Raw genomic sequence first — 50,937 nt, 5'->3', positions numbered from 1 at the left:
TATACTGGGATTAAGTTTCATCGCATAGATAATTTGAGCGTAAATAATGGAGTGAATAGGTTAAACCGATGAGCGAATATGATTGTTTGATTTGATTTTGGAAATGCAAACGCAAAATTAGGTATCTTTATGCATATTATAGTTAGTCAATCAATTTGTTGCAAATTTAACGGGATTGATTAATGCAGATTATAAGGGCCGGCCAATTTGAAGCTATAAAAGGATAGTTTAGTAATTACACTCGAAGGAAAATGAGCGGGAAAATAAGCTTAGGAGGGGCTGAGCAAACGACACGATGGCATAAATGGTAGTCTTTTATTAGAGTAGGATTTATATATAACATGATTCATCTCAAGGTCATTGTAAACAAGTAGCAAGAACAACTAAAAGTCGATTTTCCTTCTGATTTGTGGCACCGACGCCCCCTCACATGAAATTTGTTGGAATCTAATGTTATCTTACTTGGTTCGACTTTGAGTTTTGTTTTTATTTATATGACCGGACATGATTGTTGAACCTTGATCAATACTGGAAAACTAAACCAAGATTACTGTAAATAGACAAGCAGCTTTGTATATATTTACTTTGGATATAGCTTACTACATGATTGGTTGATTTTGCATTACATTTATTAAGTCTTACTTTCATTATAAATCTATATTCATAAAACCTTTATAATAATTTTTTGTTCAAAAAAACTTCTAAATTATTATTGACATCTCAAATTTATGATTGTCAAAATCGTGATCCTCATACAATCCTATGTAAGGAAAACGAGCCAGGTTGTATTTGGGGTAAGATCACAAGTAAGATCGTATTAGGATCATAAGATCGTAGGATCGGGATCCGATCCGATCCTACCTTCCTTTGATTTTGATTTTTTTTTTTTTTGCAAATAAAATTTTATATCATTTTATGTATTTTACTCTTTACCCATTACAGTTTACCATTTTATGTTGTGACTTAATTTACTCTTTACCCATTACAGTTTACCATTTTATAATTTTTAGAATCGGAACCAAAACGAACCTACTTAGGTATCCCAAACCCTAAATCCCTTTTATTTGACATACGGGCGTCTCACACTCACCTTCTCCCTCTCTGGGGAGTGGCGAACCATAAGCGATTAAGCAATGTGTTAGAATGCTGGATCGACGAAGTGAAAGACTGAAGTAAGTCTCGTCTCCATCTGTTTCTGATTCTATCTCGGCATCACAGCGCATTCCGATTTTATCTAGACAATGGGCATTGCATCTCCAATCGGTACACACACTACAATAACAGTTTATGGGTTTCAAATTCAAATCGATTACTGATTTTTTTACCTCTGTTTAGTAATTACTAGTTACTTGGTATTTGCTTAATCTGAAAGTTCTTGCTATTTGCTTAATCTCAGTATAATTGAGAGTTTATGTTTAACTCATAAATGTTAAATAGAGCTTAATCTGAATATGAGTTTAATTTATCTTAATCTGAGTTTAATCTGAATTTGGTGAATCTGAGTTTAAGTTTGCTTAATTTGTGTTTGATTGATGTTAAATATGAGTTTGGTTAATTTGTGTTTAATAGATCTTAATTGTTGAACACCAGCATCATGAAACAATCACCTAGACAAAATTTAACAAATATCAACTTATTTAATTAATCTTTTAGTAAACACATTAGAATCAAATAGGATCAAATTTTGATAACATCCTAAATAGGTGAATAGGTGCTGTAACTTAATGTTTATGCATCGTACGTTAATCTTAGCCGTCATTAATTAATAGTAAGTGATAGCTACTTCCATAGACATGGCTACCCTTATAAAAACTAACGTGAAAAATCAACGATGCTCAAAATTAACATAGTAAGGACTGACTGAAACTAATGCGAAAAATCAATATATATATATATATATATATATATATATATATATATATATATATATATATATATATATATAGGTTCCGTTGAGATTAAAAATAAAATACAGATCTCGAGATTCAACTTCAGCCACGTATTTCACATCTGTCGCTAGGGGTGTAAGTGAGCCGAGCTACTCGCGATCGACTCGTTAAAAGCTCGACTCGAGATCGAATTAAACGAGCCCGAGCCGAGCTCAAGCCCAAATATGAGGCTCGTTTATTAAACGAGCTCGAGCTGAGTTTCAGCTAGTGGGCTCGCGAGCCTAAATGAGCCTAAACGAGCATATATATATATATATATATATATATATATATATATATATATATATATATATGTGTTGTGTGTGTGAGAGTATATATATATATATATATATATATGTGTGTGTGTGTGTGTGAGAGAGTATATATATATATATATATATATATATATATATATATATATATATATATATATATATATAGGCTTAGGTTATTTTGTTTTTACTAAGTATTGTGTGCCAGAATGCATAAATCTGAACCAATGGATGAAATTAATCAATGGACATGATTTGAGGGTGTATGATATTACAATGGGGTAACGTGTAGCATATAATCACACAATTTTAAGCAAAAGAGTATTTTGGACAATTAACTACATTTATAAAAGGAAATTTTCGGATTTTTAGGGATGATTAGTTCTCCTAATTTAAAAAAAATCTGAATTTTTTATTAATTCAATTTCAATTTTTTACCGATTTTATTCTGTCAGAATATTATTTGTTAGAATGATGCTCTTTCAGAATTTTATTCTAATAGAATATTATTTTGTTAGAATGATGCTCTTTCAGAATTTTATTCTAATCAAATATTATTGAAGAAAAACAAAATTTGTGAATCAGATGTTGAAAAATAACAAACATTCTAATATATTCTTATACATCCAAACTTAAATACAAATTCATACATATTCTTACATTCTAATATAATTATACATATTCTAAAAGAATATCAAGGTCTTCAACGCCTTCTTCCAGCCATTCCTATCACAAATACAACAAAAACTAATAATTGTTAAAAACATGTTACTTACAATTAACTATTACTTAATGTATTCTGGTAGAATACATAGAATATGATATAATACATATAATACATTATGGCAGAATACATCGATTTTATTCTGATAGAATATATAGAATACATTCAAAGGTATTGTATTTACAGCTAGTAATTCTGACAGAATGCATACCATAAGGTTAAATTCTTTAAATACTCTTTCAGGCATTTCAACAAACACTTGTTAGACATTATCATCAAACAAGCCAAAAACCATATTTGATTTACTTGCAATAGTTTACATATAAACATAATTTCCAGCAATATGATTTAGAATGCATACCACAAGGTTCAAAGAGTAAATTAATTTGTGTTGATGAAAAATAAAAAGGCACAAACAACCTAGAATTGTATTCCATAACCGAAAGAAAAACAAAATATATGGCAGACCCATTAAAGCATAGAAACGTGGTTTTCATATAAGATTTGAAAACAATATTTTGTAAGAAAGAAGAGCATCCACATAAAAGAAATTGAAACTCATCAACTTGAACACATGAATAAAGAATGTTACTTACATTATAAGGCCCTGATACAAGAGTTGGAACCATACGAACTAACATCTTTTTCTATGCTTCCTTCTAACTGAAAGTGACTCATTAAGCAAGAAAGAACAAATTTTGGAATAAGTAACTGAAGTTCACTGAGACATTTTAACAAACAGTTGGTGTGCAAATCGGAATATTTTCAATTCCACCAACAGTTCACTAAGACAGCAAGTTGGTCCTTCTTTCAGGAATTTAGTCGAGCACCTTATGTGCATAGCTCGTTCTTCTTGAACACGTTAGGTCTTCCGTTACTTAACCATCCAATTCAACGAACAATAGAAATAGATAATTTGAATCACAAGTTAACGATCCATAATTAATGAGAATTGAAGAGTTGTTACCGGATAAATAAGGGCATACGAAGTTTGCTCGATTTGGAAAAGCTCTAAAGAACCGATCATCGAAGGAACTGTAACAATGATGCAGAAACATACACCGGCTTCTTGTGACTTCAAAATTGCCTCAATGTTGAAGCTAGCTTTGATTGGAGATGGAGCCACCGATAATAACATCTTCTTAATCAATGGAATGGGGAAACAGATTTGCAGCAAGAGGTTTGACTACCTCTTTTGATCAGACGATGTTCATTCGTCCATAAGAAAATTGGAGGAGGCATATTACGTATGATATAGAAGGCTAGGGTTAAATAGTTGGTCAAACAGATTTTTATGGCAATTTCCATGAATTAAGGGATTTTATTTTAATTAGCATGCTAAAGTTACATAATTACCCTTATTACAATTTTTAATTATTTAATTATTCCTAAATTCCTATTGGTGCACACAGGCACACAATAATTGTCAAAAACATTTGAATATATATATATATATATATATATATATATATATATATATATATATATATATATACACTAGACGAATTCACGCGCGTTGCGCGACGAAGATTAAAAGTATATTGTTAAAATATTGAAAAATATATTGTAACGACCCAATTTTTTTCACGTCCAAAAATTTTGTTTTAAAAACATTACTTTAGAAAATATTAATAACTAAAAACATCGTTTGATCAACCACAACATAAAGTGAACCATGTCTAAAAACCAAATCATACAACTAATCAAAATATCAGAGTATCAATCCCAGTGAAGCTCGTAGCTGCGGAAACAAGGGAGTGTGTGTGTGTGACATGCTGCTACCGCGCCGGCTCCTTTCCCCTAGCTGAGGAGGTATCTGAAACCAAAACTAAAACTGTAAGCACAAAGCTTAGTGAGTTCCCCCATAATACCCCATACCATGCAACATATAACAACCAATGTTCAGCTAGGAGTTACGGGCCTTGCCCACACTCGGGAAGATACGGGCCCTGCCCACACTTCGCTAGCCAGGAGATACGGGCCTCGCCCACACTTGTGAAGATACGGGCCCTGCCCACACTTCGCTATCTGGGAGATACGGGCCTAGCCCACACTCCAACCTCGGAGAGATACGGGCCCTGCCCACACTCAACCGCTAACCCATAACATACAAGTATCACGCAGACAACAAGTATAAGCAACTCTATCATATTAACACATATATCATACTTGACTAAACCCAGAGATACGGGCTCGGCCCACACTCTAGTACTAGCATCTCGTCTACACGGGTCGGCCTTGGTGCCTTAGACCCGTTCCTACTGGAAAGGAAACTCACCTCGAATTAGCTGCTGGTCTGTGTGGGAATTGATCACCTACAACTGCTGCTGCTGCTGCTCCGGAAACCCTCCGGCTGCAATTCCCACAATATACTCAATCAAACACTGCTCGCTGACCTTTGGGTAAAATGACCATTTTACCCCTGACCTTGCCCTAAGCCAAAGCCAGATTCAACTTTCAGTTGACCCGACTCGCCGAGTTGGCTTTCCAACTCGCCGAGTCCCTACCCAAACGACTGCCCTGAAACCCGATCCTACCCATCGAGTTAGGCGACGAGTCGACGGGTTCACCTTCTTAACCAATATTCAAGTCCTTCATTCTACTCGCCGAGTTATATGAACAACTCGCCGAGTTCATCTTCATCCGAAGAATACTTATGCTAAGACTCGCCGAGTTGTATGAACAACTCGCCAAGTCTGTTCTTGATCTAAGGAGATTGCCTAGAACTCGCCGAGTCAGGGCATTGACTCGCCGAGTACCTCCATGGATGAGTTAAGCTTCCAACTCACTGAGTCACACCCCGTGACTCACTGCTCACTCGACACTACGAAAGGGGGACAAACTCGGAGACTCGCGAACAAACTCGCCGAGTCATATGAACGACTCGCCGAGTCGTTGCCATGCACCTACTGAATACACGGATTTGCTCGATTCCAGTCCATGCCATTCATAGATATGGACTTCTAGGACACTAATCACACGTAAAGTTTCCAACTTTACGTGTGGATATTCACCAATATGGATTTTAGGGCTCAAAATGTCTCAAAAGGGTAGATCTAGGGCTAACAAGCAACATGGGGCCATAAAGCTAACAGATCTGAGCTCCTGGAGCTCAATCTTGCCTAGATCCAGAGGCCAAACATCTTATTACGACATACAATGCACATACAAGCTTGGGGATTTGACCAAGAAGGACCCAAATGAAGTTTTAAGCATAGAATCAAGGGGAAAATGGGTTATACCTCAAAGGAACTGCTGGAAGAACACAAATAATGCCTGGATGGCTTCCCTTCTTCTGGATCTACTTCCTTCCTCCTTCCAAACCTTCAAAAACACACACACTAACCTCAAACTCTCAAAGAATAGGTTAGAACGAGAGATACAGGGCTTTAAGGGTCAATGGGGGCCGGCTTGGGGCTGATAAGTCCTTTAAATAGGGTGCAAACCCCTGAAACTTAGGGTTTCATCCAACAGCTATGACTCGCCGAGTCCAGGATATGGAATCGCCGAGTCGCCAACTTAAACGTGTCCTGGGTCCCGCATCCACTCGGCGAGTCGGACCTATGACTCGCCGAGTCCAAAGCTAAAAGAAAGGAAATACTCAGATAACATTTACGTACCAGGAACCGGGTGCTACATATATGTTTAAAATGGTTATGTTATTGTCATTAACTTTAAAATAATATTGAAATATATATATATATATATATATATATATATATATATATATATATATATATATATATTCATTGATAATATTCATAGATATCAACCCACATTCCTCATTAATAGAATTAAATATAATTATCTATTTAGTATTATATTTAACAATTATTATTATTGATTAATTATATTTTTACTTATGTGATCATTTTATAATTTCAATAATGATGTTCATTTAAAATACAATTTATTTATGGCTAAATGTAATTTATAATTTGATGTTATTATCATTTAAAATTGTTATTCATTAATTTTAAACCACTTATTATTAATAATAAGTTAAAGAAGAGTTTTAAGAAACACTTAATATTATTATTAAAATGTGAAACATACACTAAATAATAAAATGCTAAGATAAACAATTTGCATTTCAAAAGAGTCTTGCATGGATAATATGACATATCCATGTAATTTGATTTATTATTTATAATTATTGCTTATTAATTTTAAAACCACTTATTATTATTAATAAGTGAAAGAAACTTTTAAAAAACACTTATTATTATAATTAAAATGTTAAACATATACTAAAAAGGTGATAAGATAGCAATTTGCATTTTAAAAAATGCTTACATGGATAATATGACATATCCATGATTTTTAATTAATTATTGTTTTGAAGCAACATGAACATACAAACATGTATACAATAGTTAATTAAATATTATATATATCACCTTCCATAACATATGATCGATAACATGAATCTAATTTAATTTACATTAAAATTTCAACCATAACATACAATGTTATTCTTAAAAGAATACTTAAATCAAGAAAATTCAAAAAAGAATTAGTATATAACAAACTTACAAATTAAAAACTTCAACATAATAACATGGCTCGAAAAATTGTTCAAAGCCCTCAAACAAATACAAAAAACTTTAAACTTGTTTTCTTTGTGAATTTTGTATGTGATTTGTATTTGTGTGTCTACTCAAAAAGATTGACCTTTTTATAGTAGAGTATCCATTAATTATTTATTAAATATATTATATAAGTTATAAAACCTCTGAATTGTTAATTATTATTAAGAGACTTTTGAGTGGTATTTATTAAAATAGGAGGTTTCAAATGCATGAGGTGTTTGCAAATTTTTATGGGGGTTTCAAATGCATGAGGTTCGAGCTTCATGGGGGTTTCAAATGCATGAGCTCACTAAATTGTTTACGAGCCGAGCTCGAGCTTCATTTTAAGGCTTGAATCGAGCTCGAGCTCGAGCTCGAGCTTCTTCAAAATTAAACCAGCCGAGCTCGAGCTTGGTTAGGCTCGGGCTCAGCTCGTTTACACCCCTATCTGTCTCAATAACCTTTCGGCGTACCGACTCCGCCACCACCCCCAACACCATAACCGCCACCGCCACCACCTCTGTCACCACCACCTTTTCTGCCACCAACTGTCATAATCATATATGATTACTCAGTTTGTGAATAGACATATATATATATATATATATATATATATATATATATATATATATATATATATATATATATATATATAAATAATCATTTATGATTAGGCGTAGTCCGCTGCTGCCGGTACGCTGGAGCGTTAGAGCTCAAGTAAGGAATACATGGCTGAGGTTGAATTTCAAGATCTCTAATTTTTTTTTTTAATCTCAAGGGAACCGTCCCCTATATATATATATATATATATATATATATATATATATATATATATATATATATATATATATATATATATATACAGTTATACACTATCAAATATTAACATAGTAGGACTGACTGAAACTAATGCGAAAAATCAAAGGTATAAGATTATCAGTGTGTGTGTGTGTATATATATATATATATATATATATATATATATACACACACACACACACACACACTATCAAATATTAACATAGTAGGACTGACTGAAACAAATGCGAAAAATCAAAGGTATAAGATTATCATTGTGTATATATTTGATAGTGTGTGTGTGTGTGTGTATATATATATATATATATATATATATATATATATATAATTTTTAGAATGGCAGGCCACTATCATTGTATTGTATTATTCGTAGTTACCAGAAACGCTCAACTAGTGGCGTCCCACGTACCCAATCGCCCTGTATCCAATCGAAGCAAAATCGGTCTGGTACGTGATATATTGGCGAACCTCGAATTGGATACAGTCGATCCCAATCGATCCTAATAGCGTTCCCGGAGTCAAAATCGAACGTCCCTTGAGTTAAAATTGAGCGTCCCTGGGAGTCAAAATTAAGCGTCCCTGAAGTTGATTATTATTGTGAATTCGATTATTGTTGCTTCCGATCGGATTTTATGCATCTATTTGAGCGGGAGATAAGGCTGCATTCTATAGCGACTGTTCGATTTTTCCAATCGTCGACTCACCTAGATATGATTGATCGATGCTTATTATTCTTGATGTTAATTTCACACTGTAAATTATAAATATTTGAGATTAGTATATATAGACCTTGTATCGGACATCAAAAATCAAACTCAATTTCGATTTCAGCTTTCTGTCTTTAATTCTCCACTTAATTTTGCTATTTCTAATTTTTTACTTTCCACTACAAATTGTGTATCCGATTGTGAAGAGTGACGTTTGGAAGAAAAAAAAATCAGAGTCTCAGCCAACTCATTCCGACAGTGAAACAGAAGGCACTCACATTAGTGAGACCTGAGATCAAACAACAATCCATGTTGATGATGAGGTTCAACAAACAGCCCCAAAAAGCAATGTTGAGAAAGATCCAAAAAAACCACTCTATAAAAAAGTTACATATGAAGAAGTTCCAGGAAACAACAAAAATAGTGGAGGTTCTAAACGTTGGACCTGTAACCACTATAAAGGCAAATATACCAACTCTTATACTCGAATCCATGTTCATTTTTTTGGACCTCCTGTGGGGATAACAACTGAGATCAAAAGGTGTCTGGTTCTTGTTAAAAGTAACCCATGTTATGACATTCTATATAATATGGTGAAAGAAGCACAAAAGAATGGTGTTGCTGCCAAATCATAGAAGAATTTTTGCTCTAAAAAAACTCAACTTCAAGAAGAAGGATTGAAGATGCATTTAAGATGCTCGAGAGAGAGGAGGTTGACATGAAGATACTTCGAGGCTTGTGTGCTAATGGGATGTCGTTTAATGTGTTATGTAACCCACAATTCCTTGAAATGATTTAAGCTATTAAGAAAGCACCGGAAGGTTACAAGCCACCTTCATATGAAAAAGCTAGAACTTCGTTGTTTGATCAATGTGTGAGAGAAGTGGGAAAAGAACTTGATCCGGTCAAAGACACGTGGTTAACACAAGGAGTATCCGTTATCTCGGATGGTTGGTGGAATGTAAAAAGTGAACCGCTTATAAATGTTATTGCACAAAATTCACGTGGTGCAACTTTTATGTACGCGGAGGCCTTTTTGGGGATTGAGAAGACGGTGTTGGAGATTGCTAAGTTTCTTCGACAAGCTATTGAGGAGATTGGTCCAAGTAGTGTAATTCAAGTTGTAACCGATAACGCGGCGAATTGTAAGGCGGCTGGACGGGAAATACAGAAGGTATATAAACATATTTTCTGGTCCCCTTGTTGTGTATATTCTTTAAATTTGATTTTTAAAGACATGGCGAAGCAATTTGAATGGCTGGCCGATACATATAACAGAGGGAAGGGTATTGTTACATTTTTTTTAAACCACACACACGCCTTAGCTTTCTTTAGAGACAACTCGAAATTGCAATTGTTGAAGGTTGCACAAACACGATTTGCATCGCGTTACATATTATTGAAAAGACTAATCGAGTGTAGGGAAGCACTTGCTACTACTATCGTCGTGAACTCGTGGCGGGAATGGGTAAACAAGGCGGATGAGCACAGTCGGGTACTTGCTAATAAAGTGGCAGATACAATTAAAGATGAAGATTTTTGCGATGATATTGCTCACATTTTGGCTATCACAAAACCTATCTTTTACATTGTAAAGTTTTGTGATGGTGAAGGTCCGAAAATGGCAGAAATATATGAACGAATGGACAATATGATGGGTCAAATCAAAGAGGCTATGACTATGAGGGAATTTTTTTTAAAATTCTCAATGTATTACAATAAAGTTGAAGAAATTGTGCTCGAAAGGTGGGACAAGATGACTATCGCCCTCCATTGTTTAGGATTTGCTTTAAATCCTAAATATTATGACAAGCATTATCTTGCAAGGTTGGCACTAGGAGGCATGAAAAGAAATCCTCCCAACGAAGACAGAGAAGTTATTATTGGTGTTTTGAAAGCATTTGAAAAATTTTCAAAGAGTGAAGAAGAAGAGAAACAGTTGAGAGAGCAATTTGCAACCTTTCACATGAAGAAAGAAATCTATTCATTGGCCGGGACGCAAGCCGATGCAATGACTATGGACACGATTGATTGGTGGGCAACATATGGAGCAGAGACTTCGGATCTGGCGGACGTGGCAAAACGAGTCCTCTCGCAGTCGATTAGTAGCTCTTCGACTGAGAGGAATTGGAGTATATACTCTCATATACATAGCATCAAAAGGAACCGTTTAAATGACCCAAGAGCGGATAAACTTGTGTATATTCACTCTAATATTAGACTTTTGTCCTGGTTTTCAGAATCTTACAAAGCCGGACCCAACAAAAATGGGACATCAATCCGGAAAGTGATCACATTGAATGTTCAAGTGCTCGTCTAGAGGAAATGGTGTGGGAGAACCTTGATGATGAACGCGTGGAGAATGAAAGAGGAAAAAGGCAGCGAATAAACTAGTTTATGGTATTTTAATATTTTTGTTATTAAGTATTATGATGAAGTAATTGTGGTATTTCTTTTGTTCCTGTTTTGGTAATTGGTACTTTTGTTATTAATTTCATGTTTGAACTTTGAAGTGTTAAATTGTTAAGTAATGGAATACATATATTTTATGAAATGTCTTAGAACTAGGCACATTGTACTGGACTATACAATACACTGTACCGGTTCATACCGAAATAATCCTCCCCCCCCCCCCCCCCCCCCCGGGGGAGGGGGGGGGGGTACCCGATACGCTATATGTGGTGAACCCCGTACCGTACCATACCTCGTTCCCCGTACCGTACCGCGTTTCTGGTAATTATGGTATTATTTCTTGAAATGTCTTACATTCGAGCAACCATCCGAGATAACGGATACTCCTTGTGTTAACCACATGTCTTTGACCGGATCAAGTTTTTTGCCCACTTCTCTCACACATTGATCAAACAACGAAGTTCTAGCTTTTTCATATGAAGGTGGCTTGTAACCTTCCGGTGCTTTTTTAATAGCTTGAATCATTTCAAGGAATTGTGGGTTCCGTAACACATTAAATGGAATCTCATTAGCATACAAGCCTCGAAGTATCTTCATGTCAACCTCCTCTCTCTCGAGCATCTTAAATGCATCTTCAATCATTCTTTTTGAAGTTGAGTTTTTTGAGAGCAAAGAATTCTTCAATGATTTGGTAGCAACGCCATTCTTTTCCGCTTCTTTCACCCTATTATATAGAATGTCATAATAAGGGTTACTTTTAACAAGAACCAGACACCTTTTGATCTTAGCTGTTATCCCCACATCCCCACAGGAGGTCCAAAAAAGTGAACATGGATTCGAGTATAAGAGCTGGTATATTTGCCTTTACAGTGGTTACAGGTCTCAACATTGCTTTTTGGGGCTGTTTGTTGAACCTCATCATCAACATGGATTGTTGTATGATCTTGGGTCTCACTAATGTGAGTGCCTTCTGTTTCACTATCGGAATGAGTTGGCGAGACTCTGAATTTTTTTTCTTCAAAATGCCATTCTTCACAATCGGATACACAATTTGTAGTGGAAAGTAGAAAATTAGAAATAGCAAAATTAAGTGGAGAATTGAAGACAGAAAGCTGAAATCGAAATTGAGTTTGATTTTTGATATCCGATACAAGGTCTATATATACTAATCTCGGATATTTGCAATTTATAGTGTGAAATTAACATCAAGAATACTAATCATCGATCCATCGTATCTACGTGAGTCGAAGATTGGAGAAATTGAACAACCGCTATAGAACGCGGCCTTATCTCCCGCCCAAATCGATGCATAAAATCCGATCGGAAGCAACAATAATCGACTTCAGGGACGATCGGTTTTGACTCCAGGAACGCTATTAGGATCGATTGGGATCACTATTAGGATCGCGATTGGGATCGACCGTATCCAATTCGAGGTTCGCCAACATATCACGTACCGTACCGATTTTGCTTCGATTGGGTAGAGGGCGATTGGGTACGTGGGACGCCACTAGTTGAGCGTTTTTGGTAACTATGGCCTGACCCTCCTCATTTCAAAAAGCGGCGAAAATTAACTTGGAAAGAAGGATATTTGGTGAGTCTTATTTGTTTATTAATTTCATTATTTATAAAACTACTAATTGTTTAAATCATTGTTTTTCAGGCGATGAAGGAATCAACTAGACTTTACACAGCAAGTTGAGTGGAGACACTTAGGCCAGCTTTGCAACGGGTTTATATGACCAGAGCTTCTGCATACAGAGACGCCTTAAAGAGCTTCATACAAGGTTACCAAGAAGGCATTCAACAAATCATGGAGAAGGACACCCTTGAACCTCAACATGAAAATAATCACCCAAAAAAGACTATTCGATCTTGAAACTTCTTCTAGGTGTATATTGTTCTTGGAGATAATTCATACATTTTGCTTTTCCGATTCCAAAATCAAATTTTGTATCTCCCCATGAGAGCTAATAACAGTATTCAGATTTAGTGATGTTGCAAACAGATATGACATACAATGAAATAACTTTTTAGGTATAGCTACTGTTTTTGTAAACTATCCTCCATGTTTAGTAGCAGTTTAAACATGAGGACTGTACATGTATATGTTGACTAGGCACACACACATCACATAAATCACTTATTAAATTATTGGTTACAGAGTTTCTTCAGGTGATCAGATTTCATCCGAAGGTACCTAGAGTTTTGATATATGCTGCATCATGGGCCAAAATGCAAGAAATAGAAATGAATCTTAATAGGTTAAATTCTAAAGGTACAATGTTATAATCATTTAGAGTTTCATAGTTGAATGCCTAAATAGGAAAAAAAATGCAATGTATAAATATGTTTTATTTTCAAAGTGTAATGTCTTAATAAGAAAAAAATTGAAAGGTACAACGTTTTCAACCTGTAATATCTTAATATGTCGAACATATTATATCAAAAAATTTATTGCTTAATCTCCTGCCACAACATGTGGCTTAAAACCCTCATAAAAACATTTATTCATTTTATTATCCAAATTGTGAGTCATGTATGATTCAGTTATAACATTGATTTATCTCACGTTTAATAATATATATAACTAAAACCAAACACCCAACTAAAAATTATTCAAAAATCATAAAACGCCTATTATGCAATAAATTTTTTATACTAACTTAAAACCACCAGAGAGAAATACCACAAAAAATGTGCATAAGGTTGTATGAAGTGGTACATAGGTTGTTGATCCGTGAAAATAAAACTGATTCTATTTTTTTAAACAACCTATGTAAATAGTAAATAGTCGATAATTTTAACACCCTCAAGTCAAAGCACCCAAACTGCTTTATCTATTATCAAATATGAAGTATCAAAAATAAGGTGCAATAAACCAATACTTGTTCCACATTTACGATGCTCCAAACGTCTTTGATAGTCGATGGAAATACTGTTTTTGCTACAGCAAAAAACACACATATTAGAAGTAGATCTCTTTATGTTATAGGCTTCCATAAGCAAGGTACAACTTTCAATGCATGATTTGCAAGCCAAATCATATACCTTATCTGAGACAGAAGGGGAGATTTTTCCCAAAGCTTGCTCAAAATGTATAGCTTTAATAGTATGTGGCAACCCACGTAATGAGCTTTCTTGTTCATCAGTAGCTGTTGCAGCTTGCTTTATGTTTAATCTCTCTTCACGAACAATCATGATAGCTTCTTTCATCTGAAATTTGGACAAAAATTGACGTCAAGGCTAAACATTCGAGTATTGACTATATATTTTTTTTATTATATCTTACATCAAATTAAATGTTGAACTTTTTGTGTGATATCGTAAATGATTATTAGTTTTTAGTTTTGAATTAGAATAGTTTGATAGGTATATTGAAAAGCCATTGCTATTTTAAAATTTAAATCTTTATGATGCTTAAAATTTGTCATATGCAATGCATGTGTATGGAAGAGATGCGAACCAATGCAAAAAGATCGGCTCCACTAAAATTTGCACAAGCCTCACTCTGACCAATAGCAATCAAGTCCACGTCAGCATCTATTGGCTTATTCCTAGCAAGAGCTTTCAAGATCAACCCACGTTCATCTGGATTTGGCAGAGGCACATACACAAGTTTCTCCATTCTTTTGGGTCTTAAAAGTGCCTTGTCCACCATCTCAGGCCTAAAATCAAATCAACAGGATCAGTCATAAATAAAGTAATTTATAAAGAAAATCAAAGATGACGTGTCACACTTATTTGTAGCACCAATTACATAAACACCCTTTCGTTGGTCAACACCATCTAGCTCTACCAAAAGCTGCAAAAATAAAAAAGCTTTTATCTCTCTGGATCACTAAGGTGTTGTGTCGTTTTGACTAAATAAATGGACTTAGGGGTTGTTTCTTTTTTCCATTAAGTCTTTTATGAGTAGAATGGCTAAATGGATAATGATGGTAACCTGAGTCACAACTCCCTGAACCACGTGTCCCCCTTCTTTTCCACGGTTTGTTGTCAGAGCATCTATCTGCAATAAACAAAGCACCAACATTAATCCCAAAAACTTGGCTATCAACCTTAAATCACCCATTTCAATTTTGATAATAAAAAAAGGCGAGAAATCTGAAAAAGGAAATTAAACCTCATCGAAGAACACTATGCATGGGGAACACGTCCTAGCACGACTGAATATTGTTCGAATTGCCGATTCAGCCTCACCAACATATTTGCTCAAAAGCTCAGGACCCTTCACAGTGAAAAAATAATCAAAAAGTATTGATAAAAAATAGCCACATGAGTATATATATATATATATATATATATATATATATATATATATATATATATATATATATATCAAGTACTAGAGTTGGTGAAAAACCTTAACGTATATGAAATTTGCTCCTGATTCATTAGCAACAGCTTGGGCAATTAATGTTTTCCCACAACCAGGTGGTCCATATAGCAAAAACCCCATCTCCATATCAACTCCACATTTCTGAAAATATAAGTTGTATGAACAAAGACTATGTCTTTTTCTTTTCAGGCTAAATAAATCAAGAGTAGTGATCACATAAGTGTCACTATTTAATTACCTGATCAAACTCATCAGGAAATTTTATAGGCCCAACTATATTACGATTAAACTCCCTTCTCAAAGTATCAAGACCTCCAACATCTTCCCATTTAACATTTGGAATCATAGAAAACCCTTCTCTTTTGGAAGACGCGACAACATTTTTTATTGCTACCTCAAAATCCAACATTCTCACGCCTTCAAGTTTCTCTAATTCCTCAACAGACCACCCTTTCTCCCACCAACGTTCATTTTTCTCACTTCCTTTACAAAGTTCCAACTCTCTTTCATCTATGACTCTTGCCATTGCAAGACTCCCAGCTTCAGTCACCAGTCCTTCCAAATCAGCACCTACAAACCCTGAAGTCGCCCTAGAAACTTTCACTAGATCAAGATCACCTGACACTCTCAATTCACGTGTAAGAACTTTAAGAATCTGGAATCTTCCTTTTTCATCTGGAACACCTAAAGCAATCTCACGATCAAACCTTCCGGTCCTTCTTAATGCTGGGTCAAGAATATCAGGTCTGTTAGTAGCACCAATTACTAAGACGTATCCTTGTTTTTCACCTCTGTGGGATTGATCCATGCATGCCAATAATTGTGTCACAATCCGGCTTTCCATTTTCGTTTGATGATTTTCTCTTTTTGAAGCGATTGCATCGATTTCATCGATGAAAACTATAGATGGTGTTGTTCTGTATGCTTTTGAAAATAGCTCTCGTATGTTCTCTTCTGATGCACCTGAAATTTTTGCAACGAAAAATAAATTATGGATTGTTCTAGTTTCCTGACATAGCTGACAATTACAATGAAATGGATCTTTGGGTGAACATGTTTTATTCACGTTACATAAACATTACCTGATATACCAGAGACCATCTCACTGGCTGCAACCTCATAGAATGGAAATCCAGTCTCGTTAGCAATGGCTCGAGCTAGCGTTGACTTTCCACACCCTGGTGGACCATGTAACAAAATGCCAACCGTTGGCCTAACTCCATGCCTACGAGGTAACTCTGGATGATATAAAGGAATAATCACCTGTTTCTTCAACATATTTATCACATCATCCATTCCACCAAAGTCCTTAAACCTTGGCTCATCATTGTGTCTTCCATTCGCATCAACACCATCATCATTTGATAAGTTGCTCCGTTTTTGTGCCTTAAGACGTCTATATGTATATTCTTTCACTGAACCAACCGTTTTGGTTTCTTTTCTGTACGTGTTTCTAAGTCTCGACTTTGTTAAATCAAACTCCGGTTCTAATTTCAGGCTATATACATCATCCTCAGATGTCAAAACTGCACGTCTATCTTCTTCGTCTCCATCATCTGATTGCGATTCCGAGGATGAAGACTCTGATTCATGTAACTCAATTCGTCTTTTCTTTCCTGTTATGTTGCTGGAATCTAGAGTTTGTTTCACCTTTCTGGTGAAAGGTCGAAGCTTGTGACGACCGTATTTGGAAAAATTGGCTCGGAGGCGGTGGACAAGTTGGTCGACTGATAAAGCCGCATTACCGTAGGTTTCTTGTACCTGTAGGACGTCCTCCAACAAAGAGGTACCTTTTTCCCTCATCGGATCGAGAATGCAGGAAGGCAGCGGCCGGCGATATTGTGGCTTCTCCATGAAATTAGGTTTAATAAGTTTATTATATAGGTTATGGAAGGGTAGTCTTGTCATTTCAACTTAAAAAGAAATAATGAAATCTCGATCACACTACAACAATAAGACCCTGTGGAGACGACAATTTCAGACCCTACGGAGACGACAAGTCGTCGGCATAGGGTATGGCGACGACAAGTTGTCGGGAAAAAGTCGTCGGCATAGGTCTGTTAGGTCGTCGGCATAGACGTCGTCGGTATAGCTAGCTCTATTGCGACGACATGTCGTCGGCACAGATTTTGTCAACGACATTTTCGGGGGAAAAAAATAAAGTTTTATTAAAATCCTATGGCGACGACTAGTCGTCGGGATAGCTATAGAGACGACTAGTCGTCGGGACAAGTTGAAGCTATTACGACGTCATGTTGTCGCTATAGGGTTTTATCAGTTAACGGTTATGGACTTATAGCGACAACTAGTCATCGGGATAGCTACTGGTTGTTTATTTTAGCTTTATAGGTTTTGTACATTACTATTCCTGCATTTTTAACAAATCCAAAAAACATTGCAGCATATATCAATTGAAATACATTAACTAGGTACCATTGTTCAAATTCAAAACATCAAATTCAAGTTTAATATTACAATAAGTAGTTAACTAACATTGTTCATGATACTAAAAAAACATCAATCATCATTATCATAATCTTCTTCTTCTTCTTCTTCTTCTTCTTCTTCTTCTTCCATCCTTTCGGCAAATTGTTGAGAGCTACTTGCTTGTGTGTTATAGTTGAATAGAAAGTTAGGAAATGGTGGTGGTTGGAAGTTCGGAATACAAGCCGCCAATGATGCATTATATTGTTGCAAATATTCTTGCATTTGTTGTGCATCAAATTGGGATTGAGATTGGGGTTGAGATTGAGACGATTTGGAAGTGGAACGCCGTTCATTTGGAATTAAACCGAAGTTGGCGGTTGGTCTCCTACCCACCCCGCGAGCATGTCCACGTCTCGTCCCAAGGGCACGTTCTAAACATTCTTCCTCGTTTACTTCTGTAACGTCCCAAAATTCAAGACTAAAAATTTCTTTTAATAAAGTATCACTTAAAGTAAAATCATCATTTCAAAACATAAACAGAGTATTAGTTTTCAAAACACATGTTCATTATCAGAGTAAAACATTCCCAGACTGACTAATCTATGGTGTGTGCCATGCGATCATCCCGAGCTCCATCATCCGCTACCGGAAGTACCTGAAACCAAAACTGAAAACCGTAAGCACGAAGCTTAGTGAGTTCTCCAGATACCACATACCATACAAACCATTCATAGCCAAGAACCATACATAACCGACTTATCCATAATCAAGTAAGGTGCTATGTGCCAAACATAGTCTTGTCATTATGCCACGGGCCGCACGTGGTCTTCCTGGTCAAGCTTGGGCCGCTCCCTGGGTCTTATAGACAAGTGCCAAGGGCCACCCCCTGGTCTTACAGACGTGTGCCAAGGGCCACCCCCTGGTCTTCTATGCAAGTATCACAAAGACAACCATACATACTACTCTACTTAGCTAAACAACATACAGTGTGCCAGAAGCCAGCTCCTGGTCATTCATGTATATAGCATACAATGCGCCAGGAGCCACCTCCCGGTCTTTCATACATATTGCCTAGGGCTAACCCCCGGGTCTTCCTATCATCCATAATAACATACTGTATGCCAGGAGCCGCCCCCTGGTCTTTCATGCATATTGCCTAGGGCTAACCCCCGGGTCTTCCTACCTTACATAATAACATACTGTGTGCCAGGGGCCACCCCTGGTCTTTCATGCATATTCTAAATGGGCCGGCATTGGTGCCTTAGACCCATACAAAAGGTGAGGAGACTCACCTCGCACTGCTGAACTTTGCTGATAATCCTCTGGTTGCTGACCGACAACTCTCTGAACTCCTGCTCCACTAGCTCCCCGAGCTACCAATATCAAAGCAACACTGAGTCTAACTGACCCCCAAAAGACAACCAAGTCAACTCAGGTCAAAGTCAAAGTCCTGGTCAAAGTCAACCTTCGAGGTCAACCCTACTCGTCGAGTCACCCTACTGACTCGCCGAGTTCATAAGTCCAAAGTCCTTCCACTCGCGACTCTACTCGCCGAGTCAGTCCATGACTCGCCGAGTCTACCGATTTCCGAGTCCTGACCTGTCCAACTCACCGAGTCTCTAATCGACTCACTGATTCGAGTCTAAGCTCGAAGGGTTTGGGGTTTCGCGACTTGACTCGCCGACTCCAAGAACAGACTCGCCGAGTCCAAGACAATCTTCATCCAACTCGCCGAGTTGTTCTTCCAACTCGTCGAGTTCATGCCCAACATCATCCGACTCAATGAGCTGTTCATCCCACTCGTCGAGTTCCTCCTCATCTTCAAGCTACTCGTCGAGTCCACTCAAAGGACTCGCCGAGTTCATCCAGTCCTTCATACATGCAGAGGACTTTTGAGTCATGCAGGGGCTCAAATCTGTAGATCTACCCTTCCCAAGCCTATTCCTCACGTAAAGTTGCAAACTTTACGTGTAGAGAAGGAGATCTAAGCGAAATACACCATAAACTAGGGTTTAAGGCCAAGGGGGCTTCAACATTGACTCAAGGGCTGATACTTTATGCTTCTCTAGTCCATAACACACTTGGATCTGAAGTAGCAACTCCAGATCCGACTTTTAACTCGAATGGGTGTCAAACCATGGCTTAAAAGCCCCAAATCTCACAACCATGGAAGACCTAAAGGAGAGAGGGGCGACTTATTACCTTCAATATCTCAGAAAGGCTCCACAAACTCCAGATCTATGGTCCCTTCTTGCTCCTCCAAGTTCCTTCTTCCTTCTCCAAGCTTTAATGCACCTTCCAAGGCAACAAATGGCTCAATCAAAGGTTATGACGGCTAGGGTTTGGTATCCAGGGCTGAATTTCCTTCTTGTTTTTTTTAAAGAGTGTACACAGGTCAATGAATTGACAGAAACGTTGTCGATCAATTGGTTTGAAAGAGTAAGAAGCATGTGGGAGAATTTCCTTCTTCTTGTTTTCTTCCTTGTTGTGTTTCTTCATCTTCTTGACTTTCTCTTTTGGCCATTGATCTGGTCTAATGCCCATATTTTTCAAGTCAATTCTTGCTTCTTTTTTGTCTTTGCTTTTATCGTTCATCAGTGCAGTATTCAACACACTCTCATTCACATTCTTTGAAATATGCATAACATCGAAATTGTGTTTTAGGTCGAGGGAAGACCAATACTCAAGCTCAAAGAAGATACTTCGTTTCGTCCAATTTAACTCTCTCTTTTTTCTTTCATCGTCGCGCTTTCTTTTTTTGCCCCCATAATCAGGATGTTTCCCTGGAATTCGATTAGAGAGACAATTTACTTGCTTTAATATAGTTGCATTACTGAATCTTCTAGGACGCGGTCTTGTCTCAGGTTGACCATCAAACAATAGACTCTCCCTCCAACTATGGTTTATATTCAAGAATCGTCTATGACCAACGTAAGACATCTTGTTGGTCACATAAATGGAAGATGTGTCTTCGTTACAAGTAGGGCATGCTAAATAACCTTGACCACTCCATCCAGACAGACTACTACGTGCTGGGAAATCATTGATAGTCCATAACAACATCGCACGCATATTGAATACAGTGTTGGTTGATGCACCTCTCATTTGGACTCCTTCGACCCACAACATTTTCAACTCATCCACCAAAGGCCTCAAGTAAACATCAATGTCCTTTGCAGGTGATTTAGGACCAGGAATCAGCAAAGTTAGCATGAAAGAAGACTCTTTCATACATATCCATGGTGGTGTATTGTAGGTAGTCAATATAACCGGCCAAATACTATAATTGTTATTAAAGTTGCCGAATGGATTAAAGCCATCAGCAACTAAACCTAGACGAACATTTCTAGGTTCTTTGGCAAACTCTGGATATCTCTTATCAAATTCTTGCCATGACTTCCCATCTACCGGATGATACATCATACCGTTCGTTGATCTTCCAGTATTATGCCAAATCATATCTTTAGCTGTGAATCTGGAACTATACATCTGTCGAAGTCTTGGAGTCAAAGGAAAGTACCGCAACACTTTTTGTGGTACTCGCTTCCCCTTTGTGGTTATGTCCACCCATCTACTCTCGTTACAAATCGGGCAATTCTGCATGGAATCATTCTCCTTCCAAAACAAAGCACAATCACATTTGTAAGCATGGATGGACTCATATCCTAACCCTATCTTTCTCAACATTTTCTTAGCTTCATAGTGTGAAGTTGGAATCTTGCTCTTCGGGAAAGCAACTCTTAGCAACTCTAAAAGTTGGTCAAATGAACTATTTGTCCATTTATTGATCACTTTAATATGCAACAACATTGCCAAAAAGTTTAAAGAAGACATCTCACAATCAGGGTGTAACTTGGTATTGAGCTGCTCAAATAAAGCATCAAATTATGGGTCCATGCCTCGTCCTTCATCATCTGTATTTTCTTCATTTGTATTTTGTTCCGCCATAACATCATCAATTACATCACACATCTCATTATTTGTTGGAATGTTTATTGGAGTCGAATTGTAGCCCAAATTTGAAACAGAATGCTTCTCACCGTGATAAATCCATATAGTATACAATTTTAGAAACCCACGGTCATGTATATGGGCATAAACCGTACTCAACAACTGTCGATACATATTCACACACTTTACGCACGGACAATGCACTTTGTCTTCAGAGTCAACATGTTTCCTAGCAATCTCCATAAAGTTTTTAAGACCTTCCAAGAATTTTGGGGATTTTCGGTGTTCCCGAATCCAACTCTTATCGATCGTCATTACTGTTTAATTATAAAAAATTAGATTGTATACATAGTTACAATAAATGTACTTTTATTAGTTTAAATATTTTTATATTTTGTTTACTCTCAATAAACATACTTTTATTAGTTTAAATATTTTTATATTTTCTTTTATGTTGCTATTAGTAACGTTTGTTCTTAATGAAAGACTTTTATTAGTTTAAATATTTTTATATTTTTACGAATCCAACTCTTATTGACTGTCATTACTGTTTCATTATTAAAAATAACATTGTATACATCATTAAATTGTATGACTTTTTGTTTGAGAAAAAAAAACGGACGAAATGGATAGATATTGACAAGTATATAAAGAAATATATACCCTGGAAGTAGGAATCGGACGAAATTGATAGAGTATTCATAAGGGTAGACTTCTAAACACATTTTATAGCAATGTACTATTATTAGTTTGTTTAAAACATTCTATTTTTCACTTCTCTTTCATATTTATAGTATATATACATTTTATCTTTTTTCAATTACAACATTGTACTTTTAATATTATTTTGTTTTTTTTAATATTTTTTTATAAACAAGATAAAAAATACTTTTAATATTACTTTTAATAACAACGTAATTTTATTATTTTGTTTTATGTTATAACTTTCAAATAGAAATGAAAAAAAAATACTTTAATTAACAAGATAAAAAAAAGTATGTTGGTATTAATAACTTTTATAGTTTAAATATTTTTAACTTAATAAACATATTTTTATTAGTTTAATATTACTTTGTTATTATTATTTTTTTTGTTTATTTTTATCTTGTATATTGACATTAAAGTTTATTAGTTTGTTTAAAACATTAAGATTGTTCAAACATATATGGTCGAAAGATCAATCAAGGAGAATACTAAAGATAAAAAATACTTTTGATATTACTTTTAATAGCACCATAAACAAGATAAAAAATACTTTTAATATATTATTTTATTTTTTTTATAGCACCATAAACAAGATAAAAAATACTTTTAATATTACTTTTAATAACAACGTAATTTTATTATTTTGTTTTATGTTATAACTTTCAAATAGAAATGAAAATAAAATACTTTTATTAAAAAGATAAAAAAAAGTATGTTGGTATTAATAACTAAACAAATTAAACACAATTCATACATATTTTAATTTTATACATAAACTTTTATACCAACCTAAACAAAGATCACAATCATACAAAATTTCATACCAACCTAAACAAAGATCACATAAAATTTCATACCAACCTAAACAATTTCAATCTCATATACCAACCTAAACAACATCAATTTCATATAACAACCTAAACAATATCAATTTCATATAATTTCATATACCAACATAAACAATATCAATTGCATATAATTTCATATACCAACCTAAACAATATCAATTTCATACAATTAGTTTGTTTAAAGTATAAACCTAAACAAACAACAACACAATCACATATATATACAAAAGAAAAAATACAACTAGAAAAAAAAATTAGAAAAAAACAACAAACAACAACACAATCACATATATATACAACATAATCACACACACACACACACACACACACACACATATATATATATATATATATATATATATATATATATATATATATATATATACAAACAACAAACAATTTCAACACAATTCAAATTCAATTTCAATAAAAATTAGAAAAAAAAAAACCTAACATTTTGTTCTTGTGATGTTCCGTTTTTTTGGCTAGTCAAAGAAGCAGGTAATCCAGTGGTGGCTGGTGGTGGCCACAGGCGGTAACACTAGGCGGTGGAAGGGTGAGACAGTCACTAGGTCGGTGGAGCTTCACCACCACCGGTTCCTACACACCAAAAAACCTCAAATTAGGGGTAAAAATCAATTCCAAACAACAATAAAAAACAAATTAGGGGTAGAAACAACCTTGGATTGGGTTAATCGCCGGATATTGTCGTTGGGTAGCCGATTTCGTCGCTTGGGAGGAAAGAATGCAGAAAGAAGTCGTTATGTGCAAATGAAAGAAGGCTGCATATCTGTTTTAGGGTATACCCCTATGCCGACGACATGTCGTCGGTATAGGGTCGACATAAACGACGACGTATCATTTATTACTGAAATAAATAAATAAATAAATAAATATATATATATATATATATATATATATATATATATATATATATATATATATATAAATTAAAAACCCTGTGCCGACGACTTGTCGTCGGCATAGGGTGTCCAAAAACTATGTCGTTATAAAAATAAATGGAAAATATTTTTTTTTACCTATACCGACGACACGTCATCAGTATATATTTTCATATTACCGCCAACTTTTTCGTCGTTCCCGCCAGACCTATGGCGACGACTTGTCGTTGGCAAAGATGTAGTGGTCAAAGGAAATTGGTCAAAAGTTTCCAAAGCTATGGCTACAACGTCTCGTCGGCATAGGGTACCTGTAGCGACGACGTTTGTCGTCGGGATAGCCGTGTCGCCTTAGTTTAATATTCTTGTAGTGCGAGTTTTGTATAAGAAGGTAATTTCGAAAATATTTACCGAATAGCGGTGCTTTGGAATTTATTTACCAAAGTATTGTAAAAACAATATTCGTTGTGGAACTCACCTTTTTTACAAATTAAAATTCAAAAAAAATGATGGCAAAGATGTTGTTTGCCGGCAAACCTTTCCTGCCGGTAAAACCCAAATTCGTTTGGTTTGTTGCAGATAAACATAATTTATGTTTTTTAAAAATATTAATTTCACTCCACTTCCCTGTAGTTGTTAGTGTCTTATTAATAATAATTCACTACTAGAAAATAGGTAATATAGTACACCCTCATCTAATACGGTTGTAATGAAAACCGAATTATAAAAGGCTAAATTAATCTAATACACACAAATGAAGAAATCTAATACGGTTAATTACAATTAGGTGTACTAGATAATATTTCCAATTAAAAATTGTATTTTTACAATTATTAACAAACTTTAGCCTTTGCATCGACCAGAATGTTTAACAAAACATTGGATGTTATTTTGACGCAACATCAAAATTGAATTGACTGTTCATTTGTATTTTTCCCATTTTGCCCCTGTAGATCGCCTTCACTCTTTTCTGTCAAGCGGCTTACTTATCAAAGCATCGATGAACGACAACTAGGGGTGTCAATTTATGACACGGCACGAAAAAAATACACGAAACGAAACGAAATCAGGACGAAATCAAAATTCGAATTCGTGTTCGTGTCGTTTTCGTGTCAAGATTAAAAAACACGATGTCGTTTCGTGTCATGTTTTTCGTAATATTATATTTGTCATGTCGTGTCGTGTTGTCGTGTTTTAATTGGTTCGTTTTCGTGTTAATGAAAAAAAATACGACATTGTGTTGTGTCGTGTTCGTGTTATACAAAACATTGTCGTGTCGTGTCGTGTCAGACAAAAACACGACACGACTGCCCGATTTGACAGCCCTAACGACAACATCAACTGCGAAATTGATCTCTCTCTCTCTGGATCGATCAACATACTTTGTCGCCTCTCTTTACCGGCGAGCACTTCTTCAAAACTCATTACAATCCAGCTAATTCAGTGTCTCTTCATCGCCGATTCAAAATCGATTTCAGATTCGTGTATCTTCACCACCAATTCAAAATTGATTTCAGATTTAAATTCGTCGAGTCTTCAGTATTGAACAACCAGGTATTCTTTCTAATCAATTGTTTAATTAATGTCACAATACATTAACAATTGATAGAACTAATTCAGTGTTCAAACTGTTCATTCTATTGCATTTTTGGTCATTTGGTTTCTGTTTACTGGAGTACATTGAGAACTGTATATGCATGAAACTTACATTTCTTCATATGGTTCGTTCTTAATTTGCAGCTCAAGTTCCTCACCATCATCTCCAGCCTTCATCGGAGAACCTTCTGTAACTATTTTCCATGGCCTCTGGTTCATCTCTGCACATTTCAATAACGATATCGATCTCCTCAGCTTCAAATCCCCTCTCATTTAGCAACATTTCTTCAATTGGATTTTCTGAGAGAAAGAAAGTGTTCATTCTTAACTTTGTTCCTAATTTTTTGATTTTCTTAGCATCATTTTACATGACCAGTTGAAAATTTTGGGTTTTAGCTACATGTTTTCACTATGGTTTGAATATAACCTGTCTTTTTATAAATTGAAATAATTAACTGAAACAAACAAACTGATGTCAAACCGAGATTGGTATGAATCTACGTATCTGGTAGATAATAATAATTGATTATATTGATTACGAACGAGAGTATTCTCATTCTAATGATTTTCAATGGATAATGAGATTTGTGTTACATCTGCCACTAACTTTGATATCCTTATCCGGTTTGATTAATGTTAAAATTGTTAAAATGGAGATTGTTGTTGGTAATGTGGTATAGATCCCTTGGAATTAACTTTGTTTATCTTAGTGCAAAACTAAAATTTGACTGTTGATTTCAACATTCTAGAACTGAATGATGGCTATGGTTTCTTGAATAGTGCAGGAGCATCCAAAATAATCGAAATTTTGTTCATAGAATCATGTGTTCATCAAAAGAGCCACTAGCAGAAACACGGCTCACATCAAAAGCATTTGAATCACTAAAGATTGGGTCAACAACCATCATAGTGGAAACTCCTAAAATGTTGAAGACAACAACTTCTTTGCCTTGTCTCAGAGTTAATTAACTCTGGTTTAGTTAAAGCCGATGATGTTGGCGGGTAAATTTTTTTACCGAACATCTATAACAAGGGAGCTTTTTGGTGGAATTTTTTCATTATAAAACTTTAAATGAAAAAGATCCTTTTATCTCCACAATAAAAACATTATTTTAGTTTGTTGTTTTTGGGGCCCTTGTATATGTTGTCTATATACAATTGGTTGAAAACCCACGGATCCACCAAATCATTGAAAGCTTGTTAATTAACAAGCTCTTTGAAAAATATCATCCTATAACTTCTTCAGTTTTCTTGATTTTTTTTTGACATGAAAAAGCTCTTATTGTGATGTTCTTATTAACTATTTGGTTTTATTTCAAACATTTTTTTAGTAAATATCATATATGCTTAATAAATTTGGAACCAGTTAAAATGGTGAAGGCTATCTTTAATTAATATACACTAATAGAGACAATGACACGTTTAAAGAGAAACTTATTAATTTCATGAACAAAAATTGATATGTATTATAGCAAAAAATTTTGAAGGTGGTGTTCAAAGTAAACAACTGATTTTGATATTTCCACTTCTACACTATAATTAAGAGTATTACTTTGATGGAAGATCATAGACACATCCTGAGTATTATAGTTTTTGATTAAAGCAAAAAACTAAGAATACACATTTGATATATAAGATATAAGGAATATTATCACCATAACTATAGCATGTCACAGATGTTATCTTGTTTAATGCACCTTGTGTGCAAGATTTTATTAAGGCATTGTATTTTTTATTTTCGAATTTACCATTTATAGCATCGTACTTTCAATTTTTCCTTTGTTTTTTTAGACATTATTCTTTGAAAATTTTATCAACTACTTTGTAATTTGTAGAGATTGATCCTTCGGTCACAACTTACACAGGAGGGACAATGAGTTTATGACATCATTATAAATGGTGATAACATGTTTCAAGAGATTGATATTGTCAAAATGAGTGGAGATATTAATAGTGCTCTTGTGCTAACAGTCCATGTTAGCGGGAGGAGTTTGATAATAATTTTGCAGCTTGTAAAAGGTAGTCATACCAGTCATACCATAATCAGTGCCATAGAGACCATAGAGATCTTTGAAATTGTTAGAGCTGAGGCCAATACTTCAATTGATGAAGGTACTTTTAAAACATTTCTTGGAATTTGAAGCTTTGAAAAGGATTCTTATGAAGTAAAAATTCTTTCTTTATGTTGTAGTGAAGGCTTTGCAGAAATTGAAGAGTTCTTTTCAGTTGGAATGACGATCCATGTGTTCCATAACAACATCCATGGAGTGGAATTGGGTGATGAATAAGGCTGGAATGCACAGCCGGAATGGGTTGGAATGCAATCAAGAATGGATTGCAGGAATGGGGATATGACATAAAGTACAGTTGTTTATGGTGTATTAGATGCTAATATCTGGTGTATTAGATTCTTTTATGTGATGGTTGTAAAACGTAGATTGGATAAATATAGAGTACGGTTAAATAGCCGTACTCTATTAGGCATGTAATCTAATACACCCCTTTATTGATACGGGCTTAAACTACATACTATATTCATATTTTCAACCGTATTATATTACGCTTTTTCTAGTAGTGATCATTGCTTTTTAGGGTTCATAAGCAGGAGCAATTCGTTCATTTGGATAAAAATTGCATCTCTAGGAAATTGCTAATACTAGTTGATTTCATAGGTATGTTAGGTTGTACTTTATTGCTTTAGTTTTTAAAAGATTTGATTATCTCGATTTTGTTGGCATAGTTCCAAATGACTTTGTTGTGTGTTTCAGGAGCACCAATAAGGGGCGGAACACAAATAATAAGGGCCAAGTGGCTGAAACTAAAATTTACAAAAAGCCATATAAACATGTTTAATTTTGTTCCAAATTATCAAAGTTAATATATATATTTGTATGAAAACTAAGCAAACATAAAAGATAAAAATTACATTAAAATAAAATATTGTTGTGTATTTTTCATTCTAAAATATCTGAATATTGAAAATCTTACCTACTCCAATTTTATTAACCGTAACTTTGTTACCCTTAAACATATCTTCTTTTATTTATATGTAAGAACTATATATACATCTTTATTACCCCTATACATACACCATATCCCTAGTCACGTGTATCTATGGCTAAAGATTTATAATATAAATATATAAATGAGATACTTATATGTATCTAGAAATGAGAGAGTGTAAGAGGTGAAGAGGAAATGTGTACCTTCGTTGTGGAGTCGACGGAGTGGAAAACAGTGGTGGTCTGTCGCCGGTGACTCAGGGAGGAGAGAGAATAAGGAGTCGGCGGAGAACGGTCGATTGATCCCGAAAAAGGGAGAGAGCAAGAAGTCCGGTGAGTTGTAACTTGCAAGAGTGTGGAAGAGTTACGGTTTCAAATCAAGGAAAAACTACCTGTCATCTTCTCTTTTGGTTTCAATGCATAACTCTCGTGAGTTGCAAGAAAACAAGCGGAGCCGATAGTATTTTTAGGGTTCGCTGATTTGAATATGTGATTTGAATATGTAAGTTAATAATTAATTTCATGGTATTTTTATACGGTTATTTTGTAAGTTTGCTACTTTTTATATTGTTACTTTATAAATTTCCTACTTTCTAGTCAAATTAGTTTTGCTCGGATAAGTTTCCTAATTTTCTAAACAACTTAAGCTTAATTACTGATATTCAATAGCAAAAACATGATGGCCGGTGTTACAATCTTTTAAATAATTAACTTATATGATCATCGATTCTATAGATATTGCTATTTAATTGATAAAAAAACAAGGGGGCATGGCCCCAGCCTCTTCTATGTTCTGTCACTAACCACAATTCTGGTGGCTATAACTTAAATTAAATAATTTATCTTGACCACATTGGGATCGTTCTCAATCGGTTTTCTGTGTTTCCGGTTCACTTTACCACGTAAAAACATGTACGCGACAAGAGCTTGCAGTTTCCATTATTTACAACAAGAAGTTTTGGAGGACAGGGGAGGTCTAATGAAAGTTAGGTTAATTGAAAGAAGAATAATCGGTCCACTTTTTTTTCTATCTTTAACTATTATTTGGTAAAACCCAATAATTATTTCTAATACATTATATTATTATTTCTTTACACTACAAACAAAAATCCAAAATTAAGAACATAGAAAGGACACTTCTTATTTTTGTAAAGCACAAATCATGAAATTAGCGCTTCATGTTCTAACAAATTAAACATTTAAATAAAATTATTCATTTTCAAAAAGATTTATATCCTCCCATTTACATTTCAATTACAGTAGCCTCCATCTCTCTTATCACTGGATCTTAGCAAAGCTTCCCACTCTCCTCCATGCACGACAATAGCGATCAATCCTTGGAACTCCTCTTTCCTCACAAGGCAGCTCACATTCACAGGTTTCTCACGTGCCTCCAATTCATTTTTACATTCCTCTTTTGGGATCAAGTTTTCCAAGCTTACAAAAGTTAGTTCCGAGCCATTACGTTTGAATCATTGGTGGGTACACACCATTCGATCTCTTCCGACAATTCTCCAGCCAATCAATTATTGAGAAAATATCTTCTTTTTTATCCTTTTCAAATGGTGGTGTACGGTGGCTTCCAGTAGCCCATCATCCCCATTAACATCTCGTTTCATCAAGAAGTTTCCTGACATTGACACTTATGGAGATGGACTGTGTAGGCAAACTCACAATAAAAACGTAGTGATAATATAAAATTGATTAAACTAATGAAATCAGAATGATTATATAAAATTGATTAAACTATTTAGGTAAATTTGATAGGGTTGAAAGTTTCTTACGATAAAAATGAGTTATTAAACTTTGATTTATAAAAGGGTATAATAGATAATTGATAAAAATAATTATTTAAAATATTATAAAATATTAAAAATAAAATTTTGGATAAATATGATATTTTGAAAATTTATGAAGGATAAATATAATATTTAAAATTTTGGTCCGATAAATATAATTTTTTAATTTTTAATAAGACATATATATGAAATTCTAAATCTATTCTAATCCTCTTTAATAAATGAAGGTTTTTTTTTGTCACATGTCATCTTCACCTTCATTTTGACACTTGTCATTTTGTGAGAATTTTAGAAATTTTATTTTCCACTTGTCATTTTTTAGGGATTTCCATTTTCTTAAAATAAAATTCCATAAAATTGTAATGAGTTTTATAAGGAAATAAAATCATCCTATTAATTTGGTAATAAATTCTCATAAATACTTCAAACGATTTAATCTCTTTTGCAAATTTTCAGAAAATTACATTACATTTGGTTATGTAAAGTATTATATTATAAAATATTTCATATTTATATATTGATATTAAATTTTTATTTTTAATAAACCCGTGTAATACACGGGTCTCACACCTAGTAAAAGAATAGTTTTAATATCCTTATGACATGTGTCATCATATTAAGCCTCCTAATTAATACACATTTTATTCTTTTTTTGTCATGTGTCACTCTATTAAACCTCTTAATTAATGCATGTCACTTGTCAACCTATTAATTCTCTATTTCAAATTTTAAAATTTTCACTTTAATTACAATAAATTAATAACAATGCAATAAAAATTAAAATAAAATTAATACAAATTATAAGGTGATATAATTTCACATATTTATTTAAATTAACGATTATAATTTATTAATAATTTTGTGTTCTAACTATTAAAGTTTAATTAATTTTGTAGCCGTGGTTTCACGGGTTATATACTAATAAATAAATAAATAAATAACGTTCGTGAGGATGGAATCAAATCAGCTTATTAAGGAGATCAAATGGTCTTTAAGTAATGTACAAGTTTCATTAATTTAGTAAGTTTTTGTTAAAATGATTCCTTGCAAGGTGGACCAAAACATGACTTTATCTAATATAAAACCGACAATTAGTCTTTACATATTAGATTTAATTTTAATATCACCGACCAATTAAATTTAAGTAATTTCATTAAATGACTAGCCTTCTATTTTTTTAATAAAACACACACACACACACACATATTATATATATATATATATATATATATATATATATATATATATAGAGAGAGAGAGAGAGAGAGAGATGAGGGTTCAATTGAAAAAAAAAAGGTTGAGAAAGAAAGATTAATTCTGAGCCAATCATTTATTTTTGCCGCAAAAGCCTCCTGCGTACCGGCGGAAATAGGAAAGGAATGCGCATGTGTTTTCCAACAAAACATGTTTCCTTAAACTATGTTAAGCATCACCTTAATATATACAAAAACATATTTTTTTCGTTTTTTTTTTTAAATTTTTAAGAAGCTAGTTTTATCGAAAAATGATTTTAAATATACCAAAATTGATGATTTTTTATTCTCTACAAATAGACATACATATTGATATAGTTTTAAGATAAAATAATTTTTTTTTTTGTTTTGAGCTATTGTTATTCATAAGTGAATAAAAATGAAACTGGTTTTTACTACAATACATTCGTTATTCACTTATGAATAAAAACTATGATTAATTATTTTTACAATTTAAGTATCATTCACATATTAATATAGCATATACTAAACATAATATATTCATATTTAAATATTAGACGATGCATTCACTTGTCAATATTAATTACATAGTGAATATTATATAGTATTACATGGTATATCACATGAGAATAGTACATAGTATATTCATTTGTGAATATTAGATCGTATATTCACTTATAATATTGCACAGTATATTCATATATGAATATTACAATGTTTTTGCAGAAATATATATAATTTTTATATGTTATTCACATATGAATAACATACATACTTGCATATTTGTTTTGCGTTTTAATAATCACATATTGATTCAGGTGAGCAAACATATTCATATGTGAATATAACGTGGTAATTTAGTTTACGCATTTCGTCAAACAGTTAGAGTGCATACAAGTTAACATTTTTAAACATGTGATAAATATGATACTTTGACTATTTATATCTTACAAAATAGTAGATTGGTAGAGAAATATATGAAAATTTCAAACAAAAAATGATTTGAACTTTTTCTAACCTTAATTTCGATATTTTATTTTATGAACGATGTTGAATGAATGATACGAATTGAATTTTTTGTTGATTATCGATGATGTTGTTCTAACGATGCTGGGAGTATAATTAATCGTAGATCTTGAAGATATGTTCGTATTCAAGCAGAATTAAAGGTTGGATGAAAGAGCAAAAAACGAATGAATTTCAACTGTTATCTAATTCTCTACACTTACGTATTTGTGATTGAAGGCTATTATATCATATTTACAAGTTTGCTACCGTGTCCTTTATGTTTAGAGGCTAACTAAAAGAGTGGCTGAGAATGATTCCCTCATTCTCAATCTTTTTTATTTTCTCAATTGAACCCACATCTCTCTCTCTCTCTCTCTCTCTCTATATATATATATATATATATATATATATATATATATATATATATATATATATATATATATATATATATATATAGGTTTTATAGAAAACAAAAAACCCAAAAAATCAAAAAAATGCATAAAAAAGTACTTAGAGATCACAAAACTTTTTTTTAATTATTTTATGAAAAAATCGCAGGTTTTTAAATAAATTCGCTGGTTTTTTTTTTTTAAATATTGATTTTTTTTCAACGAATTTATTAAAAAACCTGCGATTTTTATAAAAAAATTTTAAAAAAAGTTTTGTAATCGCTAAGTATTTTTTATTCATTTTTATGATTTTTAGAGTTTTTTTTGTTATCCAAATAACCCTTCCATATATATATATATATATATATATATATATATATATATATATATATATATATATATATATATATATATATGGAAAAGTGATATGTAGCTGTCATATAATGTTAGGTATAAAACCATCAAAATTAACTTCATTTTGATTAAAAAACATATTTTTCTTTTATTGTGGCTTCTTCCTATTGTCTTTGAACTCATATTACATTTGATTTCGTGAATCATTTCAAATATCTATCTATTTCGAATATGTTTTTTATTAGACCTCTAGTAGGTTTCATAACTCCTTCAACACCTATTTTATGTATACTTGTATGGTTTTTCTATGGTGACTTATGGAAAGAGTTTTAGTGGGTTTTTTAATGAAAAATTTCAATATTCCAGTGTAGTTTTCTGTATTAAATTTCAATTTGGAAATCCACAAGTAGTTGGTAAAATATTCTGATACATGGTATGTGGTGCAATATTAAACATATAAAATTCCATAAATATATATAAAAAGCTTAGCATTAGCTCTAAGAGAGGACACAAGAAAGATGGTAGAGAGATTTGATTGCATTCTGTTAAAACCGTGTAGTTTTTTATGGTTCTGTATCTAACATTAGGTATATGACAACCACGTATTCCCTAAGCCCCCCCCCCCTCCACATACACACACACACACACACATATATATATATATATATATATATATATATATATATATATATATATATATAAATTTCAATTTACGCACTTGAAATAATTTTCAAGGAATTTGAACAAATCAAATTCCTTGAAATTTGTGGATGTCAACTGCGTACTCGTCACGGGCTACCATGTGCACACGAACAAGCGGTATATTTAAAAAATGAAAATCCAATACCACTTGATTCCATTCATAACTTTTGGGAAAAATTTAATTTAGATCCATGCATCCGACTAGAAGATGATGATGTTGATGTTGAAGGCCAAACGTCTAACACACAGTTGAAAAAACAATCAAAATCTAGTAAGTTCAGTTGGGTGCGGGAGTTAAAAGATATATTTTCACTATCAAAAACTTCGCTTCGGGAACCTACTTCTCACAAAAAAAAGTACCAAGTGGACATCCGCGGTTGAGTACACAAACAAGACCAACTGTTCTGCCTACTCAAGATCCAACGACTCAATATCCTCGTAGATATAGTTTTGCGACGTCTATGTTAGATTATAATGGGTATAATCAGTTAATTTAACCCAGGAACCAGAGAGCCACAATACATTTCCGTTTCAACAACCTTCAACATTTTATTCAAATTCACTTATGAGTGAAATTCCAAATGAATTTCATCCATACGTTACAAACATTGATGATGTGGAGGGAGACCTAGCTGTCTCCCTCGGGCAGCGTCAAAATTATTGGCGTCAAATCTGCTTAAAATTACACGAGTTATTAGAAAATTGGGGCCGATATGCAATGATTTTTCAGGATGATATGAACAACGTACATCACTCGTTGAGTTTCATTGGATTGGGTTCTGCACAAAGTGAATATTGGTTGATTATGCAAGATACTGGATTCCTCATTGCTAATAAGTATGGTGTAATCGTCTGTTTTTTAGACAAACAAGGTTCGTCGACATGTTTTCCGCTTTGGCATGGCTCGCAAGACATCTCACATCATAGATCTATTGTTATCACCTTCGTTTATGATGGTCATTACGTAAAAGTTGAATTACAAGAATCACTCGCAAGACATCTCACATCATAGATCTATTGTTATCACGTTCGTTTATAATGGTCATTACGTAAAATTTGATTTACAAGAATCACATCCAATGCTTACAATTTTGTCACTTTAGCGTCACCATAGATCAGAACGTGCCGCTGGATGGGAAATATTGTATAATGCTCGACTTAATACATATATTCCACCGAATGCACCTCGTAATAATTATAATATTCATGTAGCTGATGCTCCTGATAATTAATAAAATTAAAATATGACAATGTTTGACAAAACGGTGGTAATTGAAAATGACAATTTTATTTGTTATAGTTGTGAAAAAATATAATATAATATTTTTTATTGTTCGTTTAATTGTTTGTGATCATTATTTTTTATTTTTTGAAACGTAAACAAACTCGAATTTAAACCTAAAAGTTTATAATTAATTTGAAAAAAAAAATTATATTAAATCTATACAAACTCTTTTAAAATAAAGAACAAATAAAAATGTTATATAATAATAATAATAATAATAATAATAATAATAATAATAATAATCGTTAAAAGAAAATAAAAAAGAAAAAGGAAGAATAAGTTAATGTTTTATATGAAACTAGGACTAAAAGTGTAATATTAATAAATTATAGGGAAACAACCTATTAATTTTTAAATTAGGGAACAAAACAGAAAATAAAACCAAAACACAAGGACCATTTTCGTATATTACTCTAAACAAAAACATTCAAATTGTTTTGAAAAGTCGTCCCGGCTAATCTGTCATTCCTATATACTATTATTACATTTTAAATATTTTTTTTAATTGAATTTAGTGTTAATGGTTTTAAATAGGTGGTTTTGACTTTTTTTCGGATGTATTTAAAATCCTCCATATATATATCATTCGTAATAAATGAAAATAATTTTAACACATGTTACTCTCTCATTAACTTGGACATATGTCATTTTTTGGTATTTTTTATTAAATATTTTTTTTATTTGTTATTTTTTCATTTTTTTATATTCTTTTCTTAATTAATACATCATATTTACACTTCAATTAATAATTGCCTTAATTGAAAATAATCAATTTTATATATATATATATATATATATATATATATATATATATATATATATATATATATATATCCTCTGTAATAAATGAAAATAATTTTGTCACATGTCACTCTCTCGTTAACTTGGACACATGTCATTTTTCGGTATTTTTGATTAAATGTTTTTTCCATTTGTCATTTTCTCATTTTTTGTAACATCCCAAAATTGAAGACTAAAAATTTCTTTTAATAAAATATTACTTAAAGTAAAATCATTATTTCAAAACATAAACAGAGTATTAGTTTTCAAAACACATGTTCATTATCAGAGTAAAAAATTCACAGGCTGACTAATCTATGGTGTGTGCCATGCGATCATCCCGAGCTCCATCATCCGCTACCGGAAGCACCTGAAACCAAAACTAAAAACTGTAAGCACGAAGCTTAGTGAGTTCCCCAGATACCACATACCATACAAACCATTCATAGCCAAGTACCATACGTAACCGACTTATCCATAATCAAGTAAGGTGCTATGTGCCAAACATAGTCTTGCCATTATGCCACGGGCCGCGCGTGGTCTTCCTAGTCAAGCCTGGGCCGCTCCCTGGGTCTTACAGACAAGTGCCAAGGGCAACCCCCTGGTCTTACAGACATGTGCCAAGGGCCACCCCCTGGTCTTTTATGCAAGTATCACAATGACAATTGTACATACTACTCTACTTAGCTAAACAGCATACAGTGTGCCAGAAGCCACCTCCTGGTCTTTCATATATATAACATACAATGCGCCAGGAGCCACCTCCTGGTCTTTCATACATATTGCCTAGGGCTAACCCCCGGGTCTTCCTATCATCCATAATAACATACAGTGTGCCAGGAGCCGCCCCCTGGTCTTTCATGCATATTGCCTAGGGCTAACCCCCCGGGTCTTCCTACCATACATAATAACATACTGTGTGCCAGGAGCCACCCCTGGTCTTTCATGCATATTCTAAATGGGCCGGCATTGGTGCCTTAGACCCATACAAACAGTGAGGATACTCACCTCGCATTGCTGAACTCTACTGATAATCCTCTGGCTGCTAACCGACAGCTCTCTGAACACCTGCCCCACTAGTTCCCCGAGCTACCAATATCAATGCAACACTTAGTCTAACTATCCCCCCGAAAGTCAACTAAGTCAACTCTGGTCAAGGTCAAAGTCCTGGTCAAAGTCAACCTTCCAAGTCAACCCTACTCGCCGAGTCACCCTATTGACTCGCCGAGTTCATATGTTCAGAGTCCTTCCACTCGCGACTCTACTCGCCGAGTCAGTCCATGACTCGCCGAGTCTACCGATTTCCGAGTCCTGACCTGTCCAACTCTCTGAGTCTCCATTCGACTCACTGATTCGAGTCTCAACTCGAAGGGTTTGGGGTTTCGCGAACTGACTCGCCGAGTCCAAGAACAGACTCGCCGAGTCCAAGAACAGACTCGCCGAGTCCAAGACAATCTTCATCCAACTCGCCGAGTTCATGCCCAACTTCATCCAACTCGACGAGCTGTTCATCCCACTCGTCGAGTTCCTCCTCATCTTCAAGCTACTCGCCGAGTCCATCCAGTCCTTCATACATGCAGAGGAATTTTGAGTTATGCAGGGACTCAAATCTGTAGATCTACCCTTCCCAAGCCTATTCCTCACGTAAAGTTGCAAACTTTACGTGTAGAGAAGGAGATCTAAGCAAAATACACCATAAACTAGGGTTTAAGGCTAAGGGGCTTCAACATTGACTCAAGGGCTGATACTTTATGCTTCTCTAGTCCATAACACACTTGGATCTGAAGTAGCAACTCCAGATCCGGCTTCTAACTCAAATGAGTGACAAACCATGACTTAAAAGCCCCAAATCTCACAACCATGGAAGATCTAAAGGAGAGAGACGACTTATTACCTTCAATATCTCAGTAAGGCTCCACAAACTCCAGATCTGAATCCAATCCTTGAAGCTTCACTGATTCCCCTCTTTCTTCTTCCTTCAATTCACCCAAAAGTGGCTTGGAAGCTTGAATGCACAACAATGGAGGCTTAGGGTTCGCTTTCTGAATGAGGGAGGTTCTAAGGAACCCTAATGGAGAGAATAAGGAGCTTAAATAGCGCCCAAAGTCCCGGATTTAGGGTTTTCCTCGCACAGACCAGACTCGCCGAGTCCACTTGGCCGACTCGCCGAGTCGGTCACTTACACCTCGACCCGGATCCCGCTCGGACTCGCCGAGTTCCTCCTTGGACTCGCCGAGTCGCCCCTAAAAATTAGGGTTTTCTTTCCTTTCTTGGCCTTCAAAACTTTGGGTGTTACATTTTTTATATTATTTTCTTAATTAATACATCATATTTACACCTCAATTAATAATTGCCTTAATTAAAAATAATCAATTATATATATATATATATATATATATATATATATATATATATATATATACATATAGTTAGGTTCATATATAATTCATAATTATTGTGTGAATGTATGACCAAATTTTAACCATTAGATTAAAAGAATGAAATGTTATGATCTTAGGGTACACCTTATTTACATGGACTAGCATATACTATATAATTACATTTAATAAGGATAACATATAAATTTTATTAATTGAATTAATTATTCTTAAATTTAAATTCGTGTATTTATGGAATATAATTCAATTTTTAAATAACTACCATGTTTAATCCCCTATAATGTTGGCCAAATATCATAACCAAAAACTTTTACCGTCCTAAACTTCTTTCACATCATCATCTCTTTTCCACCCTCAAGAAGAACACACTACCGGTCATCAATAAGACAACCTCCATCGAACTTCAACCAGCCACCAAGGCCACTTTCAGAATTATACACCACACTTTCGTCGGGTACTGGGTACACCATCTAGCCACAACCGGTTGCCCTTCACCGGTCTGAGATCTTCTCACAGCACACCACCATTCACCACCAATTAATTAAAGATTCAAAATTCTTATTTGTCCTCCAATTTACTTCGCATCAAACTACATTCATCTCATATTTTCTACTTCTATGGCGTTTTAAGGTATTGGAGTAGTGATGTTCTTTGTTATTCCTCTCATATACATATAACTATTTAAACTGTAATACTCAAAACTTTATGTTTTGTCAAAGAAAGAAATGTATTTATTTTAACTAAAAATAAATAATATGAAAAAAAGGTATCAATGATGAGCTATATTTTGAAATACTATAAGAGATATTCTTTAGGAATGTAGCTTAACCAATTAATAGTTTAGTAAATTTAACATGATTCTTGAATAATTGTAACATCCCAAAAATACAGGCCAAAAGTTTCATTTTTAATTAAGTGATTTGCAAAACGTTTGTAACAAAATATCATTCGACCATATCATTTAATAAAACATGCGTCGTGTCTGTTAACCAAAACGTAAATCATAATAATATCAGAGTACAAATCCCAGAATGTCTCATAGTGCGGAAAAACAAGAGCGTGTGTGTGATATGCCGCTACCGCGCCAGCTCTTTCCCCTTGGCTGAAGAGGTACCTGAAACGACAACTAAAAACCGTAAGCACGAAGCTTAGTGAGTTCCCCCATTGTACCACATACCATATAACCACATATCATACATATATTGTCAGGCATATCTGGGAGCCCGACCTACCCCTTCGGTCCTCTCGACCGGATATTAGCTAGCATATCTGGGTGCTGGCCTCCCTTTCGGTCCTCTCGACCGGATACTAACTAGCATATCTTGGTGTTGGTCTCCCCTTCGGTCCTCTCGACCAGATGTTGGGTACTATTTCACCCCCTACTACTACCATATAACATATATCACATAATCTATCTAGCATGGCTGGGCATGACCGCCCCTTCGTCCCTACCGACCGGTAAACTGGGGACTATCTCCCCTACTGTCACTAGCACATAGCATCATATCATACTAGCACATAAACATAACACAGGTAGTAGCAACCCTAGATGAATATCACAGAGACAATCATCTAATCATATAACTCCTACTGGTGGGTCGACATTGTGGCCGTAGACCCACTGCTATTGGAAGGTAACTCACCTCACACTGCTGAAGTCCCGCTGACAAAACCATAGCTGCTGGATGTCAGATTCCCGATCTGTCAATATCAAAATAACACCCAATTAATAATTGGGTTCCAACACGTATACCCATAAGTCCATGCTTGGGTAAAAGACTGCTCTACCCCTATCATGAGTCAAAGCCCAACATATGGCCCAGTTTTCCGAATTGGGCCCAACTCCTCATATGGGCCTTACCTCAAAGCCCATTAATTATTCTAGTCCATTTGCTTGATCTTGGATGGCCCATTAATACTCAACCATCAAGGCCCAATAGAATATCATTAAGCCCTTTTAGGGTTTTAATTGGGTCAATTAGGGTCCATTAGACCCATTAGGGTTTTCACATAAAATGACTACTTGGGTTAATTACAAACACTTAACTCATTAAGGACTTAATCCATTAAGTCCATCACTCTACTAGGCAACCATACAATATTATAAATTTGGGCATCTAAATCCGTATAACTTTATTAGCACATCTAATTCTTATTAAATTAATTACCTTTCAAGCGATGCAACCGAACTATATTCACATCCATATTTGCACCCCATTAAATAAAACGAATGCCCACAATTTAATTCATTTAGACCCAATTATTAATTAACAAGGCTTTACCTTATATTTATTTATCTTGAACTTAAACCCAATGTCACTTAGCCTAAAATACACTAAATGAATCCATATGATAATATCCCAAATGAATTAAAGCCCAATACCTTAAAAAGATATTGTGGATTAGGTCACGATACTTCACCTTTCCTGCTTGAACTCTCGCTCACCATCTGCATCCTCAGAGGGTCGGCGCGACCAACCTTCGGCGACACATCCCCTTGGGACGACATGGAGCCCCAAACTTCTAGCTAGTGGCTCTCATATCTTACCGAGCAATGTGCCACCAAACTCCTCCTACGCTTCCACGGAATTGAAGCAGGTTCATGCTTGAAACTCGCCTCAACCCCGACGTCTCCCTTTCCTCCACTGTCAGTGGTCATCCACAAATTTGCATTCCCTCTATCTGAAACGCTTCTCGAGTGTAGCCATGGAGATGGAGACAAAACAGCAAATGAAAGGATGGTTCAACGAGATCTAAACCCACTCGCACCTGAGATTAAGGTGCTAAAAAAAGAAACGAGTCTAATTTTCACTCTCATCCTCATTCTGGTTCTATACTCGACCGGTGGCTTGAAGGAATATGCCACCGTAAGCCTAAGGTCTTCTTCATCACTGAAGATCGAGCTCCTATCGCTCAAACACTCTTGTTGTTCCTCCTTCTATCGATCGGTTTTCTAGTTTGGCGATGACAAGGGAATAACCCTTAAAGACTTCACATTCCTCTCCATTCTACTAGCGAAGGACCACGTTTACACTCGTTGGAAGGGACCATGAACATCGTCGGGGCTCGAGAGACCATCGGAGCTCGCACACCCACACATAATAGCCCTCACTATGCTATAGTTCTCTTTCTCTCACTATCTTTCGGAATTGCAGATTGAAGAGAATGGCTCCAGTCATATTGGAGAGTCACACTTGATTTAAATGGACAACGAAACGTGTAAAGGAATGGGACCAACTCCCTTCAATGGCATCGACAATTGCAGGACCACGATAGGGAAAGCGACAAGCTGCCATTGACGAATCAGAAAGAGTAAAACATGGTGTTGAAGTTGATAGGTTTAGTCCCTATGGTTTGTGAAGCTTGACGATTAAAAACCCTAAGTCTAATTGTCTTAACAATTTAATTTCCGTAAATTACAGTTTGGCCCTTGAACTAACACATTCCAATAATAATTATTATTATTAACATTCGCAATGAGTTTAATCAATAATTCACTTAAAACTCTCATTTACCTTTATCTAATTCGTCCACTTCACCCATAAATGCATTTTATATAATGTCTCGACTATCTCACCCCATATATTATCCTTGAATGGAATTATTATCCGGATTATTTTATAACCCTTAATTTGTATTAGCTAGCTAAAAACGGGGCGTTACAATAATGGACTATAGAAGATATTAATTCTTCAAGAATTTACAATAACAGATAAAGATTCTTGAATGTTAAACAAAACTAAAAATGATTCTTAAAGAATGAAAAACAAAAGATTATTGTAGAGAACGTAGATTTGAAACTGAATCTTGAAGATTGAACACATAATTGAAACCTATTCTAAAAGAATGGAATGCAAAAGAATGTGACACAGATGATCAGTAAAAAATGTTAATTTGTACTTTAAAATTTTTGATTTGATCTTTTCTCATGAACTTTTAAATTGAATACTTTTATCTTTGCATTTTCCTAAAGATTGAAATCTTCTGATTCTTTAATTCGTACTTTGTGAGGACTATACAAAAAATATTGTGATGAATATGTAAAACCAAGAATGAAATTATCCGAGTCTTTAAGAATGAAATATGTTTCATTAAATCACATGATTCTTAAAGAATGAAACATATTTCATGTATTGTGAGAATTATATTAAAACATACTGCAAATCACGTAAATTGAAACTGATAATGAATTCCATGAAAATCTCACATTCCATATATATTGTTAACTATTCTTACGTTTTTGCCATTACAATTAATTTACTGTAGTTATATAGTATATGTTAATCTATGTAATTAATATGCACCTTAAGATCACATCTCTTCATTCTTTTAATCTAATGGCTAGAATTTGGTCACACATTCACACAATATTTGTGATTCACATTTGATCCTTATATATATATATATATATATATATATATATATATATATATATATATATATATATATATATACACACTCCGTAATAAATGAAAATAATTTTGTCACATGTCACTTTTTCGTTAACTTGGACACATGTCATTTTTTGGTATTTTTGATTAAATATTTTTTCCATTTGTCATTTTCTCATTTTTTATATTCTTTTCTTAGTTAATACATCATATATACACTTCAATTAATAATTGCCTTAATTGAAAATAATCAATATATATATATATATATATATATATATATATATATATATATATATATATATATCCTCCGTAATAAATGAAAATAATTTTGTCACATGTCAGTCTCTCGTTAACTTGGACATATGTCATTTTTTTGGTCATTTTCTTTTTTTTTTTTATATTATTTTCTTAATTAACACATCATATTTACACCTCAACTAATAATTGCCTTAATTAAAAATAATCAATAAATTACAATATTAGTACTCATATAGTATTTAATATGTTTCATTTTAAATTCAAATTTTAAATTTTAGATTTCAAAAAATTTCAAATTTAAATAATTTTTTGTTTAAATTTTCATATTTAATTTTTCGTTTTATCAAACCCGTATAGCATACGGGTCTCATACCTAGTATAACGAATATAATCATGCGAGTAAAATCACTCCTTTAAAAAGTTTTTATTTGTTTTTTTATTTTCGATATGATTAAGGGAAAATTACAATTAATCCCTTAAGCCTGACAAATTTTGAGGGTTTTTACCCTAACATCTTATTTTTGTATGTGGATGCGTTAAACTTGAAGTTATTTTTTCATTTATGACATTTAGTAGGTAACATATCTCTTAGTTGGTTACCAATTGTTGATGTGGATACTCTAAATTGAGTTGAATGTCACGTACGAGAGCACACCCATAATTTATTTTCTAAATAAACAATGTATACATTGTAAAGGAAAGAGGAAAAAGCTCGAGGAATTTCTCTTGGGCAAATGTTGGCTTCTTCAACAAAATCAAGCTTCAATACATGTTCGTGATCCATAAGAATATGCATGTGTGGTGAAAGTTGTCCCATTTAGTCTCAACTACATGGGACAATACAAGAAGAAGGTTTTAGGGTTGTCTTAATTTTTGGGAATAATTAATTAAAAATTTCAAAATTTGATTGTATTTCACTCAAACAAATTTACTCTTTTAACAGAATCATGAATTTTTTTTTTCAAATGGACTAACTGATAGAATAAAAAAGAGTAGATCGACATATTCCAAACAAGTAAACGAATCAAAAACAAAGAACAAGATGATCAAAGTTGTGTCGAATGATTAATAATCTTTTCCTTAAAAGAACTCGATGAAGAATTGCTACTGTAAAGGTAGAGTATGGTTATAAGAGAATCGACAGTAGATACGCTGTATGCATGCACTATTTATAGCTTAACCCTAATTAGTAAAGACACCGGGTGGAGAGGCCCAACCCGTTACATAAAATGGACTAAACAAAATAAATACAATTGATGCAATCCATTAGACCCAACAATCTCCCCCTTTGTGTCAATTGAGGAAGGAGACTCTTCACGGTTGTGTTCATTTTTGTGTCTTGAAGAGCTTGGGTATGATACTGAGCAACAAACTGCGAACAACAATATACCATCATATCATATCAGAATAGCACTTCTTCACAGCTGCATCATTTGCCTTGAATTGCTTTGTGGTCTCCAAAACATAGTTCAAGTAGGAAGTGGAGAACAAGTGTTTATCAGGCAAAGCAAATAGACATTTCTAGATACCGCCTCTTTCTTTTGATCCACGTTGAAACATCACGCTCCAGTTGTCCTTTCCAATTTTCCCCATCTTCATCTTCTCAATGTCTTCTGAAGAAGCTTCGGGAAGTACTGTTGGTTTCTTTCGCAACACACTGGAAATTTCAACATCCATCTTTGCCACTTCATGGATATACGAAACCAACATCCTCTTGTTATGAGCAACAATTGGTTCATACTTCTTTTCTTCCTTCATCAAGAGGTGTAAGAATGTAATCCAATCGTAGGGATTTAAACATGGCAGATCAGTGAAAGAGAACTCAAACACGGAACTCGGAACCTTGAGCAGTCTTAAAATTGGCATTTACAAAGCTGTCAGTTTAAATAGGTCCATTCACCTTTACATCTGTTATTTTCATTGTGCTCCAAGTGAGGTGTTGAGGCTGGCCATGCTTCACATAAAAGAGAATTGTTAACACCTTCATCCGAATCTGAAACATTCACAATTACATTAAAGCTATGAAACATAAAAGCTTTTGGAGTAATTGGAAAATCAAGTTGCGAATCCAATGTGTTCTCTAGATCGAACGAGGTGACTGACTCTAACTAGTGAATGCTTGGTTGTCAATTTCTTCGGTTAGAATTCGCTCCATAGACTAAGGAGGAAATAACGCCTTCTTAGCTTCTAGAGTAATTTGAGCATCACGAAGCACTTTCTCCTTTTCTTATGCTTCTCCAACGATGTGATTGTGTTCATAAATATGAGCTTCAAGAGCCTTCCTTCGTTTCAACACATGCTCATCAGGCTCATCCTCTTCATTATCATCAATAATCTTTTCTTTATCTCTATAAACCGAAGCTACATTAACCTTCGGTTCGACTTTTGAATTTGGCTTCAGAACATCAGATCATTCAGTTGTGTCGGCTGGTTTCTGGGTTTCTTTTGTAGATGGCTTCATAGTGTATCCCCTTTATTTCGGAAGTGTGCCAGACTCCGAAACACCCTCAATCCTATTTAGCATTACGAACACGGGCCTAAGCTTATCAACCAGATGCTTTCTTACAGAGATCATGATTAGAGAATAACGAGTTTCAATGAAATTGTTTAAGTAAGCATGCACATCAGCAATGCAACTCTTCATTGGTCTTATCCTAGTCATATGAAACGACCTAAATATCAAACGTAAAAACTTCATTTTTATTATAACCAAAGCACTGTTGTATCTTGTTTCAGACATTAAATGAAACATTTCAATTAAAACAAATATTAGAGTCTAATCCCAAAGATCACATACTGCGGAAAACATGGGTGTATGCGTTGCGATCTTCTCGAGCTCTTTCATTTGAAAACTGGAGTACCTGAAACAAAACCTGAAAACCATAAACAAAAAGCTTAGTGAGCTCCCCAAATACCACATACCATACATATCAAACGATCCATACATACCATACATAATTGCGCGCTATACATAACATTCATATATCATAATCAATAAAGGTCCTATGTGTCACACATAGTCTTGCCATTATGCCACGAGCTACCTCGTGGTCTTTCTTACCAGGCCGGGGGCCACAACCCTAGGTCTTACAAACAAGTGCCAGGAGCCACCTCCGGGTCTTCCATGCAAGCATCACAAAGACAACTAGCATACAGTCCACAACTACTTAACTAGTAATTGCCAGAGTTCAGACTCTGATCTTTCATACAGCGTGCCAAGGGCTAACCCTCGTGTCTTCCTATAATACATAAATCAAATAGGCCGGCATCGGTGCCTTAGACCCATACGAATAGTGAGGAGACTCACCTCGCGACCAACTATAGTCTTCCTCGTGCTTACAGGCAATAACTACTCAAACCATCTCGATACTAACCCGATGTTAAGCTAAACGCTACAGGACCAACTGTAGTTTTCCTCATACCCGGTCTCCCACGACCTACCATATCATGATTCCAAACATGTTGTGGCCCTACCTCAGCTTAGAAAACTGGCCCATCCTGGCCTAAACCGTCCGAAGAAAATCGCAAGTAAATCACAATTTGTCACACCCTCACCGCTGCACAGGGACCAGTGAATGTTACAGGACACCCCGTATTCTTACAACACTCATACACTATCCACAAACTAGTGAATGTTACAGGCCACCCCACAGTCTTACAACACTCCCACTAACTACTCACTAGTGAACGCTACGGGCCACCCCATAGTCTTACAACACTTCTATCATCCAAAACCACAACCCAAAGCCTTACCACTAATCTAACAATCCGAATGGCGCCCGGATTCAATCACACACATAACCGAACTCCCAAAACAAACTCGAATCATGACTGGAACCCCACCCTGGGTTCCTGCTCTTGAAGCCTGCTAGCTGACACCAAGAAAATGCGGACCCAATGTTGAAAAGTTTCCCGAACTTCCAACTCACGCAATCCTCAATCTGCACAAACACTTGGCTGTCCTTCTCCTTGGGGGATGCGAAACTCACCATAGTTCCACACCTGCTTCCGATCCTGAATACCCGTGCCATTCTTCCCCACTTAGATTCGACTAATTCTTCACAATACATGAGAATTGAAGGATTCTCAATCCTTTTTACCCTCTAATAACCATACTGCTGACAACCTGCACTTACCCATGCTAGTGTTCCATTACTAGCCAAATCCCAAAACACCACACAACCTCTAAAGACCAGATGAACACCTTCCGAATCCTAGCGAAACTGATAACCCCAAATGCCTTGAAAGGATACAACACTCAAATCTTGAAGTCCAAAAATCTTGAAGTCCACAAATCTTGAAGTCCAATTAACCAATGCTCAGACCAAAACCTCAACAATAGACCACTTCCATTGGCGCTTCCAAAATCCAACCCAAGCACAAAGGTTGAAATCACCAAACCCTGATGATGCTGGACAACCACCTTGTTGAACCCTGACCGAAGACCTTTCACATAATGCCCTTGAACCAATCTCCACCATAAACCAAGATAACACTGAACACTCCAAACCAGCAAAAAGGGAAACGGCCATACTGATGCAAGATTCCAACAACCATAAATATTTGAAGATATAACCCAAACATAAGCAAAGAAATGAACCGAATATATACTTACCTAAACTATTGCAAGATTCCAACAACCATATATACCGATATAAATAACCCAGAAGAAGGCAAAAGATATATACCTGCAATACTGCCTGTTGGAGTCTTGTCCTCCCTTGTCTGACACTGCAAAATTCAACTCTTCTCCATTGGGGCTCCCTCCATACCTTCTCTTCTATCGATGATCCTCAACGTAGCCGGAGTTGGCACGCTCACTGGTCCTCCCTCAACATCGGACAGTCGGCCTTCTTATGGCCCACCTGATCGTAGTGAAAATATAACGGTCCTCCCCCTGAGGACAATCCCTGCTGATGTGACCATCCATGCCACACTTGTAGCATCCCAAACCCTTGGAATGCCAAAATCCATCATGTAGTTTCCCGTACGTGCTGCACTGACTCCGGCCCTGCTGGCCTCTTAAACGCTAGTCTCTTCTCGGGACCCTCTAATGTATGCACCTGATCTGACCCCTTCTTACCAATGTGCTCCAAATCAATCTCCCGCTCTCGGGCTCTAGAAATCATATCATTCAAGGTCTCGCACCCCGAAATACTCACGAACTCCCTGATATCATCCCGCAGCATATCGTGATACCTCACTTTCTTCATCTCCCCATCTGTTGCATACTGCAGTACCAATAAAGCCCTATCCCAAAACTTGGCAGTGATCTCTGCCACGGTCTCAGTAGTCTGGTGGAGATCCAAAAACTCTCATGTCAACTGTTGCACCTCAATCGCCAAAGCAAACTCCGTTCGGAGCCTGGTCGAGAAATCATTCCATGACATAGCATCCACCGCATCATCACCCAATTCACTACCAATCTCTTCCCACCAATCACGTCCCTGGTCTTTCAACAGGCAGGAAGCATATTTGACCTTCGCCTCCTCGGGGCAGAAACTCGTCCTGAACGCGTTAGCCATATCCGCTAACCACCTCCTACTGACAATGGGGTCCCTCTCCCCATGGAATGCAGGAGCTCCACAATCATGAAACTCCCGGAAAGACAGAGTGCGAGCTCTAATGATAGCCATAACCTCCGAACAGAATGCGCCTAAGCGCTCGTCCAATATCTCTAAGACACAACGAGAACTCTACGATGGGATGAGTTCTTGCAACCGCTCGCTAATCGGCTCAGCATCCGCACCTGAGCCAGAACCCGGACCAGAACCAGAACCAGATCTAGAACCACCTCCCTGAGCGCTCATCCCAAATTGAAATACGACATGCCAAAGATCAACATATACCCAAAAATCCACCTCCCATAAGCTTCTTAGATTCTCCAAGACTCCCACCAATTCGAGTATAGATCCTGTGCTTTTAGTAATACGGGCCTAATACTACCTTCCACGCCTATCCATACTTTCCTCAGCGACCATCCCTAATTCTCTAAGTCACTTCCTTAACAAAAGCACCAAAGCTCACTAAACTGCACCACTAAACTTACTGAAGCATATCCTAGGCTCTCCTAGGTTCCCGACCTCACCCAACCCTCAACTGTTGAAGGACTCCCACCAATTTCAACTGACTTCCTCATGAATATAGTCAGATGCAACAAAGATCTAATAATCCTTCAAGTAAAAGACTCAATACTAGAATGGTTGGACTCAAACAAGAGCTGCGCAATAGAATCGAATCCACCACTCTAAGATTATTTAACTTGTGTCACATGTGACTTAGCATACTCACTTAGCGGTAAACTCACCTCACTAAGAGTCCCACGAAGCACAAATCAAGCAACATTCAGGTAATGGAAAATCTAACCAACATACTCTAAACAAGCCATTACATCTACTTATCAGATATACAAACTAGCATACATTACTAAAGCTCATACAATCAGGCACATAAAAGGCATTCACTACTAGAAAAACAGCCTTTTACGACGCTCATTGCGCGTCGTAAAAGGCTCAGACGACGCGCAAATGCGTGTCAAGGAAGGCCCTGTCATAAAGAGAGATGACGCACATTTATGACGCTCATTTACGACGCGCAATTACGACACACAATGCGTATTAAGGAAGGCCCTATCATAAAGGAAGACGACACGCATTCGCGTGTCGTAACCTTACGGCGCGCGTGTTAATGACACGCAATGCGTATCAAGAAAGCCCCTGTCAAGAATGGCCATGTCATAAATGAAGATGACACACATTTTTGCGTATCATAAATTTAAATGTTTAAAAAAAATATTTACAGATTTACTAATTTTCAAATTAAATTTGTATTTAATGTCTCATAATAGAAAATAAATATCATATACAAAAAATACAATCCATTGCATAAAATTTAATGTCATACAAATAAAATACCATAAATAACAAAGATAATTCATTTCACTAATATGTCAAATACAAATAATTATTCCAATAGTGAGTAAATGTTATAAAAAATGAACTCAAGAGAAGCAGAATATATAATTGCATTATCTAGCTTACTATCTGCCAACAAATCTCCGTGTGTTTGCTTTTTGCTTGAGTCTCGTTTCCTCCAAAACTTCTAGATACAGTGGCTTGCTTCTTCCTCGTTACTGTAAGCAGAACCGAATTA

At 35.0% G+C, this 50,937-nt stretch overlaps 2 protein-coding genes and 2 long non-coding RNA genes across 5 annotated transcripts; 2 read left to right on the top strand and 2 right to left on the bottom strand.

Annotated features, from left to right (window-relative positions):
• The first annotated feature begins 3,967 nt into the window (after positions 1 to 3,967).
• Positions 3,968 to 11,415, top strand: LOC145098465 (uncharacterized). Its single transcript, XM_079036098.1, has 6 exons — positions 3,968 to 4,104; positions 8,688 to 8,761; positions 9,822 to 10,195; positions 10,257 to 10,307; positions 10,385 to 11,220; positions 11,262 to 11,415. Exons 1-6 carry the CDS (start codon positions 3,968 to 3,970, stop codon positions 11,413 to 11,415), a joined length of 1,626 nt encoding a protein of 541 aa, XP_078892224.1.
• Positions 11,416 to 12,209: 794 nt separating this feature from the next.
• Positions 12,210 to 13,425, top strand: LOC145101772 (uncharacterized). Its single transcript, XR_013705809.1, has 2 exons — positions 12,210 to 13,027; positions 13,097 to 13,425. It is a non-coding gene; the product is annotated as an uncharacterized LOC145101772 (long non-coding RNA).
• A 627-nt stretch (positions 13,426 to 14,052) lies between these two features.
• Positions 14,053 to 17,589, bottom strand: LOC145101770 (cell division control protein 48 homolog C-like). The gene is made up of 9 exons (XM_079039047.1): positions 16,858 to 17,589; positions 16,014 to 16,738; positions 15,800 to 15,916; positions 15,560 to 15,664; positions 15,380 to 15,445; positions 15,174 to 15,238; positions 14,900 to 15,101; positions 14,485 to 14,649; positions 14,053 to 14,380 (listed from the first exon to the last, which is right to left on the bottom strand). The coding sequence occupies exons 1-9, from the start codon at positions 17,576 to 17,578 to the stop codon at positions 14,333 to 14,335; spliced, it is 2,214 nt and encodes a 737-aa protein (XP_078895173.1). The 5' UTR covers positions 17,579 to 17,589; the 3' UTR covers positions 14,053 to 14,332.
• A 722-nt stretch (positions 17,590 to 18,311) lies between these two features.
• Positions 18,312 to 29,776, bottom strand: LOC145101767 (uncharacterized). Of its 2 annotated transcripts, XR_013705806.1 has the most exons (5): positions 29,408 to 29,774; positions 24,747 to 24,916; positions 24,387 to 24,496; positions 24,161 to 24,306; positions 18,312 to 18,857 (listed from the first exon to the last, which is right to left on the bottom strand). It is a non-coding gene; the product is annotated as an uncharacterized LOC145101767 (long non-coding RNA). The 2 variants fall into 2 exon arrangements; XR_013705805.1 differs by lacking the exon at positions 18,312 to 18,857 and having other exon boundaries at positions 23,828 to 24,306; positions 29,408 to 29,776.
• Between the last annotated feature and the right edge of the window lie 21,161 nt (positions 29,777 to 50,937).

This window comes from Lactuca serriola, chromosome 4 (genome assembly GCF_051521515.1).
Source record: "Lactuca serriola cultivar US96UC23 chromosome 4, Lser_US96UC23_V15, whole genome shotgun sequence".
In the NCBI taxonomy this organism is placed as follows: Eukaryota; Viridiplantae; Streptophyta; class Magnoliopsida; order Asterales; family Asteraceae; genus Lactuca; species Lactuca serriola.
Note: the sequence above shows the minus strand (reverse complement) of the source record. Positions and strands in the feature narration are given on the sequence as shown.

Excerpts from the sequence above, each read along its gene's own strand:
- LOC145101770 (XM_079039047.1), bottom strand. The coding sequence starts at position 17,578 with ATGAGGGAAAAAGGTACCTCTTTGTTGGAGGACGTCCTACAGGTACAA. Across the intron at positions 15,446-15,559 it reads GCATAGTGTTCTTCGATGAG|ATAGATGCTCTGACAACAAA; the intron begins GTTTAATTTCCT and ends TGTTTATTGCAG. Across the intron at positions 15,239-15,379 it reads TTCAGGGAGTTGTGACTCAG|CTTTTGGTAGAGCTAGATGG; the intron begins GTTACCATCATT and ends TTATTTTTGCAG.
- LOC145098465 (XM_079036098.1), top strand. The coding sequence starts at position 3,968 with ATGATGCAGAAACATACACCGGCTTCTTGTGACTTCAAAATTGCCTCA. Across the intron at positions 10,308-10,384 it reads TACATATAACAGAGGGAAGG|GTTGCACAAACACGATTTGC; the intron begins GTATTGTTACAT and ends CAATTGTTGAAG. Across the intron at positions 11,221-11,261 it reads CCAAGAGCGGATAAACTTGT|AATCTTACAAAGCCGGACCC; the intron begins GTATATTCACTC and ends CCTGGTTTTCAG.